This window comes from Mesoplodon bidens, assembly GCF_964165515.1.
Source record: "Mesoplodon bidens genome assembly, contig: HAP1_SCAFFOLD_487, whole genome shotgun sequence".
In the NCBI taxonomy this organism is placed as follows: domain Eukaryota; kingdom Metazoa; phylum Chordata; class Mammalia; order Artiodactyla; family Ziphiidae; genus Mesoplodon; species Mesoplodon bidens.
The window spans coordinates 20,154-92,242 of NW_027672392.1; the positions used below are offsets into that span (position 1 = coordinate 20,154).

General features: G+C 42.0%; 1 long non-coding RNA gene across 1 annotated transcript; it reads left to right on the forward strand.

Moving 5' to 3' along the window:
• Positions 1-10,402: 10,402 nt before the first annotated feature.
• On the forward strand, positions 10,403-34,796 carry LOC308610248. The gene is made up of 3 exons (XR_014014466.1): positions 10,403-11,073; positions 12,215-12,312; positions 34,497-34,796. It is a non-coding gene; the product is annotated as an uncharacterized lncRNA (long non-coding RNA).
• Positions 34,797-72,089: the final 37,293 nt, after the last annotated feature.

Consider the following 72,089-nt stretch of genomic DNA (forward strand, 5'->3'; position numbering starts at 1 on the left):
AACAGAAAAATAAAACAATTTGAACATACAAAGAAATAACCTTCCTATCATTACCAATCATAATATCCACACGATTCCTACACATACACCCATTCTATCAGTGCTGGACTAGGAATTTAGGTCAGTTCAGACCAAGAGCTTTCATAACCCTAAACAAGTAAAATTTACTTAATTCCTAAAAATAAGGATTGCAAGACTTCATCCTACATCAATTGAATGTAAAGCAAACATTGTAATTCAGCCAAATCTTTAGGAGATTGATGAGCTTTAACCCCAGGAAACTTTAGTTAACAGGCAAATCCCCTAGTCTACTGGCTTCAATCTGCTTCTCCTTCATTTGAGAAAGAAAACAAGAGAAAAAAGGCAGGAAAATCTCTGGCAGAATTGAAGCTGCTTCTCTGAAATTACAGTTCAATTTGTTGATTCACCACAGGGTTTGCGACAAAGAGGGCTCGATCTCTGTCTTTACATTTACAGTCTAAAGCTAGCTCAGTCATTTTACCTCTGTTCATACACTGCTGATTATTTTCAACAAATCACAAAGATATCGGCATTTTATATTTACTATTTGGTGCTTGAGCTGGAGTAGCAGGCAGCACCTTAAGTATATTAATCCAGGCTGAGATATGCTAACCTGGAGCACTACTTGGAGATGCCCAAATCTGTAAGGTAGTCATAACAGTCCCTTCACTTGTAATAATTTTCTTTATAGTTGTGCCCATTATATTGCAGGGTTTCAAAACTGACTTGGGCCACTAATAAGTAGGACACCTGAGCTAGCATTTCCCCAAATAAATCATATAAACTTTTGACTATTCCCCCCATCATTCTTACTCCTACTCATATCACCAACATTAGAAGCTGGTTCTGGTACCAGTGGAACCGTGTATTCATCTCTAGCCTGCAATCGGGCCCACACAGGAGCCTCTGTCGACCTAACCATTTCCTCCTTACATTTAGCAGGTGTCTCTTCCATTCTTGGTGCTATTACTTTTATCACTATAGTCTTTCATACAAAACCATCAGTCATATCCCAATACCAAACACCATTATTTGTTTAATCTTCCCCAACTATAGCCATATTACTATAATTACCAATGTCAGTCCGAGCAGCCAGCATTGCCATACTATTAAGAGATAGAAATCTCAACACTACTTTCTTTAACCCTGCAGGAGGAGACCGAATCCTATACCAACACCTATTTTGATTCTTTGGTCACCCTGAAGTCTGTATTCATGGCCTACCAGGGTTTGTTATAAACTCACATATCATTACATACTATTTAGGATGAAAAGGGCCTTTCAGCTATTTGGGAATAGTATGAGTCATGTCTACTGGCTTTTTAGGATTTCTCTTGTGGGCCCATCATATGTTTACCATAGGGATAGCAACACTTTCTTTAATTTTTCTTTTTTTTTTCTTTTGGCTGTGTTGGGTCTTGGTTGCTGCACGTGGGCTTTCTATGGTTGCGGTGAGCGGCAGCTACTCTTCGTTGTGGTGTGCGGCCTTTTCATTGCAGTGGTTTCTCTTTTTGCAGAGCACGGGCTCTGGTGTGTGGGCTCAGTAGTTGTGGCTCACGGGCTCTAGAGGGCAGGCTCAGTAGTTGTAGCACATGGGCTTTTTGCTCCGCGGCATGTGGAATCTTCCCGGACCTGGGATCGAACCCGTTTCCCCTGTATTGGCAGGCCAATTCTTTACCACTGCATCACCAGGGAAGTTCCTGATTAGCAACTCTTCACGGAGGTAATATTATATGAGATCCCACTCTATTATGAGTTTAGGCTTTATTTTCCTTTTTACAGTAGGTGGTTTGACAGGAATCATCGTAGCCAACTCATCCCCGGACATTGTCCTCCAGGATACATACTATGTAGTAGCACACTTCCATGATGTAGTGTCCATGGGAGCAGTCTTCACTATTATAGGGGGCTTCCTACACTGATTCCCACAATTCTCAGGTTACACAGTTAACTCAGCAGTAGCAAAACTCACTTCACAGGTATAGTTGTAGTAGTAAATATGACTTCCTGCAGCACATTCTTGGCCTCTCGGGGAGGTTACTACATTCCTCTGAGGCACACACAACATGAAATATTTTGTCTTTAGTCTCATTCGTCTCAGTAGCAGCAGTAATGCTAATAATCTTCATACTGTGAAAACCATTTGTGTCCAAACGAGAAGTCTCAGCAATGGAAATGGCTACTCCTAACCTAGAATGGTTGCGCGGATGCCCTCCACCATATCCTATATTTGAAGATCCTACCTATGTAAATGTAAAATAAGGAAGGACTCACGTCATTTTCAAGCAGTTTGAAGCCAACAGCATAACAATTATGTCTTTCTCAATAAATGAGATAAAAGTAAAAAGTGATGTAAATTTTTCAAAGTGAAATTATAGGCTAAAATAGTGTATATCACGAAGGCATATCAATTTCATCTAGGCTCTCAAGATACAACATCACTGATTATGGAAGAACTTTTACATTTTCATCACACACATTAATAGTGATTTTTAAAAGAAGTTCTCTAGTCCTCTATATAATTTCACTAATATTGACAACTAAACTAACCCACATGCATACAATAGATGCACAGGTAGAGAACATTTGAACAATTTACCAGCCATTATTGTAATCTTAATTGCCCTATCATCATTGTGAATCCTTTACATGATACATGAAATCAATAACTCTTCCCAAACCATAAAAACTATGGGTCAGTAACGATACTGACGCTACAAATACACAGATTATGAAGATTTAAATGTTGACTCCTCTGTAATCCCCACATCAGAGCTAAAACCAGGAGAATAGTGATTAATAGAAGTCAACAACCGAGCACTATAGAGACAGTCACTGAATGTTAGTTTCATCTGAAATTGTTGTACACTCCTGAGCTGTTCCTTCTCAGGCCTAAAAAGAGCTGCTATCCCAGGACGCCTAAATTAAAGAATCCTAATACCGACAGGACCAGGCCTATGTTGTGGACAATGATCAGTAGAGGTCGTTTTCCTGAGTTCAAAGACACGTCAGAGGGATATGGCTGAGATGTGGGGTGAATCTGGAGCCCATGGGGATGCACTCTCCAAGCTCCAGGATAGGAGTGGGGCCGCTGGGGTCCCAGGCCACCCACCACGCCCTCCCAAGCAGGATCTTGGCAACATTCCCAGTCAGTGATGAGGCAGCCCTAGCACTTGTCATGCCCCAAATGCTGTGTCCTATGTGGGTCCCATGCTCTTGGGACCACACCCACACTCTGCAGGTCCACGCTGCAGGGTCCTTCGTGCCTCAGGAGTAGAGACCACACAGCAAGCAGTTTCCTCCCCAACCAGCAGGAGGAGGGAAAGAGAGCAGGGGCACCAGGGGAATCTCACTCAGACAACAACACCCCAGGGGTGCCAGTGGGGACAGTGATGATGCAGATGAGGCACAGACCAAGAGACGGAACCAGAGGACCCAAAAGGCAGCTGGTCAGGTCCTGGCTCATCTGCACGCCGGACACCTTTGTCCCTCATACACCCCCTTCCTCATACACCCTCTCCTTAAATGCAGATTCTTCAGATGCAAACAGGCAGAGCTTCAGACTGAAAGTCAGCTCTTCCAAAGGGACCCGTCAGCAAACACGGCAGGATTCCACTCCAGTGGGCGCCCTGGAGTCCACAACTCAGGGACTGACGTGGATATCAGTGCCAGGGGCAGTGGGAGGGAATGGGGAGTGAGACTTTCATGGTTGTGGAATTTTGGTTTTGCAAGATGAAAAGTTCTAGGAATGGTGGTGATGGCTCCATGAGAAAGTGAAGAGATCTGATGCCTCAGAAACGTGCACTTAAAATGGTGATGATGGTAAAGGGTATGTGACGTGTGTTTTATTTCACTTAAAATAAATTCTTAAAATAATGTCTTGTTAGTTGAGATTTCATTTCGACTCCCCTTCATCAAAAATGTTGGAGGCCCAGACACAGTCCCCTACCTTAGGGGCCATCATGGTACCCTCATACAGCACATGGGAGACCATTCGTGGGTGGGGTGGCCTAGTCTGTGCTCACCTGACCCCTGTCCAGGGGTACCCAAGCAGTGGTGAACCCCATAGATTAGACATATGATATGATATGTTATTAATATGATACCACCAAGTGTTGTCACTCACCAGAGCACAGGGCAGCAACCCACTCAAACATGCCTGACCTCATATGAATGTGAGAAGACTAAGAGAAGAAAAGGTACCACAGGTTAATCAGGGCAACACTCTTAATGCAGAGGTTGGAAATCTCAAAGGGGAAAAGACACACTGCAGGCAAAGAGCACATATGGGGTCTCCCCGTACATGTGATCCTGGCCCATGCAGATGTGGTGAGACCCACACATTCCCCACACCCTTTACCTGGGGTCACACATCCACACTCACCATGGTGACCCCACCTCCCCAGGCCCTGCACCTAAAGTCACACGTTCTCTCTCAACAGGTGACCCTTCCTACACAGACCCCTCCACCTGAGTCACATGTCCACAGTCCCAGGGTGAACCGCCCTCCCCAGACTCCCCCAACTGGGCTCACACGTGCACAGTCTCCAGGGTGACCTCACCTCCCCAGACCCTGCACCTGGGGTGACATGGCCCCTTGGTCAGGACACCATGGCTCTGCTGGTGGCTCCCCTCATGTGGAAACAAGCTGTGTTCCTGGGACCTCCTGGGATGGGAAAAAGTGGCATGTGGGTCTCCTCTCCCCACACTTGTCCCAGAGAAGTCCTCCTCTTTTCCCTTTGCTTCTGTTGATTTTACCTCTTTTTAAAGCTTTCATGCTAGAGTTGAACACACTACTTGGTTCTGGCAGGCTCAGTCCTTTCTTGTCTCACATACTTGTTGAGATAACTCACAGGACATCAGGGCTGAAAGCCGAGGGGCAGCTCTGGACACTTCTGAGTGGGGACGGTAGACTGGAAGGAGAGCTCAGCAGCAGCCTCAGCTGTTACCCATCGGCCTTTTGCCCGACCTGCGTGCCCTGCAATCAATTCACCAGCTAAACCTGCCTCCCTACGCACCATGCACGTGCTGGTGAATTGGAATTATTGCCAGGTAGCCCTCCTGCGGATTCTCCACGAGCCCCAGGGAAGGTGAACCTTGCAGGGATTAAGACTAAGGCCCCGACCGTAGCACTGACCCTTGGGAGGACCAAGTAACCACACTCAGAAGAGAGGCTATTACTTAGAGAAGCCCACCTCAGTTCCAGACCCCAGACATTTAAGCACTCACCTTCAGATGCAGGCACGGAGCTTCCCAGTCCTGAGGCCAGGCTGGGTTTCTACCCAGGTTCCCATAGTCCTAGCGTACACAGAACATGGTCAGGTCTAAATCTTCTTAGTATAGACAACACATGGTCAGCTCTAAACATAATCAGTAGACAGGACATGCAGAGGTCTAAATCTACCGTGTAGACAGAACTTGATCATGTTTAAACTAGCTTAGGGCTGATCTCATAAGAGGTACAGATCACACACATGGGTCTCTCATCATTGGACACCCACATCAGGAAACTGAACAAAATCTTTGTCATTAACCATTTCAACAGGCAAAACCGAAATGTCACCAATATCTCTGGCCACCTGATGGTCAGGATCCACGGGTGAGCCACGAGCTTCTGAGAGTGCAGCCCAGTCTGCTGCCAGGACAGACAAGAAGTGGCCTGATTCCAGCCTCCCAGGCTTCCAGAAGGAGGCGGCCGCACTGGAAGCCCAGGCAGGACAGTCCTGCATGGTCCGGGCCGGGAGATCCTGTCTGTCCATTCCGCTGGCCGATTCCAGGCGGGGCGCTCAGGGCCACTGAGAGCCCTGCACTCAGGTCCTGCTTCCCTGCAGCGTGTGCGTGTGTGTGTGCGTGTGTGTGTTTGTGTGTGTAGAGGGGGCGGTGGCTGACAGCTCCCATGGCTCCGGTCCCAGGCACCGTGCTATCTTCGAGGGGAGGCACGGGGAGAGGTAGGGGCACAGAAGCCGTTGGAGAGGAGAACCCACCGCAGAACTCCTTGCACACTGGCTCGCCCCACCTGGTGACCCGCCTGCCCATTGTGGGCCACATGTCACCCCCCAGCTCCCACCCCCGAGGGCAGGGCGCCTGCTCTTTCAAAAGCACAAGGTCTCACATGAAGGAGACCCAGTGGGGACTGTCACGCCCCCACTCCTGATGCTGACTTTGGGAGAATAAACCCCCTTGATGGGTGATGGGACCCTGTGAGGAAAGAGGTGGCGGCCCCATCCAAGTCGGGGCCTGGCTGAGAGATGGGAACACAGGAGCCAAGTGCAGAGCCTGGAGGCCAGGCCAACAGGAGGGGCACCCCCAGCCTTGGCCGGGCTCTCCAACTGTGACATTGTAGCTTTAGGGGACCTGGGGCAGGTGACTGAATGTAATGGGGGTCTAAACTGGACCCAGAATGGGGCTTAAAGAAGGTGTGAAGGATGTTACTGAGACAGTCAGTCATTGGAAGACAGACTCTGTGTCAGGACATCCTGCTCCATCCATTTAAATCTCTGAGATCTGTGACCTTTACGTGGCTACGCAGGATTGTTAGAGCAGCTGCGTGTGGATATATCTGCAAGTGGTTCCAGCAAACACACAGTTGTGCACACAGGTGGGCACAGCACACACACAAACATATGCAGGTGCACAGCACAAATATATTCACACACTAGCATATGAACACACATGCACGCATATGCCCATGCACACACTAACGTGAGCAAGTGCACACTAACGTGTGCAAGTGCACATACCTATGTACATGCACAGCATAGGTATGCAAACAGGCTCATGCACACGCATGTACATAGCACACACACAGGGAATAAAGTGAATCCATAAATTGAATCCGTAAAGCATTAAGTCCTGAACACAAGTGAAGCTGACATGTATTTTTCCCTTTTCTTAGCTTTGATGTTTTTCACAATAAAAAGTTTAAGAAAAAAGTTAATGGCAAATGACTTTTGATTCATAGAACTTTCTGACGTAATTCTATAAATATTATGACGGGAGAAATGAATGTAGATATTACATGTGTCCACTAATGGATGAACGGAGAAGAAAAACATGGTCCATCAATACAAGGGAATGTTATTCAGCCTAAAAGGGAAGGCAATTCTGACGCAGGCTGCAGCAGGGATGAACCGTGAGGGCATTAATGCTCAGTGATGTAAGCTAGACGCAAACAAACAAACAGTGCTTGATCCATTCATACGAGGACCCTAGAGCAGTCAGAAACATAGAGACAGAAAGTAGGATGGTGAGTGCCAGGGGCTGAGGGAGGGACAATGGGGACTGAGTGTTTAATGGGGACTGTTTCAATTTTGCAAGATGAAAAATTCTGGAGGACGATGGCGGTCAGGTTTGCACAACAGTGCGAATTACTCCTGGACCCTGAAATGTGCACTTAAAAATGGTTAAGATAGTAAAGTTTATGTTTTGTGTATTGGACCCCAATTTTTAAAACTTAAAAAAAAAAACAACAGGAAGTAGTCCATGAATACCACAAGATGCACAACTTCACTAACAACCGAGGGATTAAAACCATAAGAAAACTACTGTGCACACACCTACCAGAATGGCAGACATGAAGACACAGTATCAAATATCAGCAGGATGTGGAGCAATGGAAAGCCTGGTTCGCAGCGGGGGGTGCAACCACTTCTGAAGCAATCGGGCCTCAGAGAGCAAAGTCCGTGCACACAGACGCACAGTGCTCCTCCCAGCTGAACACAAACCCCCCAGCCCTGCACCAGGACACACGGACATAGACTCTGCAGCCACAGGAGCCAAACCTGAAAGAACCTGAAGGCCATCACAAGCGGATGCAGAAATGAACCATGCACGCTCCTATGAAGGAATATTCCACAGCAATGGAGTACATTTTGTTTAAAGGTAGTAAAACTATAGAAAAAATATTAAAAAAAAAACTATATTCACAAGATGAAAGAATCTATCATTCTGGCACGTAGGGATTGTCGAATGCTCCTAAAAATAGATTGTTGTGGAAACGTTTATTATAAGGAAATTGACATATTCTCTAGGAAGGATGGGGTGAAAGGGCGTGCTACATTTTCTACATTGAAGACATATACAGGTTTTGATTCCACTTCGGTTAAATCAAGTGGGGCTTCACTGGATTTCTGCTACTGCGGAGACAATCAAATTCTGGGTAGGGGTCAGGAGAAAATTAGTCATAGGTGTTCTCATGTAATACTGTTGAAAGTGTAAATGATCCATTTATCTGTAAGACTGAGAATACAATAACTGCTACATTACTTCATAGGAGATTGTGTGTGCTACTGTCCCTAGAGCTCCAGTGAGTGAGTATTTTGAATCTGAAGCTCATCCAGATCTGAGGATGGAATAAATGGCTAGGTGTGATATGGCTAATATAAATAATATGCCTACGTTTATATTAATTAGTGGATAAGATATGGGAAGAGGAATTCATGTTGTGAGAGCCAGGGTTAAGGCTAGCATTGGGGCAATAATATATAAATTGATGATGTTGATGGACATAGTGGTTCTTTAATAAGTAATTTGAATGCCTCAGCAATGGGTTGTAGTCATCCATGGGGGCTGATGACTTTTGGCCCTTTCTGGATTTGTATATAGCCTAGGATTTTCCATTTAGTTAATATGAGGAATGCTATGGTGAATTAAATTGGGTCACTTGTGAAAGAATGTTGATTATAAACGTATTCTTAGGAAGAGGACTTGAACCAGTGCACATAAAGGTTTCAGTTTTACATAATTACCAGGGTCTGCCACCATAACAAACCCAGTTCTACAATAGGGTCTGTATAAATTAATTGAATGTAGATTATATCATCATTTAGTTTGCAGACATTTTGTAAAGTAAGCCATATTGCTCTTGTCCTTTCCTACTGGAAGAAATCTGCAATAGACAGAAAGCAACCAGGATGACTCCAGTCTGAACTCAGATCACGTGAGACTTTAATCGTTGAACAGATAATTAATAGCAGTTATACCACTGAAATGTCATGATCCAGTATCAAGGTCATAAACCATATTGCCGATATGAACTCCAGAATACAATTACACTATTATCCCTAGTAAAACTTGTTCTGTTGATCAGTGTTTTAGAAGAACAGGTGATAAAGCATTTTGACTAGCTGGTCTAAATTTTGATCACTCAGAGGTGGTTTGATTCTCCAAAAAATTAAATGGCGCACGGGTCCAGGGTGCACCAGCTTCAGTAGTTGTGGCACACAGGCTCAGCAGTTGTGGCCCACTGGCTTAGTTTCTCCGTGGCAAGTGGGATCTTCCCGGACCAGGGATCGAGCCTGTCTCCCCTGAATTGGCAGGTGAACTCTTAACCACTGCGTCAGCAGGGAAGTCCCAGAATCGCAGTCTCCCTTTTAGTATACCGTAAGCCCAACGAATCCATGGAAAATTGTTACAGAAAATAAGACAATAAAATATTGTAAGGACTATAACAGAAGCATATAGTACACAGTTCATATAGACACATCCGAAGCAGTTACAAAGTATATTAAAAGGGAGGCTGCCATTTTATTTTATTTTTTATTATTTTTTAACATCTTTATTGGAGTATAATTGCTTTACAGTGATTTGTTATTTTCTGCTTTATAAGAAAGTGAATCAGTTATACATAAGCATATGTTCCCATATTTCTTCCCTCTTGCATCTCCCTCCCTCCCACTCTCCCTATCCCACCCCTCTAGGTGGTCACAAAGCACCGAGCTGCTCTCCCTGTGCTATGTGGCTGAGGGAGGCTGCAATATTAAAAGAATAAGATAAATTATACCCACAAACTCCCAATATTTCCTGAAACATTGCAATCTGAAACCCTATTGTAGGAAGCCAAAGATTCCAGGAGACATTCTACAAATGAAGGGCTCTAAACCCTGTGGTTGGATAAGGAATTCTGGAAGGAAGGTATCCTCACCCAAGGAGAGCAGGTTCCTATACTTCTCTAACATCACATCCCTGTACAATTCCCACTGATCTTAGTCCAGGCATTCTCACTCCTCTTGAGAGAAATCTATGGCCATATCCTGGAATGTCAGCAGTCCCTGAAATTAAAAGTACACATACCGTGTGGCCAAGGGAAGAGTTCATAATGTGACCCAAGAAGAAAACAGCAAGTTAAGAGAACTGGTTTTAATTTAGAAGAGTGTCTTCAATTATCCACTAATATATATATATAATAAAGTAAGTTTCTCTATCTTATTTCTAACTACAAGAAAAGAGTGTGGCATGTGATCCACAAAACCAGTATAGAGACTATACTTATCTGGAAAAAAAACGATAAAACGATGGTTTCAACACAGGCATATGCATTTTTGAGTGTTTTATTTATATCAAACTGCATAAAATGTGTGTATATCTCAGACAGAAAAGACATGTCGAGGTAGAAATGAGCCTTTCAACTATTCATGGGTACAGAAGTACACTGGGGAGATTGTAAAAGTGCAGATGGTGATTCAGCAGGTCCGGTGGGCCTGAGTTCTATTTTTTTAACAAGCTCATTTTAAACTAGTGATGCCACAGTCTCTGATTCATTCACCACAATTGGGAATAGCGGAGACATAATAAGGACAGGTGAAAATTCATAGATAACTCTGAACTTAAAGTGTTTTGTGGATTTTACACGTTTAATAGAATAGGAAGCACAGCAGCAACAATCATTTGTGAATATTTACTGTAGAGCGCGTTTCTTTCTAACGTTTTTGTGTAGGATTCCAGGAAAACTGCCTGGGCTGCGGTGAGAGTGGGCGGGGCCCTCAGGTCGGGCCGCCCCTCCAGGACCGCCGACGGGGCCCTGCGCTCCTGGCGGCTCCCTCCCCGCCGCGCCCCCGTCACTCCCAGAAGGCCTCGGGGCAGAGCGGTCCCACCCCCTGCGCCCAGAACGGAGCCCACGTTTCCACAGTGCTGGAACTCCCGGCTCGGGGTCTCTTCCCTCCGCCGTCACGGAAGTGCCCCGGGGCCCGAGGGGAGGGCGGCCTCACTGAGGCTGCCGGCTGTTGAGGGGCCCTGGCGGCCGAAGCCGCGACAGTCGTGGGGACGGCGGGCCGGGTAAGTGGGCGCAGCCCCTCCGCCTGGTCCGGTGTCCGGGCGGCAGCGCAAGACCAGGTTCTGAGGGGCAGGGTTTCGCTGCCACCCGCCGCTGCTGTGCAGAAAGGGCTGCCCCCAGCGTCTGGTCCTGGGAAATTTCGGTCCCTCCTCTCGTCCCTGCCCTCGGCCTGGCTCGTGGGGCCTGGGGGGGCGTGGGGAGGGGGGTCTGCCCGAGCGTCCTGAGGGGAAACGGGGCAAGCGAGGCGCAGGGTCCGGCTGCAGCGTCAGCGCCCCTCCTCCCGGCTGTGGGGAGAGCGGCTAAAAACTCCTCCCGAGGCTCGCAGGCCCCTTATTCAGCTGAGTCACTCTGCGCTCCTTCCTCCGTGAGCTAAAGTACAGGGGGGAGGGGACTGGCGCAGGTAATGGGGACCATCAACAGCTGATTGTTAACTAAGGAAAACCAGCTCTCGCAACGTGAGGAACGGAGCGCTATTCTTTCTATGGGAAGGTGCCAGAGTCTGGGCCCACTGAAATCCTTCTTTTGTTATGCACCTCAGCGCTCTGGGGCCTGCAGATTCTGTATTTGTACATCCTGTGTTCCTCAGGGCCCGCCCCTCACACTGGAGGGCTGCAAGGGCTGATGACTGTGACATCCTTTGTTTACTGAGATGGCAAGAAATATTCCTTTTCTCACAGGCTTGAGGGGCAGACAGTGAAAAGTGTAGGAGAATCTCACTCGGCATGTACTGTGGTTTACATATAGATAATATTTATACTTAACTGTGGTCAATAGAGGTTTTTCGGTCCAATCAACTTGTACTACTGCCCTGTATGTATTAATTTCATCAATATTATATGATAAATGCCTATAGAATTGACTTAATCCATTAAATAGGATAATGATTTTTAAAGGAAACATAATAGAAATATAACAAGGAATCCTTTACCACTAAAGCCTGGGTCTGGATCAACCTAAATAAATGTTGCATTGTTAAAAAATTGAAAGATGTGTTAAATAGAAATATCAACATAATGACAAATGATAAGGACAGCAGAATGTTGAAATGTTCTATCTTTATCATGAAAGTGGCAGAAAATCATGTATTAGTAGGCACTGGAGACAGAAGATGCCTGATTTTATATCTTTGTCATATTTGTACAGTTGTTTCAACAAGTAACTTAAAGACCAAATGGAAAACCAAGCAGGTTTGTGCCTGAGACCATGTTGATGTGAAACCAGGGATGGCCACCTTGTGCCAGGTGAGTTAAGTTTTTCTGGCCAGGTAGGCCGCAGAGCTCCTGAGAAGCCAGGGCTGGAATTCTTCTGCTGGGTGCCCCTTAGGTTCTGTGACTTGACTGATTGTGAGTCATGTTTCGGGAAAGACTGATCACAGGAAAAGGGTGGGAATAGAGTGATTTGGGGAGCAGCTAACAACATGCATCACGGCTCACAGCCTGAATGAATTTTAAAGAAACAGGAAAACAAATGCTTCTTATGGAATCAGAGAATGTGAGGGCTGGACAATCCCACAAAATGAGGAACACCTGTCCAATTTTCCAGATTAGAAAACAGAGGCCCAGCAAGGTGAAATCCCTCACCCAAGTTGCACCTGTCTCTCCTCCCCACTACATGGTTCATGAAAGCAGGACTCTTCCTGTCGTGATCACTGCTGAACCCCCAAAAGGGCCAGGTATTTAGCAGCTGCTCCAAAAATTTTGGTTGACTGTAGGAACAATGCTATTTCTTTCTTTCTCACTCTTATTCAGGATTGTGCCAAGAACTCCCCAGTTGCAATGTAATTCGATAAATGTAAATATTAATTGAGTTTTGTTGTGATGAGGACTTAGGCTTTGAAGGTAACAGACTTGGTTCAGATCCTGGTTCTGCCACTCAGTAGCTGTTTGGCTTTGGGAAAATTACTAAACCTCTCTGAGCTTATTTCCTCCTTTGTATAGTGGGGATAAATGTATCTGAGCCAGCAGAGCACCTGCATGAGAAATGTGCACTAAATATGGGTCTTTCTCACTCTCCCATGCCATCTCTCTCTTCTTTCCAGAGAAGTTGTACAGAAGGATATAGTAGGGGTTTTTTTTCAAAAAATAATTAATTAATTTTTGGCTGTGTTGAGTCTTCATTGCTATGCACGGGCTTTCTCTAGTTGCGCCGAGTGGGGGCTAGTCTTTTTTGCTGTGTGCGGGCTTCCCATTGCGGTGGCTTCTCTTGCTGCACTTGTTGTGGAGCACCGGCTCTCGGTGCGCGGGCTTCCATAGTTGTGGCCTGCAGGCTCAGTAGTTGTGGCGCATGGGCATAGCTGCTCCACGGCATGTGGGATCTTCCCTGACCAGGACTCGAACCCATGTCCCCTGCGTTGTCAGGCAGATTCTTAACCACTGCGCCACCAGGGAAGTCCGATATAGGACCTTTTAAAGAGGGGGTTTAATTTATTTCAGATAGTGTGCATTTTTCTTGTAGAAAAGATTATTCCACTCTAGAAACATTAACTCGCAATACCACTACAAATGCAGTATTCTATGGGTTAGATATTATCAGTCACATTTTTTAAGTAACTGGGCAAATGCCCAAGCACTAGCAACAGGGGAGTAAGAAGACTCAAATCTGGGGTGCCCCCACCCCAATTTCAAGAGCAGTGTGTGTTTTTCAACTCCATATTTCATCTGGTCTTTGTTTCTCATCCATCCTCTGTGTCTGCCTTTCTCAAAAGGCTCAGATCCTCCACTTTCACACCCTCCCGGCTGGCTGTGCCCCAGCTCCTGTCCTGGAACCTCTGCACGCATGGGTGTGCCTGCTCTCCCTGTGCATCACCAGCTTTGCCAGGGAACTGCTGTATCGTGCACTGCTTGCTGTACCCCAGAGTACCTAGATCCTTCTGGTACATGAAGTACACTCTCATCACCATGAGGGCACGCCCATCCCCTTACCTTATATCCTGCCTCTAAGCCAGGCTTGGGGGTGACTACAGTGTGCATTCAGCTATGTGAGGGGCTGGGATCAAAGTGAAGTTCCCAACTTTTGAAGTTGCAGGCTTGAGGGGCACACAGTGATTCAAGGTCGGGTCACCTGACTTAAAGGGGGGGCTGATTGATTTAAAGCCAGGGCAGCTGACTTAAACCCTGTGTCCCTCAGCTGCAGGATGAGACCAACTTTGGCGGTGCACGGGTTCACTCCAAGCCAGCACTGCTGTTCAGGAAGAGCTTCCAGTAGCGCCCTAGTGCAGGGGGACTTGGTCCGTTGTCCTGCCGCTGCCCTCAGTGGGGGGCCACCTGCTCTTCTGGAGGAGAATCAGGGAGGGGGAATTGCAGAGACCCGGCTGGAGTTGCGGCACCCCTTGTCTGATGGCAGGGAAGTGGGGGCGGGGCTGTGTGGTGTCCTGGGACTGGACTCACCAGGTCGACTTAGCCTCTCAGCCTCCTCACCTCCCCCCACACACCCCACAAGAGTCTCCAATAATATGTAACTGTGCCTTAGGTTCTCGGTCTTCAAATTCATACCCAGGCTCCCAGGTCCCTTGATTCATCCAATTCCTCTGTGCTCTTTCTTCTATTAGATACAGTCCCAGAGGGAGGGGCTGGGGGATGGGACTGGAGGGACCCCGGCAGCACTGGCCTCAGCTGACTAAAGAGATCCGGGGCCTGCGCTCTCACATATGTGCGAGGACCCTTAAGGCGGAATCGAGGGGGCCAGTTAGAGGCAGTCCTTGCTGCCTCAAGTGAGTATGGATCACCGTCGGGTGGGGAGCACAGTGAGCCTTGAGAAGTACTGTTAGGAGGATGTGTTCCTCCCTGCGCTTCAGGGACGTGAGTGGGCTTCAGGGCTCCAGTTCCCCTCCAGGCCTCCAGGTCCAACTGCACCCCAGCGGGCTTGCAGACCTGGCTTGTTATCCCAGACCTTGTCAGGCTCCAGGAAGGATCCAGACTGCAGAGATGGTGCCTGAGCGCTCCAGCTTAAGAAGTGCTGTCCCTGGGGACCCAACAGTGGAGGGAGGAAGGGTGAAGGGAGTAGGGGGGTGGGGTAGGGAGGGGTGGCTGCCCTGGGAGATGTTGAGAGAGAAATATAGCCCCCCACAACCCCTGCCCCCTGCACCTGACCCATTGATGCCGTAGGATCTCAGGGCCGTTTAGTCAGAGATGCCTCTGTTTCTTTACTCCTGTGTTCAGAACTATGCAAAACCAACTCTTCATCTTCTTGCTGCCTTGCCAGGACTTTTAAAGCACTGTTCTTTTGAAGCACTCATTCCCTAAACTGCAGTTTGGAGCTGTCCCAGCTATTTAAAAGTGTTTTCCTTAAACTGAGACTAAATCCTTTTCTTTTGGAAAGATGACCGTCACTTCAGAGGAGATCGTCTTTTCTGCCCATTCCTTCCTTCTCCTTCCCTCCTAAGAACCCCTGTGCACAAAGAGCTTGGTGATTTATTTTTTTGCTTGATGTCAAAAAGAAACCTTCCCCACGCACCCCAAAAAGCTTTCCTGGAACATAGGTGTTTCCAAACCATGTCAGTGTTTTGCAGTTAGTATACCCTGGGTAGACTGCCTAGCAATCCCTCCAAGAGCCAGAGGTGAGCAACACCATTACTTATTTGATTGGATGCCCTGCAAGTTTAGGAAGGTCCCATTCTTATGTCCCAGCAGATAAGACAAGAGCCCTTGATGGATGTGGCTGTGATTAGATAACTTCTGATGGTTTTATTTCCCTTACTGAGCTTCTGCTTCTAGGTTAAATTCATCTTATTATCTGTCCTTTTTTTGGGGTGGGGTGTAAGCGGGCCTCTCACTGTTATGGTCTCTCCCATTGCGGAGCACAGGCTCCGGACACGCAGGCTCAGCGGCCATGGCTCACGGGCCCAGCCACTCCGCGGCACGTGGGATCTTCCCGGACGAGGGCATGAAACCCTGTCACCCGCCTTGCAGATGGGCTCTCAACCACTGCGCCACCAGGGAAGCCCTACCTGTCCATTTTTAAAGAAAGACTGACAAAGTCTCTGTAGTAGGTCAGGAGTCTGAGCTCAGGGTTGGTCAACGGTGCTCCCAGGGAGGAAGGTGGATAAAAGTAGGTGGGTAAAACAGGAGGGTTGGCAAGTACAGCCAGGACAACCGTGTTCACCGTGCGTACTAATAAAGGCCAGAATGTCCTCATTTATCGCTGCTGGGAAGTTCTGATGGTTTCACAGGATCAAACTCAAATCATATTCAAACTAGGAGGCTTCTCAGAGGGCGCTGAAGCACCGGCAGAGCCCACCTGCACTCCCACTTTGGCACTCCAGGATCAGAGTTGGGTTTGGAGATGGGCTTGCTGTAACCCCAAGGGGGTGAGCAGAGAGGAGGAGTTGATTACAGGTCTCCTCTGACTCTCTGGCCCAAATTGCCTGGCTTCACAGTGGGGACAGAATTTTGCTTTCAGCAACTGATGGGGCACTTCCAGGCTGGTGGGGTTGCCCAGTGGCCCGACAGCCTGACAGGCTGACTGCGGTGTGACCGCCCTTTGTTTCTCCAGAATCTGTACATCAGGAGGTGCATGGTTGCGGGAGCCCATTCACCGCCCCCCCAAGGGGGATGGCACCTTCCCTGGCTGTACCCTATGATCCCCAGGTACTTGAAATGAATGCAAGTGTTTTGACTTCAAGGAAGAGCTCACATAACCCCTTCTGCCTCATAATGTGTGGGATTTGCTATAATGGAAGGACATTATAAAGAACAGGTAGAAAACTCACCTGTTGGTCTCCATGTAGTTTATTTTGCGTGAATCCCTCCTACACGAGCAGATAGCAGAGGTTTATTTTCGTTCCCGTGTGTGTACTTGTGGCACAGGACGTAGGCATGGTGGTTTGAAGCCCTCAAAGAAATATTCTCAGAATTCTCAAGACTTCTCTTGATTGGAACCGAAAGAGACCTGGAAAAGGAGGAAAAGAAAAGGAGGAGGGAGAACGAATGACTGTTTCTCAGTAAATTCACCTTCCTGGTTGATTGTTCTGTCTTCTCATTTCTTTTAACTTCTGTGTTTGTCTAATAGAATAATGTAGAAAGGCTGATTTTTATGCTTTAAAAGAGTTTACATCACAAAGAAACTAGAAGTGGCTAACAGAACTTATTCAAATCAGTGTTACATAGAGACTTTGATATTAAATTTTTATATTAAAATAGGTTAATCCAAATTTTCTCTTTCTTTTTTGAGTGAATATTTGTAACATATTTTTGTAGATAATAGTTGATCCTAGATATACAAAATTGTGAGAATGGGTACCATTTTTCACCACTTAAATGAATAGATCGTACACTTTAAGTGTCAATGTTGTGTCTTACATGTTGTTTTTTAATTCCTTGATTTCCAAACCTTGTGTTTATTTAATTGATTTCTATCTAATAATCAGTCTCCCCTTTATTGTTTCTTACTTTATATTTTATTGATCTATAGTTAATTTACATTATTATATTAGTTTCAGAGGTACAACATAGTGATTCATAAATGTTTAGGTTGTTCTCCATTTATACTTATTTTAAAAGAGTGGCTCTATTCCCCGTGCTATACAGTACGTCACTGTAGATGATTGATTTTATACAAAGTGGATTCTTCCTCAGAATCTCCTACCACTATTTTGCTCCTCCACCCTGTCTCTCCCTGCTGGTAACCACTAGTCTGTTCTTTAATCTGTGAATCTGTTTTGTTGTTGTTGTTGTTGTATTCAGTTGTTTAGATGCCACGTGTAAGTGATAACCTACCAGGCTTGTTTTCTCTGCGGCTTATTTTACTAAGCACAATACCCTCCAAGTCCATCCATATTCTTGCAAATGTCAAAATCTCATTTTTTGCTGAAGTCACCATAAAAAATCATTTTTATCCCCTAACCTACTGATGAACACTTAGTTTGACTCTACATCTTGGCTATGGCAAATAACACTGTTATGAACATTGGTGTGCAGTTATGTTTTTGAAATAGTGTTTTTGTTTTCTTCTGATATACCCAAGAGTGAAATTGCTGGATATTATGGTAGTTCTATTTTTAGTTTTTTTGTGGAACTTCCATTCTGCTTTCCACAGTAGCTGCACTACTTCACATTCACATCAAGAGTTTACAAGAGTTTCCCTTTCTCCACATCCTCACTAACCTTTGTTATTTGTGACCTTTTTGATGACAGCCATTCTGACAAGGCTGAGGTGATATATCTCATTGTTTTGATTTGCATTTTATTGCCGATTAGCTATGTTTAGCATCTTTGTGAGCTCTGGCTGTCTATGTGTATTTTTTCCTTGGAAAAATATCTATTTAGGTCTTCTCATTTTTTTAAAAAAGATTTTGCGTGTTGTTCTGATATTGAGATGTATGTGCTGTTTCTGTAGTTTAGATATGAACCCTTGCTTGGTCATCTTTTTGGTGTTAACCTCTTATCATGTGCAAATATTGTCTCTCCTTCAGCAGGTTGTCTTTGGTTTCCTTTGCTGTGCAAAATCTTTTAAGTTTAGTGAAGTCCTATTTGTTTATTTTTGCTTTTGTTTCACTTGCCTTAGTAGACTGAACCTAAAACTGTTGCTATCATTTATGTTGAAGAATGTTCTGTATTTTCCTCTAGGGATTTTATGGTCCTACATTTAGGTCTTTATTCAGTTTTGCGTTTATTTTATATATGGTGTGCTAAAATACTCTAGTTTTATTCTTTTCCATGTAGCTGACCAGTTTTCCCAGTACCACTTAATGAAGAGACAGTTCTTTCTCCATATTGCCTGCTTTGTCATAAATCAATTAAATATAAGTGTGTGGGCTTATTTCTGGGATCTCTATCCTGTTCCAGTGATCTTTGTGTCTGTTTTTGCTCCGGTACGATTCTCTTTGATTTCTGTCACTTTGAAGTATAATCTGAAGTCAAGGTGCATGATGCCTCCAGCTCTGTTCTTTCTCAAGATTGTTTGGCTATTTGGGGTCTTTGTGTTTCTATACAAATTTTAAAATTACTTTTTCGAGTTCTGTGAAAATGCTTTGGTATTCTGATAGGGATTGCATTAAATCTGTAGATTGTCTTTGGTAGTATGGTTATTTTAACAGTATTAATTCTTCCAGTCCATGCACCTGCTATATTTTCCCATCTTTTTCTGCTGCCTTCAATTTCTTCCACCAATGGCTGATAGATTTCTGAGTACATGTCTTTTTCCTGCTTAGGTGTGTTTGTTCCTAGGTATCTTATTCTTTTTAGTGTGATTGCATATGGTATTGTTTTCTTAATTTTTTTCTTTCTGACAGCTTTGAGTTTTGTTTTTTCTTCTTTTTCTAATTCCTTCAGGTGAAATGTTAGGTTGTTTATTTGATATTTTTCTTGTTTCCGAAGAATAAGCTTGTATCACTATAACTTCCCCCTGTGAACTGCGTTGGCTGTGTCCCATCGATTTTGGATCATTGTGTGTTCATTTTCATTTGTCTTGGGTACTTTTAGAATCCTTCTTTAATTTCTTCAGTGTTCCTTTCTTCCCCTTTTATTCCCTTCATCTGTGATGTGAGGACTATCTTTAATATTATGTTTGGATTTCTTTCAGTTTTGTGTGTGTGTGTGTGTGTGTGTGTGTGTGTGTGTGTGTGTGATTATTTAAGTTGCTGAGCTCTTAATTTCACATGGACACTAACAACCCTGCATTGTTATTCTGCTCCCCCACAGTTACTGAATTTGACCTTGTATTTTACATCTACTTGTTTTGTGTGTCCCTTAACTTCTTATTGTGAATATAGATGCTTTTATTACTGTTTTCTTTCATCCTTCCTATTAGCTGTGTACATGGTTGATTTACTGCCTTTGTTGAATATTTGCCTTATTCAATGAGGTTTTTCCTTTAGTAAGTTTCCTTTCCTAATTTTTATGTTTCAGTCGTGGCATTTTCTTTTTCACTGAGAAAAGCCCCTTTAAGATTTCTCATAAAGCTGGTTTGGCGATGCTGAGCTCTTTTAGTTTTGCTTCTCTGTAAAACTTTAGATCTCACCATCAGATCTGAAGGAGAGCCTTGCTGGGTAGAGTATTTTTGGTTATAGGCTTTTCCCTTTCATGACTTTAAATATACCATGCCACTCCCTTCTGGCATGCAGAGGTTATCCTGAAAATTCAGCTGATAACTTTATGCAAGTTCCCATGTTTGTAACTTGTTGCTTTTCCTTTGCTCCTTTTAATAGTGTCTTTTTATCTTTATTTTTTTGCCATTTTAATTACAATGAGTCTTGGTGTGGTCCTCTTTGGGTTGATCCTGTTTCGGCCTTACTGTGTTTACTGGACTTGGATGTCTGTTTTCTTTCCCAGGTTATGGAAGTGTTCAGCTCTTATGTCTTCAGGTATGTTCTACACTGCTTTCTCTTTCCTTTTTTTTCTGGGACCAGTATAATGCAAATATTAGTACACTTGATGTTGTTTCACAAGTCTGTTCAACTTTCCTCATTTCACTTTAATCTTTTGTTTTACCGTTCATCTTCAGTGATTGCCGGTACTTTGTCCTTCAGTTTTCTGATTCCTTCCTCTGTATCATTTAGTCTACAGTAGTTGCCTTTTAGTGTATTTTTCATTTCAGTTATTGTATTTCTCATCTCTGTTTTGCTGTTCTTTAATGGTCTGACTCATTTTTTAAAAATTCTAACTTCTTGCTCTGGTTGTCCATTCTTCTCCTGAGTTCTTTGATCATCTTTATAGTCATTACCTTGAACTCTTTGTTGAGGAGATTGGCTATCTCCACTTCACTTAGATGTTCTTCTGAGTTCTTATCTTGTTCCTTCATTTGGATCGTGTTTCTGTGTCACCTCATTTTTCTTAACTTGCTGTTTTTATTCTTATATATATAGTAGGTTCATTACATTTCCTGACCTTGGAGAAGCGGCCTTTTGTAGGAGAGGTCCTATGGTCACTAGAACTATATGTTCTAGGTGTACCCCCTATGTGGGCTGCTTGGGCTCTTCTGCTGTGGTGGGCTGACTACTGTGGGTGGTCTGGTAGGCTTGGCTGCCCCCAGAGTGCTTGTTTGCCAGACTCTGCCTTGTATGGAGGCTGTCTGTGCTGCTTGGTGAGGCTAAATCATAAGGCAGCTGGCTGCACAACTGTGGGGGACACCAAGTCTAGTGCTGGTTCACTTATGGGTAGAACTGCAGTCCAGGTGATATCAGGGCTAGTGCCCAGTCACTGGTCCTGGGGCTATGCTGGCTACTGGTAGGAAGACACAGGTCCTGAGTTCTGGCTGCAGGACCCAGGAGTCGCAGAGTTGGTGTGGATCACTGTTTCTGACACAGCTATCTGCAGGGTCTGGGGTATCCCTAATCTTGTATTGGCATTGTGATGGGCAGCGTCAAGACCCAGCTGAGTCCATGGGGCTGCTTCTGGCCTGCAAGTCAGTGTTCTGGTCACACACGCTGCTGGGCTGTGGTATTCCTGGAGCTGGTGTGTGCCTGTTGGTGTATGAGGCTGATCCCACTGCTAGAGCAGGTTTGCTGTTGGGTAAGTCCGAGCTCCATCCAGTCCCTGTGCAGTAATCACCTGCCAACGGTGAGGCTGATTCCAAGGCCAGAGCAGGCTCACTTGTCAGAGGGGCCAGGGACTCTGGGGCTGGTGCCTGTCCATTGAGGTGTGGAGGCTGGTCCTGGGGCTTTTGGTGGCTGAGCCCATGTGCAGGGTCAGCTGTGCATTGAGAGGGTCTGAAGGCAGCCCGTTTGCTGGTGGATGGGGCTATTCCCCTGCTCAGTTAGTTGTTTGGCCTGCAGCATCCTAGTACTTGTGTCTATAGTCTGGTGGAAGTGGGTAGGCCAAGTCCTGAGGCTAAAACGATAGAGGGAGGAATCTGAAATTATGCTTGCTGGTACCAGTTGCCACGAGGTAGAAGGAGCTCCCCCAAATGGCTGCTGCCAGTGTCTATGACCCTGAGGCTGTGCTGTAGTTGCCTCTTGCCTCTCTGGGAGACTCTCCAAGATCAGGAGGTAGGTGTGACCCAGGATCCTTTCAAATGACTGCTTCTGTTCTGATTCTCGGGTCATGTGGGATTTTGTGAGCATCTTTTTTTTTTTTTTTTTCCGGTACGCGGGCCTCTCACCGTTGTGGTCTCTCCCGTTGTGGAGCACAGGCTCCGGACGCACAGGCTCAGCGGCCATGGCTCACGGGCCCAGCCGCTCCACGGCATGTGGGATCCTCCCGGACCGGGGCACGAACCCGTGTCCCCTGCATCGGCAGGCGGACTCTCAACCACTGCGCCACCGGGGAAGCCCTGTGAGCATCTTTTAAGTGTGGAATCTCTATTTCCCACAACCCTCTGGCTCTCTGGAAAATAAGCACTACTCGTCTTCAAAGCCCAACTTTCTAGGAACTCTTGTTTCTAGCACAGGATCCCTGGGCTTGGGAGCCTGATGTTCTGTTCATACCCCTTGCTACCTGGGAGCACCTCAGAAATTGTAATTATTCTCCCATTTGTAGGCCACCCACCTGGTGGTGTGGGTCTTGACTCTATTGAGATTTTGCCCTTCCTTCTTGTCTTGCCGAGGTGCCTTCCTTATATCTTTAGCTCTAAGACATCTTTTATGGTAGGTCCCGGCCTTTTTCATCAACTGCTGTTCTGTAAACAGTTGTGACTTTGGTGTGCCCATGAGAGGCATCAAGCTCTGGGTATTTGAATGCTACCATCTTGGACAATCTCTCCACTTCATTCTTAAATCATATTATTTAATTTTTCTTAGTATCTTACTTGATTAGTGACAGTTTGAAATCTATTATCACTCACGTTTACTTCTCCTGTTTTAAAAAATTGAATAGCGCATTCATTCATTTTGAAATGAAGGTAGTGACCTGTGAATTTCCATACCTCAAAAATCAAGGATAGGACAAAAGCCTTTTCTACCTGTGTTACCCTCAAACTCTGCACCCCACCCCAGCCTGGGGATTGACCTCTTGCACCCATGCTCACCTTCTGTTTTTGGACTGTTAACTGTTACTGCATCTGTATGTGTGTTGGCAAAGTGAACTCTAGTCTTTCCAGTTTTTGTGTTTTGTTTTTTGGATTAGGGAACAGTCCTACTATGAATGTACATTTACAGGTATGCTGTAGTTCATATATAAACCTGTCAAGCACATTACCAGAATTGGAATTGCTTGTATATACACTTTGATAAATTTTAGAGAGAATAGTAGAACAGAAGTAAATTGTATTCTCACACCATGAAAACCATTCCATTTTTAATATATTTGTGTGTAGTTTATCTTTATGCCCATACTATATTTCCCAGAGATGAGTAAGTGCTGTGTTTCTCGCTAGCACATTTACCATATCGTTCAGTGTCAGGCGTTTAGTGGTTTAACGTGATCATATTTCCATGAACTTGCAAATACAAGATCTTGTCTCACACTGTCTTTTACTCCCTGCTGTTTTATATTGCCCTCCTAATTCTCAGTCCTGGTCTTTCTTTATGTTCTTTATCAACCTGGGTAGGTTATACTATTTTCTCCCTTATTCACGACCAATAGAATAGAATAGAACACCCAGAAATAAACCCTGATATATGGCCAAATGATTTTTGACAAGTTGCCAAGACTTTTCAAAGTAGAAAGGATAGTATTTTCAACAAATGGTGTTGAGAGGTCTTGTTGTCAACATGCAAAAGAAGGAGATGGACCCTTACCTAACATCATATGCAAAAATTAATGAAAATGTATCTAGAAACTAAACATAAGACCTAATAAAATAAAAAGTCTTAGAAGAAGACACAGGACAAGAGCTTCATGACATTGGATTTGGCAGTGTTTTCCTCAATATGAAACGAAGGAACAAAAAAATAAACAATTTGCAGTACATAATTTAAAAAATGTGTATCAAAGAAATGTAAACAGAATAAAATGGCAACCCAGTAGATGGGAGAAAATATTTGAAAGCCATCTATCTGACAAGAGATTTCTATTCAGAATATACAGAGAACTACAACTCAACAAAAAGCAAACACCCTCGTTCAAAAATGGATAAAAGACTTGAAGAGATGGCTCTTCAAAAAGGTGTAAAAATGACTAAGCACTTGAATAGATGCTCCGTGTCACTAAATGCATGTTTATATATTTGTGTGCATGCATACACACACAAGCACACACACACATACACAAGCAGAAAACAAGTATTGGTGAGGATGTGAGGGAGTTGGAAGCATTGTGCTCTGTCAGTGGGAATGTAGAATGATACAGCTGCTTTGCAAAAGAGTATGGCAATTTTTCAGATATTGAAAAGTAGAATTACTGCATGATCCAGGAATTGTACTATGAGGTATACCCAAAGGAATTTGAAATCAGGGTCCTAAAGAAATATTTGTACTCCAGTGTTTAGAGCAGTAATAATCACAGTAGCTAAAACATGAAAGCAACCTAAGTGTTCATCCACTAGTTCCTGGATAAGCAAGGTGTGGTATACCCATATAATACAATATTATTCAGTGTTAAGAAGGAAAAGATCTAGGAATATGCTACAACATGGATGAATCTTGAGGAAATGTAGCTACCAAAATGCCATTTTTGTGACTTTTAGTGAGTCATAACAATACAACTACCTATTTCAATTATATGGGGTACTTGGTATAGTGAAAACCATAGAAATTGGGAGGGCAATGATGCTTTTCAGGTGGTTATGGAACAAAAAGGAAAGTTATGTTTAAAGGATATAGAGTTACAGTTTTAAAACGTAGAAAAGAATTAGACAGATAAATGGTGATGTTCATGGCCCAATAATATGAATGTATTTAATATCACTGAACGGTGCAGTTTATAATAATTAACATGTTATACTTTATGTTATTTGATTTTACTAACATACAAAATTGGGAAAGAATGTAATATCAGGAAAGGGAGTGGCCCTAGGATGGAGCAGAGAGTAATCAGAAGGGTGAGACACTGCATATTTTGGAGAAGAGCTGAGAGTCTTCATTGGACAGAAGAGACTTTATAAAAAAATAAAAAAATTACTCTGAGGGTGTATTAACTAGATATCTGTGGGTGTACTGCTATCTCCCATGGGTTATCTTAAAGAGTCTTTAATAAAGTCCATAAGGCTTGCTGAGGCTTTTTGAAAAACTGGATTCCCTAGGAGATAATTAGTGGGTGGTACTTAAGTCTATGTCTAGGTTGACAGATTTTGCAGGGAAGACAAACCTGAGAACAGTGAAGGTCCTGAGAGTGTAAGTACATGGAAATTAGAAAAAAATAATAAAGGGAATTAGGAAAACTTTGGACTTCGAAGGTCATGTATTACTGAGTCAGACCTGAGGTTTCTAAGGAGTTATATACAAAGTTGCTCTTTGGATTACTTGTTGATAAAGATAAGTGGAAAAACTAGAGTCGCTTCCAAGTGTAGGTAAGATATAATGAGAGGATGGAGGTGGAAAGTAGGGAGGCCCAGAGAAAAGTGGGAAGGTCCTATTGGGCCAAGATGGTGGTAATATCCAGCAGAACAGGTGGTAGGGCAGACTGTGGATTCATCTTTCTTATTTCGGCTCCCCACCTCATCCTTAATAATTCTTTGGGAATATGTCATTGCTCTGTGATGCAGGTACAGAATTTGAGTGAGGAGACTACACCCTCAGTGTCCAGCTGTCTGAGTCCTCAGTGTGCTTCAAATGATGGAGAACTATTGCTTCTTTATGAGAAGAGTTAGTACCTCGTAGCCAAGCTTAAGCTGGAGCTTATGCAATATTGATTCCATTTTATATCTACTGTTGGCATGGAGGTTCCTCCTCCTCTTTTATTGACCGTTATGAAATGAATCTATATTTCTCAATATTTGGGTATATCAGATAAGTACATTAAGTAAAGGAATCTTATATATTGCTCCCTGCATAGTTTGCTCTTTCTTGTTTCTCTTTTACCTTTAGGAAATTAGCACAGGGAGAGACCGTGCGATGTTCTGATCAGGAGAGATTAGAACATCATATTTCTAGAGAGGTTGGTTGGACAGAGCAGGGTTCCCAGTGAGAATCAAAGCTTCTGTTTCTACTTGGAAGTGTACCTGTATAGAGTAGAGGGCTCCAGGAAATATCCTAGAATATTGCAATGTCCCTGCGGGAGATCATTAAGAGAGGCAGGATCTGGTACGAGATCAGTGTACTATGACATGTTTGTCAGTCGTCTGATGGGAGATTCTCAGAGCCAATCCCATATGGTAGGGCTGAGTGCAGAGTGATGAAGAACCTGTGAAAGCCTCTGATTGCATGTTAAAGATGAAGCTCTGATTTTGGGGAGAATTTTCTTACCTGACTGAATGTCACCCTTCTGTGGGGCTGAGATTCTGTGCTTTTCCTCTCTTGATGACCACTAACTGAAAATCATTAGAGGATCATGTCTAGAAAGCATTCTTGATTTAATTTCTTAAAGAAGAAAACATAGAAAACATTTTTATCCACTTTCAAATTGAGGATCAAGGGGAATGACATCAGTGAAAATGTCAGTAGGGAGCTCTGGCTTGTGTCCATCCCCAGAAACACTGACATAACGTGGTAAAACCTGTCAGAATGATCTTATCAACACATGTAAGTTTTCTTTTCTTTTTCACCCTGTAGATTTATCTTTCATTGAAACTTAACTTACTACAGGATGTGGAGAATAAACAGGGAAGTAGAAACTGTATTTCCTGATGAGAGAACCACTAAGTCACATTAGCTGTTCTGAGCTATGTCTTACTCACCGTGACTGTAATTAAAACAAACAAACAAACAAAACACTTTTTTTGGTAAGTCAGTTCTGACATTTCCTCGTTAAAGGCAAGGTGACAGATACAGACGTAGATGTACCAGAATTGAGCAAAATTTTGATTGTACCTGTGTTGAATATATGTGCATGACCTGCTACAAATCTTCATTATACTTATTGCCACAACTGACAAATTCCCTTTTTCCACCCCTGATATGTTGCATGTAAGGAATGCATAGGTCACTAACCCCAGCTGGTCACAGGTAAACTCTGCCACATGGATTACTGCATGTTTTCCTGCTGGAAGTCCACACATTCTCGAGTATCATGCCTCCAGAGTATCTGGGCTCTTCTTTTCTCTGGATAAAGGTTAGATAATCACCTAATTTTATGAGAAATATATAAATTGTATTTGCATATTCTTCAGGTTTTTATTTATCCATTCTCTTTCAAGTCCTAAGTGCAAATATTAAAGTGATTTTCAAGAGGGTGGTAAATAAGACAGCTACATTTATGCTCCAAAATTAGCAATAAAGCATAATACAATTGTAAAAGCATTAATGTGTGATTAATATGTAGATACTTATGTAAATGCAATTTTAGTAATGCTTTGTGGAGAGCTTCAGAATCTAGGTATTAAGAAAAAAGAAGAAGGAGTTCTTGAAACTCTCAGGGAATTATAGAGAAGTCTTTGTGTCTATAAATATCAATCTGAAATAATGCATATTCTCAGAAATAAACTAGGCATAAAATTGCAGGAAAGCACTTCATGAAATGAAAGAGCATGTGATGGCCATACAAGGAATAGAATATTCTCCGAGAATAATGAACAGTGTGGATGGAGTTCAGCAGAAGGGTAATACAGATTCAGAGAGTAATACTTTGGATTGCCTAATTATGATTTCCTCATATTTCATCTTTGGAGAGATGGTAGTCATTTGAAATATGATGTTATAAGATGACGTTAACATACTTAAATACTTTCGTTTAGAAATGACCACTTAGAACCAGAATAAATGAAAGAGAACACAAAATTATGTTTCTGTTGATTTTTGAAGATCTCAGGTGAGTGCTGATAATTTAAAAATACATGATGTCTTTCACTGCAAAGTAAAGGAGCTGTTACAGTGGAGGATTCCTGGACTGAATGTCAATATTATGACATAGTGTGAGTGTGTTTTGTGTTTGGTAATTGCAATCATGGTTGCTTTTGTTGTGGTCATCCATTTACAATGCTTGGTGTCAGTTGATTTATCTCTTGTAAAAATAAAATACAGTCTGGTGTGTGAAAAAAACATACATGATGTCTTGATAAAGTTGTATGGAATTTGAGATCTGGAAAAAAGCATTTCTTTTCTGTAATGCTAGGATGCTAATTGGACATTTTTGCAAGAAAGAGATTTCAGGATGCAAATCTGGTGTCTCTAAGGTGGGAAGTCAGTTCATGGCGGAACATGCTATTAAACTTGTGTGAGTGCAAAAATATTTCTTTGGAAGGAAGAGGTCACAAATCCCTTTTTAACAGTTAGTGGTTTATAGTATACCGAATGAGCAAAATGGCTATTTCTGAACTTTAGAAAAAAATAATATAGTTTTTCTGCATTTATATTATGAAGCTGCTGTAGAATATCAAAAATTCTTTATTTTGAAAAACAATGTAATCAATTTGACATAATTCATATATATTGAACCTGTGGTACACACACACAATAAAACTTACATTCAAAAAATCTTTTGCACTTAAGAAATATTTTCTAGTGTAGTTGATTTACAATGTTGTGGGTTTTTTAAATACATGTTTATTGGAGTATAATTGCTTTATAACACTGTATTAGTTTCTGCTTCACAACAAAGTGAATCACCTATATGTATACATATATCCCCATATCCCCCCGCCTCCTGAGGCTCCCTCCCACACTCCCTATCCCACCCCTGTGGGGGGCATAAAGCACCGAGCTGATCTCCCTGTGCTATGTGGCAGCTTACCACTAGCTCTTTTACATTTGGTAGTGTATATATGTCAGTGCTACTCTCTCACTACGTCCCTGTCTCCCCTTCCACCCTGTGTCCTGAAGTCCGTTCTCTACATCTGTGTCTTTATTCCTGCCCTGTCACTAGGTTCGTCAGTACCATTTTTCTAGATTCCATATAAATGTGTTCGCATATGGTATTTGTTTTTCTCATTCTGACTTACTTCACTCTGTATGACAGACTCTAGGTCCAACCACCTCACTACAAATAACTCAATTTTGTTCCTTTTTACGGCTGAGTAATACTCCAATATATATATGGGCCACATCTTCTTTATATATTCATCTGTCGATGGACATTTAGGTTGCTTCTCTGCCCTGGCTATTGTAAATAGTGCTACAGTGAACATTGTGGTACATGTATCTTTTTGAATTATGGTTTTCTCTGGGTATATGCCCAGTAGTGAGATTGCTGGGTCATATGGTAGTTCTATTTTTAGCTTTTAAGGAACCTCCATACTGTTCTCCACAGTGGCTGAATCAGTTTACATTCCCACCAACAGTGCAGGAGGTTCCCTTTTCTCCACACCCTCTGCAGCTTTTATACATTGTTGTATTAATTTCTTCTGTGCAGCAAAGTGATTCAGTTTATATATATATATATATATATATATATATATATATATATATATATATATATATATAATTTTTTTCTTTTCCATTATGGTTTATCACAGGATACTGAATATAGTTTCCTCTGCTATACAGTAGGTCTCTGTGGTTTGTCCATCCTATGTAGAATAGTTTGCTTCTGCTATTCCAAAACTCCCCATCTTTCCATCACTCTCTCCTTAGCAACCACCACTCTGTTTTCTATATCTGTGTGTTTGTTTCTGTTTCATTGACATGTTCATTTGTGTCCTGTTTTCGATTCCACATATAAGTAATATTATGTGGTATTTGTCTTTCTCTTTCTGACTTACTTCACTTAGTATCATTATCTCTAGGTCCATCCATGTTGCTGCAAATGGCATTATTTCATTCTTTTTTATGTCTGAGTAATATCTATTGTATACGTATACCACACCTTCATTATACATTCATTTTTCAATGAACATTTAGGTTGTTTCCATGTCTTGGCTATTATAAATACTGCTGCAATGAACATAGGGTTTTATGTATCTTTTTGAATTATAGTTTTGTCTAGATATATGTCCACAAGTGGGATTGCTAGATCATATGGCAACTCTCTTTATAGTTTTTTTGAGGAACCTCCACACTGTTTTCCATAGTGGCTGCACCAACTTACATGGCCACCAACAGTGTAGAAGGGTTCCCTTTTCTCCATACCCCATCCAGCATTTGTTAATTGTAGATTTTTTAATGATGGCCATTCTGATCAGTGTGAAGTGATACCTCATTGTAATTTGGATTTGCATTTCTCTAATAATTAGTGATGATGAGCATCTTTTCATGTACCTATTGGCTGTCTGTATGTCTTCTTTGGAGAAATGTTTCCTTAGGTTTTCTACCCATTTTTCCATTGAGTTATTTGTTATTTTGTTATTGAGTTGTATGAGCTGTTTGTATAGTTTGGAAATGAAGCCCTTGTCAGTCTCATCATTTGCTAATATTTTCTCCCAGTCCATAGGTTGTATTTTCATTTTGATTATGGTTTCCTTTGCTGTGCGACAGCTTTTAAGTTTGATTAGTTCCTGTTTCTTTTTTGCTTTTACAGTAAGTCCCCTACATATGAACAAGTTCTGTTCCAAGAGTGCGTGTGTAAGTCCCATTTGTTTGTAAGTCCAACAAAGTTAGCCTAGTACCCAACTTACACAGTCGGCTCTATGGTATTGTACCGTAATAGGTTTATAATACTCTTCACACAAACAATACATAAAAAACAAACACAAAAATAAAGAAAACATTTTTTTTTTCTTTTTGCGGTATGCGGGCCTCTCACTGTTGTGGCCTCTCCCGTTGCGGAGCACAGGCTCCGGATGCGCAGGCCTAGCGGCCATGGCTCACGGGCCCAGCCGCTCCGCGGCATATGGGATCCTCCCAGACCGGGGCACGAACCCGTATCCCCTGCATCGGCAGGCGGACTCTCAACCACTGCGCCACCAGGGAGGCCCAAGAAAACATTTTTAATCTTACAGTACAGTAACTTGAAAAGTACAGTAATACAGTACAACAGCTGGGATACTCGGGCTGGCATCGAGGGAACAGGCGAGAAGAGTTACTGATTAGAGGAGGGAGAGGAGGTGGGAGAAGGTAGAGGTGAAGGATTATCAGCAGTAGGAGACAGAGGGCAAGCTGCCATTTCACTCATACCTGACGTTGATGGCACAAGTTCCGGTTCCTTGCTGGATTTAATCCTATCTACACTCTTGAAAAAAATGATCCATTGGTGTCTGGGTCGTAGCTCTTTCTTTTCTCATCATAGATGACAAGGTAGCACTGGATTTCATTCTGAATGGCTGCTGCCACCTTTGGGTACCATTCTAGGTTCGGGTTCTGTGCCTCAAAAACTAACAGTGCTTCCTCAAATAAAGAAGATTCCCTTGCCATTTTCTGTGTCGTGAATCTCTTCAGTTCTTCAGTTACTTCTTCTTCCTCCTGTCCCTCTTCATCCTTTCTCTGGGCCTCCAATTCCATCAGTAAGCTCCTCATGTTGCACAGCCAGGAGTTCAATGAAATCGTCCTCTTGCCGATCTAGCTCCAGCTTCTCACTGAGGGTCACTACGTTGCTGAAGACCTCTTTGGACTTCTGATCTACCTTCTCCAATCCACAAAAATCATGAACAAACTGTGGGCAAAGTTTCTTCCAAACCCCATTCATGGTGACCACCATACCCTCACACCATGCAAAGTCAATGTTTTTATGGTCTTGTGGATGTTATAGTCCTTCCAAAGTTGTCCCTAGGTTGTTCCTGATTTGTCACTTACCTTTACTGCCTGACAAAAAGTGTGACATAAATAATATTTCTTGAAAGTCGCTCTAACTCCCTGGTCCATAGGTTGGATGAGCAACGTAGTATTCGGTGACAGATGCACTACTTTGACGTTTGGATGAAAGTCATCCATGGATGGGGGGTGGCCCAGAGCATTGTCGAGCAGCAAAAGAATGTTTTGCTGGAACGTCCTTCTCCAAGCAATATTTCTCTACATCTGGGATAAAGTGGTGGAAAACCAGTCCTGGAACGTAGCCTGTGTAATACGGGATTTGGGGTTACGCCTCCACACAACAGGAAGAGAGCCCTTGGCTATGTTTTTAAGGGTTCTTGGGTTCTCTGAATGATAAACTAAGAGAGGCTTCAGCTTCAATTCACCGGAAGCATTGCCACCAAACAACAGATAGCCTATCCTTTGCTGCTTTACAGCCCGGCATCAACTTTTCCTCCTTACTGATGTAACTTCGGTCTGGCATCCTCTTCCAGTACAGTTGTGTCTCATCCACGTTAAAAACCTGGTTGGGTAAATACACACCATCATCAATAATTTCTCAGAGTGCTTCTGGAAGTTCCCAGACAGCTACCCTATCTGCACTTGCTGCCTCTCCACTTACTTTTACGTTGTGAAGGTTGGCTCTAGCCTTGAACCGATGAAACCAGCCATGGCTGGCATTAAAAGACGTGCCCTCTGATTCTTTGCCGTGTTTCTTCTTCAAGTCTTCATAAAGGCTTTTAGCTTTCTCTTGAATCAGCATTAAGCTGAGCAGGATGCAGCGCTGATGTTGATCCTGCATCTGCACACTGAGAAGTTTCTCCATCTCCTCCATCACTTTTCCATGCTTCTTCAATATTTTGTCAACATCATCAGCACAGCAGACTTCACATGTTCCATGATCTTGTCCTTGTTCTTTAGATGCGTGCTAATGATTGAATGATTCATGTTATAAGGATGAGCGATGTCTAACATCTTTTTGCCTCGATCCACTCTCTCAATTACTTTCACTTTTGTTTCCATCATTATCGCTTGGCCCTTCTTAACAGTACCAAGCTACATCACCGCTGCTTTTACGGTTGCTTCCAGACATCTTGGGCTTGAAATAAAGGTACTGTACTACTGTACTCTATACAGTACTGTAAAGAACACAAAAGCACAACCACTTATAGAGGATGCAAGCACATGACAATGTATGCCAGACACGTGAACTAACTTACGTGCGAATTGGACGTGTGAATGGACGTTTGCACCTTTGAAAGTTTGCAACTTAAAGGTTCGTATGTAGGTGACTTACTGTATTTGTACTGCCTAGGGAGAACTACCTAGGAAAACTGTGGTATGATTTATGTCAGAGAATGTTTTGCTTATGTTCTCTTCTAGGAGTTTTAAGGTGTCCTACCTTATATTTAAGCATGTAAGCCATTTGAGTTTATTTCTGTGTATGGTGTGAGGGTATGTTCTGACTTCACTGATTTGAATACGGCTGTCCAACTTTCAAAACACCACTTGCTGAAGAGACTATCTTTTCCCCATTGTATATTCTTGCCTCCTTTGTCGAAGGTTAATTGACCATCGGTGTGTGGGTTTATTTCTGGGCTCTCTATTCTGTCCCATTGATCCATGTATCTCTTTCTGTGCCAATACCATGAGGTTTTGATTACTGTAACTTTGTAGTATTGTCTGAAGTTGAGGAGGGTTATGCCTCCTGCTTTGTGCTTTTTCCTCAGGATTGTGTTGACCGTTCTCACTTTTTATGGTTCCAGATACATTTTAGGATTATTTGTTCTAGTTCTGGGGAAAGTGTCATGGACAATTTGATAGGGATCACATTACATCTGTAGATTGCTTTGGGTAGTATAGCCATTTTAACAGTTTTAATTCTTCCCATCCAAGAGCATGGGATGTCTTTCCATTTCTCTGAATCATCTTCAGTTTCCTTTACTAATGTTTGTAGTTCTCAACATATAAGTCTTTCACCTCCTTGGTGAGGTTTATTCCTAAGTATTTTATTTTCTTGATGCCATTTTAAAAAGGATTGCTTGTTTACATTTCCTTTCTGATATTTCATTGTTAGTGTAAAGAAACGCAACCAGGAACTTCCCTGGTGGTTCCATGGTTGAGAAGCCGCCTGCCAATACAAGGGGCATGGGTTTGAGCCCCGGTGCAGGAAGAACTCACATGCCGTGGAGCAACTAGACCTGTGTGCCACAAGTACTTAGCCTGCACACTAGAGCCCGTGAGCCACAACTACTGAGCCCACGTGCCACAACTCCTTAAGCCCGCATGCCTAGAGCCCATGCTTTGCAACAAGAGAAGCCACTGCAATGAGAAGCCTGTGCACCACAACGAAGACTAGCCCCCACTGGCCACAACTAGAGAAAGCCTGTGCACAGCAATGGAGACCCAATGCAGCCAAAATAAATTAAAAAAAGAAAAAGAAAAACCAAGAAATGCAACCAGTTTATGTATGTTAATCTTGTATCCTGCTACTTTGCTCTGAATTTGTTTATCAGTTCTAGTAGTTTTTGTGTGGAACTTTTAGAGTTTCCTTTATATATATTATCATGTCATCTGCATATAATGACAACTTTACCTCTTCCCTTCCAATGTGGTTAGATTTTATTTCTTTTTCTTGCCTGATAGTTGTGGCTTGGACTTCCAATACTATGTTGAAGAGAAGGGGTGAGAGTGGGCATCCTTGTCTTGTTCCAGATTTTAGGGGGAAGGCTTTCAGCCTGTGAACATTGAGTATTATATTGGTTGTGGGTTTGTCATAAATAGCTTTTATTATGTTGAGATACGTTTCCTCTATACGCACTTTGGTAAGTGTGTTGTTGTTGCTTTTTTTTTTTGCAGTACGCGGGCCTCTCACTGTTGTGACCTCTCCCGTTGTGGAGCACAGGCTCCAGACACGCAGGCTCAGTGGTCATGGCTCACGGGTCCAGCCGCTCCGCGGCATGTGGGATCTTCCCGGACCGGGGCACGAACCCGTGTCCCTTGCATCGGCAGGTGGACTGTGAACCACTGCGCCACCAGGGAAGACCTGGTAAGTGTTTTTATCATGAATGGATGTTGAAGTTTTTCAAATGCTTTTTCAGCATCTATTGAAATGATCATTTGTTTTGTGTTTTTCCTTTGTGGATGGGGTGTATCATGTTGATTGATTTGCATATGTTGAAACAACTTTGTGACACTGGGGAGAATCAAATTTGGTCATGGTGTATGATCCTCTTATGTGTTGTCGGATTTGGTTTTCTAATATTCAGTTGAGAATTTTTGCATCTATATTTATCAGAGATATTGGCCTGCAATTTTCTTTTTTGGGTAGTGTCTTTCTCTGTGTGTTTTTTTAAGTATTTATTGAATTTGTTCCAATATTGCTTCTGTTTTATGTTTTGGTTTGTTGTTTGTTAGGCATGTGGGATCTTAGCTCCACCATGAGGGATTGAACCTTCCCGCCCCTGCACTGGAAGGCGAAATCTTAACTGCTGGACAACCAGAAAGGTCCCCATCTGTTTGTTTGTTTGTTTAGTAAATTTCTCTCTTTCTTTCTTTTTGGATGCATTGGGTGTCCGTTGCTGTGCACGGGCTCTCTCTAGTTGTGGCGAGTGGGGGCTTCTCTTCATTGTGGTGTACAGGCTGTTCATTGCCATGGCTTCTTTTGTTGCAGAGCATGGGCTCTAGGTGCGTGGGCTTCAGCAGTTGTGGCTATCAGTCTCAGTAGTTGTGGCACACAGGCTTAGTTGCTCCGCGGCATGTGGGATCTTCCCAGACCAGGGCTCGAACCTATGTCCCCTGCATTGTCAGATGGATTCTTAACCACTGTGCCACCAGGGAAGTTCCCTCCCATCTGTTTTTGATATCACAGTGATGGTGGCTTCATGGAATGTCTTTGGAAGTATTCCTTACTCTTCAATCTTTTTGAAGAATTTGAGAAGAATCAGTGTAAGTTTTGCCTTGTATATTTGGTAGAATTTGCCTGTGAAACCATCTGATACTGGACTTCTGTTGGTAGGGAGTTTTTTTAAATTACAGATTCTATTTTGCTTTTAGTGATCAGTATGTTCAAGTTATCTATTTCTTCTTGATTCAGTTTTGTTCAGCTGTAAAAAAACAACATATATTTTTAGGTTATGTTAGCACCTAAATACTTACCATGTATTAGACCACAAAAGAGTGAAGAAAAAAATATTAAAATATTTTTTCAAATAGAAAAAGTATTGAAATATTTTTAAGAAATTGGGATAATAATACTAATTACAATAATGACAAATTGTTCTGAACTTAAAGACTACTTTATCTAAGATGCTTATTATATGCTTATTATAAGCATGATATTATATGCTTATATATGCTTATATATTATATGATATTATATATGCTTATTATAAGCATGATATTATATGCTTATTGTTTTATCGTTTTAAAATACATGGAATGTTTTCTCCTTTCTAACGTAATTCTTTTATTTTACCTGTATATTGTGAAAAGAATTTAGTTGCACATAATATAAAAAATCACACTTTAATAGGAGGTATTAATCCAGTTACATTTACTATAGTACTGAAAATACTTAGGTTTAGAGTTACCATGTTATTGAGTGCTCTTTTTTATTTATTTATTTTTTAAAAAGATTTAATTTGGGGGGGGCATAAATTATTTATTTATTTATTTATATCATCTTATTGGACTATGATTGCTTTACGATGGTGTGTTAGTTTCTTCTTTATAACAAAGTGAACAACCTATACATATACATATATCCCCATATCTCCTCCCTCTTGCGTCTGCCTCCCACCCTCCCTATCCCACATCTCTAAGTGGTCACAAAGCACTGAGCTCATCTCCCTGTGCTATGCAGCTGTTTCTCACTAGCTATCTATTTTACATTTGGTAGTATATATAAGTCCATGCCACTCTCTCACTTCATCCCAGCTCACCCTTCTCCCTCCCCATGTCCTCAAGTCCATTCTCTATGTCTGCGTCTTTAGTCCTGTCCTGCCCCTAGGTTCTTCCGAACCATTTTTTTTCTTTTTGTTTAGATTCCATATATATGTGTTAGCATACAGTATTTGTTTTTCTCTTTCTGACTTACTTCACTCTGTATGACAGACTCTAGGTCCATCCACCTCACTACAAATAACTCAATTTCATTTCTTTTTATGGCTGAGTAATATTCCATTTTATATTGAATGTGTGCAATGTCTTCTTTATCCATTCATCAGTTGATGGACCCTTAGATTGCTTCCATGTCCTGGCTATTGCAAATAGAGCTGCAATGAACATTGTGGAACATGGCTCTTTTTGAATTATGGTTTTCTCCAGGTATATGCCCAGTAGTGGGATTGCTGTGTCATATGGTAGTGGTAGTTCTATTTTTAGGTTTCTAAGGAACCTCCATACTGTTCTCAATAGTGACTGTATCAGTTTACACTCCCACCAACGGTGCAAGAGGGTTCCCTTTTCTGCACACCTCTGAAGCATTTGTTGTTTTTGTAGATTTTTTTTGATGACGGCCATTCTTACCTGTGTGCGGTGATACCTCATTGTAATTTTGATTTGCATTTCTTTAATGATCAGTGACGTTGAGCATTCTTTCATGTGTTTGTTGGCAGTCTGTATATCTTCTTTCGAGAAATGTCTATTTAGGTCTTCTGCCCATTTATGGATTGGGTTGTTTGTTTTTTTGATATTGATCTGCACGGGCTGCTTGTAAAGTTTGGAGATGAATCCTTTGTCAGTTGCTTCGTTGGCAAATATTTTCTCCCATTCTGAGGGTTGTCTTTTCGTCTTGTTTACATTTTCCTTTGCTGTGCAAAAGCTTTTAAGTCTCATTAGGTCTCATTTGTTTATTTTTGTTTTTATTTCCATTTCTCTAGGAGGTGGGTCAAAAAGGATCTTGCTGTGATTGATGTCATAGAGTGTTCTGCCTATGTTTTCCTCTAAGAGTTTTACAGTGTCTGGCCTTACATTTAGGTCTTTAATCCATTTTGAGCTTATTTTTGTGTATGGTGTTAGGGAATCTTCTAATTTCTTTCTTTTACCTGTAGCTGCCCAGTTTTCCCCGCACCACTTATTGAAGAGGCTGTGATTTCTCCATTGTATATTCTTGCCTCCTTTATCATAAATAAGGTGACCATATGTGTATGGGTTTATCTCTGGGCTTTCCCTCCTGTTCCATTGATCTATATTTCTGTTTTTGTGCCAGTACCATACTGCCTTGACTACTGTAGCTTTGCAGTATTGTCTGAAGTCTGGCAGCCTGATTCCTCCAGCTCTGTTTTTCTTCTCAAGGTTGCTTTGGCTGTTCAGGGTCTTTTGTGTTTCCATACAAATTGTGAAAGTTTTTGTTCCAGTTGTCTGAAAAATGCCATTGGTAGTTTGATAGGGATTGCATTGAATCTGTGGATTGCTTTGGGTAGTACAGTCATTTTCACAATGTTGATTCTTTTAATCCAAGAACATGGTATATGTCTCTATCTGTTTGTGTAATCTTTAATTTCTTTCATCAGTGTCTTATAGTTTGTTGAGTAAATGACTTTTGTCTCCTTAGGTAGGTTTATTCCTAGGTATTTTATTCTTTTTGTTGCAGTGGTAAATGGGAGTGTTTCCTCAATTTCTCTTTCAGATTTTTCATCTTTAGTGTATAGGAATGAAAGAGATAACTGTACATTAATTTTGTACACTGCAACCTTACCAGATTCATTGATTAACTCTAGTCGGTTTCTGGTAGCATCTTTAGGATTCTCTATGTACAGTATCATGTCATCTGCAAACAGTGAGAGCTTAACTTCTTCTTTTCCGATTTGAATTCATTTTATTTCTTTTTCTTCTCTGGTTGCTGTAGCTAAAAATTCCAAAAGTGTGTTGAATGATAGTGGTGAGAGTGGGCAACCTTGTCTTGTTCCTGATCTTGGTGGAAATGGTTTCACTTTTTCACCATTGAGAACAATGTTGGCTGTGGGTTTGTCATATGTGGCCTTTATTATGTTGAGGAAAGTTCCCTCTATGCCTACTTTCTGGAGGTTTTTTTTTATCATAAATGGGTGTTTAATATTGTCGAAAGCCTTTTCTATGTCTATTGAGATGACCATATCGTTTTTATCCTTCAGTTTTTTAATATGGTGTATCACATTGATTTGCATGTATTGAAGAATCCTTGCATCCCTGGGATAAACCTCACTTGATCTCGGTGTATGATCCTTTTAATGCACTGTTGGATTCTGTTTGCTAGTATCTTGCTGTGGATTTTTGCATCTATGTTCATCAGTGATATTGGCCTGTAGTTTTCTTTCTTTGTGACATCTTTGTCTGGTTTTGGTATCAGGGAGATGGTGGTCTCATAGAATAAGTTTGGGAGAGTTCCTCCCTCTGCTATATTTTGGAAGAGTTTGAGAAGGATGGATGTTAACTCTTCTCTAAATGTTTGATAGAATTTGCCTGTGAAGCCATCTGGTCCTGGGCTTTTGTTTGTTGGAAGAGTTTTAACCACAGTTTCAATTTCAGTGCTTGTGATTGGTCTGTTCATAGTTTCTATTTCTTCCTGGTTCAGTCTTGGAAGTGTGTGCATTTCTAAGAATTTGTCCATTTCTTCCAGGTTGTCCATTTTATTGGCATAGAGTTGTTTGCAGTAATCACTCATGATCCTTTGCATTTCTGCAGTGTCAGCTGTTACTTCTCCTTTTTCATTTGTAATTCTATTGATTTGAGTCTTCTCCCTTTTTTGCTTGATGTCTCTGGCTAATGGTTTATCAATTTTGTTTATCTTCTCAGAGAACGAGCTTTTAGTTTTTTTTATCTTTGCTGTTGTTGCCTTCATTTCTTTTTCATTTATTTCTGATCTGAACTTTATGATTTCTTTCCTCCACTGACTTTGGTTTTTTTTTTCTTTCTTTCTCTAATTGCTTTAGGTGTAAGGTTAGCTTCTTTATTTGAGATGTTTCTTGTTTCTTGAGGTAGGATTGTATTGCTACAAACCTCCCTCTTAGAACTGCTTTTGCTGCATCCCATAGGTATTGGGTCTTCATGCTTTCATTGTCATTTGTTTCTAGGTATTTTTTGATTTCCTCTTTGATTTCTTCAGTGATCTCTTGGTTATTAAGTAGTGTATTGTTTAGCGTCCATGTGTTTGTATTTTTTACAGTTCTTTTCCTGTAATTGATATCTAGTCTGACAGCATTGTGGTCGGAAAAGATACTTGATATGATTTCAATTTTCCTAAACTTACCAAGGCTTTTTTTGTGACCCAAGATATGATCTATCCTGGAGAATGTTCCACGAGCACTTGAGAAAAAGTGTATTCTGTTGTTTTTGGATGGAATGTCCTATAAATATCAATTAAGTCCATCTTGTTTAATGTATCATTTAAAGCTTGTGTTTCCTTATTTATTTTCACTTTGGATGATCTGTTCATTGGTGAAAGAGGGGTGCTAAAGTCCCCTACTATGATTGTGTTACTGGCGATTTCCCCTTTTATGGCTGTTAGCATTTGCCTTATGTATTGAGGTGCTCCTATGTTGGGTGCATAAATATGTACAATTGTTATATCTTCTTCTTGGATTGATCCCTTGATCATTATGTAGTGTCCTTCTTTGTCTCCTGTAATAGTCTTTATTTTAAAGTCTTTTTTGTCTGATATGAGAATTGCTTCTCTAGCTTTCTTTTGATTTCCATTTGCATGGAATATCTTATTCCATCCCCTATCTTTCAGTCTGTATGTGTCTCTAGGTCTGAAGTGGGTCTCTTGTAGACCGCATATTTACTGGTCATGTTTTTGGATCCATTCAGCCAGTCTATATGTCTTTTGGGTGGAGCATTTAATCCATTTACATTTAAGGTAACTATTGATATGTATGTTCTTATTACCATTTTCTTAATTGTTTTGGGTTTGTCATTGTAGGTCTTTTCCTTCTCTTGTGCTTCCTGCCTAGAGAAGTTCCTTTAGTATTTGTTGTAAAGCTGGTTTGGTGGTGCTGAATTCTCTTAGCTTTTGCTTGTCTGTAAAGGTTTTAATTTCTCTGTCAAATCTGAATGAGATCCTTGCTGGGTCGAGTAATCTTGGTTGAAGTTTTTCCCCTTTCATCACTTTAAATATGTCCTGCCAGTCCCTTCTGGCTTGCAGAGTTTCTGCTGAAAGATCAGCCGTTAACCTTATGGGGATTCCCTTGTATGTTATTTGTTGTTTTGCCCTTGCTGCTTTTAATATTTTTTCTTTGTATTTAATTTTTGATAGTTTGATTAATATATGTTTTGGCATGTTTCTCCTTGGGTGTATCTTTTATGGGACTCTCTGCACTTCCTGGACTTGATTAATGATTTCCTTTCCCATATTAGGGAAGTTTTCAAGTATTATCTCTTCAACTATTTTCTCAGTCTCTTTCTTTTTGTCTTCTACTTCTGGGACCCCTATATTCGAATGTTGGTGTGTTTAATGTTGTCCCAGAGGTATCTCCGATTGTCCTCAATTCTTTTCATTCTTTTTTCTTTATTCTGCTCTGTGGTAGTTTTTTCTACTATTTTGTCTTCCAGGTCATTTATCCATTCTTCTGCCTCAGTTATTCTGCTATTGTTTCCTTCTAGAGCATTTTTAATTCCATTTATTGTGTTGTTCATCATTGTTTGTTTGCTGTTTAGTTCTAGGTTCTTGTTAAACTTTTCTTTTACATTCTCCATTCCAGGTCCAAGATTTGCGATCATCTTTATTATCATTACTCTGAATTCTTTTTCCGGTAGACTGCCTATTGCCTCTACCTTTGTTTGTTCTGGTGGGATTTTACGTTGCTCCTTCATCTGCTGTGCGTTTCTCTGTCTTCTAATTTGTCTTTGGGGACTGTGTTTGGGGTCTCCTTTTCGCAGGCTGCAGATTCGTAGTTCCTGTTGTTTTTGGTGTCTGTTGCCCATGGCTAAGGTTGGTTCAGTGGGTTGTGTAGGCTTTCTGGTGGAGGGGACTGGTGCCTGTGTTCTGCTGGGTGTGTCTGGATCTTGTCTTTCTGGTTGACAGGTCCGCATCCGGTGGTGTGTTTTGGGATGTCTGTGGCCTTATTATGATTTTAGGCAGCCTCTCTACTAATGGGTGGGCCTGCATTCCTGTCTTGCTAGTTGTTCGGCATGGGATGTCCAGCACTGGATCTTGCTGGTCTCTGAGTGGAGCTGGGTCTTAGCGTTGAGACAGATATCTCTGGGAGGCTATCGCCGTTTGATATTACAAGGTGCTGGGGGTCTCTGGTAGACCAATATCCTGAACTAGGCTCTCCCAACTCAGAGGCACAGGCCTGACACCCGGCCGGAGAACCAAGACCCTGTCGGCTACACGGCTGGGGGTGAGAGCAAGAGGTAGCTTTGGTACATCTCAGAGACCACCGATGAGATTCACTGACCATTTTCTCTCCAGAAGTGAAGAAAACAAAATTCAGTCTTTGGCTAGTCAGCCACTTTGGAAGCCAGCCTCCAAGATGGCCCTAATTATCCCCTAATTATCTCCCAGTCTCCATGTGCCTGTGTGGCTCCTCACACTTGAAAAGGGCTGATTGTTTAACTAATAAGAAATTGCAGAAATGACAAAGTGCAGCTTCCAAAGTTATAAAAGACATTGCAGCTTCTGCTTTGGTTTCTGCTAGATCACTCATCCTGGGGTAAGCCAGCTGCCATGTCATGAGGACACTCAAGCAGCCCTAAGGAGCAATCCATGTGGCAGGGAACTGAGGCCTCTTACCTACAGCCACGTGAGTGAGTCAGCTCAGAAGTCAAAAGATTTAATTTTATTTATTTTGGTTGTGTTGGGTCTTCGTTGCTGCACAAGTTTTCTCTAGTTGTGTCAAGCTGGGGTTACTCATCATTGTGGTGCACGGGCCTCTCCTTGCGGTCGTTTCTCTTGTAGTGGAGTATGGGCTCTAGGTGCATGGGCTTCAGTAGTTATGTCATGCAGGCTCAATAGTTGTTCCTTGATGGCTCTAGAGCGTAGGCTCAGTAGTTGTGGCACACGGGCTTAGTTGCTCTGCGGCATGTGGGATCTTCCCAGACCAGGGATTGAACCCCTGTCCCCTGCATTGGCAGGCAAATTCTTACCCACTGTGCCACCAGGGAAGTCCAGTGTGCTCTTTTTTAAACCTAGTCTGTTTTCATTATTTTCTATCTTATCGATTCTGTATTAAATAAAAAAAATAATACTCCTTTCTACCCCTGCTGTTTGAGGATTATATATGAAGAAGTATGTCTTACTTATTAATCTCAAATGTTCACCTTACTTTTAAGAAGTAATCACAATGTCAAGTATTTAATACCTTTCACTTCCACCTTGAAAAGCATGGATATTAAAGTGCTAATATAATTAACTTCCCTAGTCTATCATTTTTACTTTTTGTTATGTATAAAAAAGAACTAAAAAACATGCATGGTTTGTAAGGAAATGACAAATTACAGAAAATTCAGAATCTGAATACACTCTATACATAGCTTCTAGATAAAGACACAGAAAATTGCCAGATACTCAGAGGCCCCCTGGTCCCATTCTAGTGACTCCCCTTAAGGTTTAATATTGTTCTTCTATATAACAAAAAGATCATGTTACCTGTATTTTGTATTTTATATAAATGTTATGGCACAGTAAAATCACTTTTGGATTGGGCTTTTTTAGTTTATGTTGCTTGTGAATATGCCTATATGGTTGCCTGTTGTTGTGATCATGCATTGCCACTGTTGCATAGGATTCCATAGTGTAAATATTTAACTATTAATTAATTTATTCCAATGTGTATTACAATATGAGTGATTTTCAGTTTGTGTCTATTGAGAATAGCACTGGTATATAAATTCTAGAACTTGAGCTTTGGTGGTGTGTGTATAAATTATTGTTCAGTATACATGTAGTAGTGAAATTTTCGAGTCATAGCTTTCGTGAGTTTATGTTTTTAGATATTTCTAAATATTTTCAAAACATTTGTATGATTTTTCTTTTTTTTACATCTTTATTGGAGTATAATTGCTTCACAATGGTGTGTTAGTTTCTGCTTTATAACAAAGCGACTCAGTTATACATATACATATGTTCCCATATTTCTTCACTCTTGCATTTCCCTCTCTCCCACCCTCCCCATCCCACCCCTCTAGGTGGTCACAAAGCACTGAGCTGATCTCCCTGTGCTCTGCGGTTGCTTCCCACTAGCTATCTATTTTGTGTTTGGTAGTGTATATATGTCCATGTCACTCTCTCGCTTTGTCACAGCTTACCCTTCCCCCTTCCCATATCCTCAAGTCCATTCTCTAGTAGGTCTGTGTCTTTATTCCTGTCTTACCCCTAGGTTCTTCATGACATTTTTTTCTTAAATTCCGTATATATGTGTTAGCATACGGTATTTGTCTTTCTCTTTCTGACTTACTTCACTCATTTGTATGATTTTTCATCCTCAGCAGCAGTGAATGAGATTCAAGGATTATACACATTCTTGTCAAGCTTGATAATACCTGTCATTTTCATTTGAACTTTCTGGTTGGCGAGTGATAATTCCAGGTATCACTTTTTTTTCATTTAATTGACTACTAAGAAGCCAAGTTCTTTTGATATGTTTACTTAACATTCTGTACTCTCTTTTTTGAAATATCTTTTGGTATATTTTCCCCATTTTTGCTATTACATTATCTTCTTATTGAAGACATTATTATTATTTTTTAATATCTGAAGACTTCTTATTTAGGAATTTTTAATATATGCTTGCTATGAGTTCTTCTCTCTTTCTGTCTCTCTTTCTCTTTCTTTAGATGAGTGTCAGTTTTTAATGTTAATAACATCTGATTAGTTATTTTCCTATTTATTTATTTAGTCTTATTTCTATTTATTTATGTAGTCTTCTTATCTGTAGCAGAACACATTATTTATTGTAAACCACAAATATGTTTTTTGTTTCTTCAATGAATCTAATTATTAAGCTTTAAATTTAAGTTAACTTTCTAAACTAAATATGTTGTATCATAGTGAGTATTAATTTTTCTATGACAGCTGAAAGGTTACATTTATTCAGAAAATGTTGTATTCAGCTTTCTTTTCATTTGCTTCTACTTCTCATTGATTCACAGAGGTAAACATCACTTCATCCATGGATCTGACTTTTCTCTGATTTCTCATGGTCATTCTCACTAATTCGTCTTGCCTCCTGAAATCTTTAGCAATCCCATTATTCCACAGAAGCAAAAACCTTCCTTGGGCCTTTTTCCTCAGAAGATTGATTATTCCCACATTTTAAATGGGAGATTGCAATAAGTTAGGAGAAAATGCCACAAGGGTCTCTCATATTTTTTTCACATCTTGTATCAGCCTCTGCTTGCACTCTGTGTTCAAAGATTTTTGTACAACACATTGATGGAAGATGCCAGTTGTTTCTCTCCTTGGGGGGAAAGACAGATTACTTACCTGACAAATAAAATAAAGACAGTGTCTTGCTCTGCTCAAGTGTTGGTCAGGATTGCCTGCATCCTAATTTAAAAGTTTCAGGTGACTGAAGCTTAAGATTCCCAAGCTTTACATGGATAGCACCCAACAGGAGTGCTTTACATAACCCCATGAGACTTTTGTGTGCAAGTGGAACAGATAAAAATATAAAACTCTTTCTGTCTTTTTGTGTCATAAAAATGATTTTTTGTCTCATTTAAAATATTTTTTTTCTAAAATCCAAAGACGTGTCAGGCTAAAATATTGGAATTTCAAATATGGTAAAATCTAAGACCCTTCAAAATTCTTTCCAGTTTTGTTGATGATGGGATGCCGTCAGGGATATGACTTCATTAAACACAATAGGTAAGGTTCTTTCATAGGCCTGATTGGGGAATATGAAAATAATCCCTGGAAAAACCTGGACATTTTCTAGTTCTCAAGTATTGGTTAAGATGGTAGAAAGGGCCCTTCATTGTCCTATATGTGAATGCAGATCAATTGAGAGAGGTGGGGATAAAACAAGCAGCCTAAATATCCTTTATGTTTGTTGTACTACTAGTAGAAAGAGGAAGGCTCAACATGTCAACGTGGTTGATATAGCATATAAGCTGCTTGAAACTACACAGAAATATACCCGCTTGTATTTTCTGTGCAGTTACCCTCTCTTTTGGTGTGCCCTGATACCTCCCTCAACTTATGTACCAACTCCAGCAGCATTAAGCAGAAATCCAAAGAAATCTATTCTTTGGAATTATGAGGAAGGGAAGACTTGAAAATTTTATAGCATGCTCTATACAAATATACACATCACCATCCTTATCTATGTCATGCCATGCATGGAGGGTCAGTAGCTTCAGGGGATTCTGGAAGCACCAAGGTCTGTGGGGTTAATCACAGCTGCATTCATGGGCATGAAAAGAGAAGGGCCTTATCTTGGTCACTTTCTCAATGCTAGTAGCTACAAAAAGAAGAAGACAGCAGACATCTTAGGGAGAAGAGCCAAAATTAAATGAAATGTCCTGATTACTCTAGGGAACCTCTCATGATAGCCTCCCATAGCTCCTCGAATCCCTACATACTTGCACAAGGGATAGTGTAATATTACTGGAGCGTGTGACTGCAGATTAACATTATTTTTGTTGAAAAAAATAAAAGTAGGTTCAAGTGATAGGGTTTGAAAAGGGTTCACAGTGCGAGGGAAACTATTGTAACAATGTGGACAGAACCCTTTGGATGGATTCATCATGTTTTTGTTTTTGTTTTTTCGCTGCTTCAGAATCTGTAGTAGAGATTGGTGTGTTCCATGATGCATTCCCGCTTCTTATAAGTTTTAGATGGAATAACCCATTAGGAGGAAGTGCACGTAAGGAAGATTAGTGAGTCAAATTCCTCTGCCCTCTGTCAGCAGTGGGTGCAAAGGGATTTAGACCAAGTGCTTTCATCCTTTGATGTGCAAAGTTTTTACTATATAAAGGATGTTTTGTTTGTTTGCAGGTCAGGAGCCTTGGTCTCAATATCCCTGTTTAAAAAGTGTTGTCACATGTCTGCCAGAAAGAATTGCTGTTGATACTGGTAAAAATTGAGAGTTATCCTTAACAATTAAGGGTTTTGTAGCAACATGGGTGGACCTAGAGATTGTTATACTGAGTGAAGCAGGTCAGACACAGAAAGACAGATATCATTTGATATTGCTTATATGAGGAATCTAAAAAAGGAAAACACAAAGGTACAAATGAACTAATTTACACAACAGAAATAGAGTCATGGATATAGAAAACAAACTTATGGTTACCAGAGGATAAGTGGGGAAGGGATAAATTGGGAGATTGGGACTGACCTATACACACTAGTATATATAAAATAGATAAGTATTGATAAGGAAGGACCTGCTTTATAGCACGGGGAACTCTGCTCAATGGTGTGTACTGGCATATATGGGAAAAGAATCTTAAAAAAACAACAAGGGTTTTGTGATTATATAATAAATATAAATGTGCAAACCGTTAACCTGAAAGGAAAAATCAGTTAACTCTGTGGTCCCTGTTATGGTGTAAACATTTTGTACCTCTCATTTTAAAATTTTGAAACCCAGCTCCCATGTTGACGGTATTAGGAGGTGGAGCTTTTGGGAGGTGATTAGGTCATGAGGCCAGAGACCTCAAACATGGGATTAGTGACCTAATAAATGTAGCACACAGAAGATCTCATGCCCATCACATGATATCATTGCCGAGCGAGGAGACCCACATTATGAACCAGATATTGTTCCCTCACCAGATACAGATACAGGTGGCAACTTGTTCTTTTTTTAAAATAAATAAATAAATTAATTAATTAATTAATCTTTTGGCTGCGTTGGGTCTTTGTTGCAGTGTGCGGGCTTCTCATTGGGTGACTTCTCTTGTTGCAGAGCACGGGCTCTAGGCGTGCGGGTTTCAGTAGTTGTGGCACATGGGCTCAGTAGTTGTGGCCTGTGGGTTCTAGAGTACAGGCTCAGTATTTGTTGTGCACGGGCTTAGTTGTTCCATGGCATGTGGGATCTTCCCGGACCAGGGCTCGAACCCGTGTCCGCTTTATTGGTAGGCAGATTCTTAACCACTGTGCCAATAGGGAAGCCCCTGGTAACTTGTTCTTGAACTTTTCAGCCTCAGCAATTATGAGAAAACAAAACTATTCTGTTGTTTATAAAATACCAAGTCTCTTGTATTTTGTTTTAGCAGTCAAAGAGCTGGCTGAGGAGAAATATCTGTGAGCTTGAAGACATATCAAGAGAAACCTTTAAATCTCAAAAGAAAAGAGAAAATGGGCAGGAAAGAAATCAACAGAACAGAGTAATCAATAATTGTGGAACAATGAAAATGCTGTGACCTATACATAATGGGTATAGCAGGAGGAGAATAAAGATAAGAAAGAACAGAAAATATATTTTTTTAAAAAATGACTGAGAATCTCCCCAAATGAATGTCTGACACTAAATCCACAGCATCCAAGCTTAGAGGAACATATGAATAGTAAAGAAAACTGACTAATATCTCTCAGGAACATCAATGCAAAAATCCTCAACAAGAGGGGCTTCCCTGGTGGCATAGTGGTTGAGAGTCCGCCTGCAGATGCAGGGGACACGGGTTCGTGCCCCGGTCCGGGAGGATCCCACATGCCGCTGAGCGGCTGGGCCCGTGAGCCATGGCCACTGAGCCTGTGCGTCCGGAGCCTGCGCTCCGCAAGGGGAGAGGCCACAACAGTGAGAGGCCCGCATAACGCAAAAAAAAAAAAAATCCTCAACAAAATATTAACAAATCGAATCCAACAATATTTTGAGAGAATTTTATATAATGAATGAGAGGGAATAATCCCAGGTATGCAAGGCTGGTTCAACATTCTAAAATAAAATAATTATGTCCATCATATCAACACCCTAAAGACAATCATGAGCATATCAAAAGATTCAGAAGACCTTTGAAAAAATCTAACACCCATTCTTCATAAGAACTCTCAGTTAAAGAAATAGACTGGAGGTTTCTCAAGTTGATAACAAAGATCTACAGGAAACTTTTATCTTACATCATGATTAGTGGTCAAAGACATGAAGCTTTTCTACTAAGTTGAGGTAAAAGCAAGGATGTCCCCTTTCATAACTCCTTTTCCATATTTTACTGCAAGTCCTTGCTAATGCAATAAGGCACAAAAATAAATAAAACAAATACAGATTGGGTAGAAAAAAATGAAAGCAGCCTAAATAAAATGTGGACCAATATACTTTACGGACACCTCACCAAAGAAAATAGACACTATGCATATAAGTATACAGAAGAATAATTCAGATTACATGCTGCCATCAAAAAGCAAATTAACAATACAATTACATACAATTTTAGCCATTAGAATGGCTGAAATGTGAACAATGACAAGAAGAAATTCTGTAGGGGATGTGGAACAATAGGAAATGTCATTTGTTATTGGTGGAAATGAAAAATAATACAGCTACTTTGGTAGTCTGATTGACACTTGCTACAATATTGAACATTCCTTTACTGTACAATCCGGCAAGTGTCCTCATGGATATTTACTGGAAGTAGTTTAAAACATACTTCCAGATGAAAACTTGCATATGGATATTTATAGCACCTAATTCAATATTGCCAAAATGTGAATGAAACTAAGGTGTCCTCCAATAGGTGAATGAAATGATACAGTATTAATATATTCTGGGAATGGGATAATATTGAGCACTAAAAAAGTAAGCTATCAAGCCATAAAAATATATGGGAATTCTTTTTTTCTTTTGAAATATAGGTGATTTTCTTTATTTTGTAATTTAAATTTTCTTGGAGTATAGTTGATTTACAATGTTGTGTTCATTTCAGCTGCACAGCAAGTGATTCAGTTACACATATGCATATATTCATTCTTTTTCAGATTCTTTTCTGATAAAGGTATTCCCAGAATATTGAGTAGCGTTCTCTGTGCCATACAGTAGGTCCTTGTTGCTTATCTATATTATATATAGTAGTATTCGTATGTTTACCCCAAGTTCCTGATTTATCCCTACCCGCCACCTTTCCCCTTTGGTAACCATAAGTTTGTTTTCCAAGTCTGTGCGTCTGCCTCTGTTTTGTAAGTTAGTTCATTTGTATCAATTTTTAGGTTCCACCTAGAAGTGATATCATACAATATTTGTCTTACTGTGTCTGACTTTCTTCACTTAGTCCAGTCATCTCTAGGTCCATCCATGTTACTGAAATTGGCATTATTTTCCTCTATTTTATGGCTGAGTCATATTCGTTATATATATGTATCACATATTCTTTACCTATATTCATATGTTGATGGACATTTTGGTTGCTTCCATTTCTTCGCTATTGTAAAGAGTGTTGCGGTGAACATTGGGGAAGATGTGTCTCTTCGATTTATGCTTTCCTCCAGATATGCGCACAGGAGTGAACTTGCTGGATCATCTGGTAGCTCTATTTTATTTTATTTCATTTCATTTCATTTCATTTCAATTTCATTTTTTTTTTTGGAGTATAGTTGATTTACAATGTTGTGTTACTTTCTGCTGCACAGCAGAGTGAAGCAGTTATACATATATCCAATCCTTTTTGGATTCCTTTCCCATACAGGTCATTACAGAGTACTGAGTAGAGTTCCCTGTGCTATACAGTAGGCCCTTATTTGTTATCTCTTTTATATATAGTGGTGTGTATATGTCAATCCCAATTTCCAGTTTATCCCTCCCGCCTCCCCTTACTCTGGTAACCTCCATTCTGTGCTCCATAGTGGCTGTTACCAATTGGCACTGCCACCAGTAACGTAGTATTGGTGGCGCAGTGGGTAAGAATCCGCCTGCCAGTTCAGGGGACACAGGCTCGAGCCCTGGCCCAGGAAGATCCCACATGCCACAGAGCAACTAAGCCCGTGCGCCACAACTACTGAGTCTGCGCTCTAGAGCCCATGAGCCAAAACTACTGAGCTCACATGCCACAGCTACTGAAGCCTGTGTGCCTAGAGCCTGTGCTCCACAACAAGAGAAGCCACCGCAAACAGAAGGCTGCATACCACAACGATGAGTAGCCCCCCCCTTTCTGCAACTATAGAAAAGCTGCACGTAGCAACGAGGAACCAACGCAGATTAAAAAAAAATAATAATAATAAGTAGTAGGTTTCTCTTTTTTCCACACCCTCTGAAGCATTTCTTGTTTCTAGACATTGTGAGGATGGCTATTCTGAGTGGTTCCAGGTGATACTTCTTTGTACATCTGCTTTGCATTTGTCTAACATAAAGCAATGGTGAGCATCTTCATATGTGCGTTTTTTTTGAACAGTGTGAGTAAAATTTCCCCCTTCAAAAAGGGTTATTGAAAGGTTGCCTTGTTTTGAAGTCTATTTCGATTACCTACCCCAAGACATTTTTTGAGGGCTGTTGTCATTTACAGCTCCCCAGGCATTGTGAATATGAAGTGCCTATAAGGTCCAGTTTTAGAATTGTTGTTATGGGAAACAGAAGGCAGCAGGATTTCTACCGTCCCTCTCTGGTTACTGACACAACCTTAGATGTAGGGAAAGTCCTGTTCCTGGGTTTTAAATTAGAGTGGAATGTGCCTGACCAAACATGTAAGGGCTTCTATCCCATTCCCTCTTCCCCCTTCCCCTTCATCCCCCAAACAAGTATAAACCCCTGCCAAATCACCTGTTGAGGGTGCTGTCTTGTAGAGTGGGATGACCCTAACGAAGGAGTCGGGAGGTCGGAACCCAAACACCAGGATATGCTGAGACCAGGTGAGTTTCCAAATGTCATCCAGCCCAGAGAGTCCACCATCCTTTGGGTGTCAGAGGGTTGGTTTAGTAGTATGAGGGCACACTTAGATCTGGAGATTGGGATCCCATGCAGAGGGGACCAGGCACTACATGTTCAAGGGGTCGAATTAGCTGGCATATCCTCCCGACGTCCTCAGGCCCACAACAGTCCAGCCTTGGGACCAAATTGGGTCTGTGTCCAGGGATGTGACACTAGCACGTTCACCGCGACTAAACGAACTTAGTGATCATTTTTCTTTTCTGTAATTTAGCTTTCAATTTGTAATGGAGTCTAGTTGATTTACCACGCTGTGTTCGCTTTTAATATACACCCACGTGATTCATTTACACAGAGATGACTCTGTATGCTTTTTGGAATTATTTCCCCATTGAGGTTACTAAAGGGTGTTGAGAAGAGTTCCAAGTGCTCTACAGCAGGTCCGTGTTGATGACAAGTTTTCTCTCTGTAAATATGTATATACTAACTCCAACCTCATGATTTATGCCTCCAACACACCTTTCCAGTTTGGTAACCATAAGTTTGTGTTCTAAGTCTGGGACTCTGTTTCTCTGTTGTAAGATAGTACCTTTGTATCAATTGTTAGATTCCACCGGTAAGTAATATCATATGCTATTTATCATTGTCTGATGTATGCCACTTAGTATGAATCTATCCGTGTCCTTCCGAGTGGCTGCAAATGGCCTTATTCCATTCATTTCATGGCTGAGTAATATTCCATTGTACATATTGTACATACCATAATTTCTTTATCCAGTCTTCCTTCCAAGGACGTTTAGGTAGCTTCCAAGTAGAGGCTCTTGTAAACAGGGCTGCATAAATTTTGGAGTGCCTGGGTCCTGTCAATTTACGTTTTTTCCAAGATACAGGCCCAGGAGTGGAAGCGCCTTATGATCTGAAGCTCTGTTTTTTTAGATTTTTAAGGAATCACCACCCACTTGTCCACAGTGGCTGTTAGCAATTTACTTTCCCACCATCAGCTTGTCAGGGTTCCCTTTTCTCCACGCCCTGTCCTGCATTTCAGGTTTTACACTTTGTGAGCTTGGCCACACTGACTGGTGCGGAGTGATACCTCTTTGTAGTATTAATTTACATTGCCCGCCTGTTTTGTTGGCCAAAAATGGAGTAAGGGTTTCTCCTGAATATATTAAGGAATAACGCATGCGGCCTTTTTGGCAAACTGCATCATTGGCGATGTTCAGCAGCTTTGCATGTGCTTGAATGGCGAGTGCAAACTACCTCTTGAAATCCCTTTTCTGCAATTCTGCCTTGCTTACAAGGCCTTTACGAATACTTGGCCCAAGAAATGACTCCATTAGAGGTGTCAATTACAACCCTGCATGTTTGTGAATTGCAGTGCCCCTGAGCACCAGTTTTCAACTTGTTGTTTAGGGAAGCAGCCAAAACGGGGCAGGATTTCTACAGACCCATTCCGGTTACTGGGGCACCTGAAGGATAGGGAAATTCTTCTTCCAGATTAGGAAACTAGAGTGGCATATGCCTGTCCAAACATCTAGGGCTTGTGTCTCATTCCATCCCCCCATTCCCCTTCTTCACACGGAAAATTCCAAGCTGTGCAAAACCGGCTGTTGAGTGTGCTGCCTTCCCAAAGTGGGCAGACGCTAAGGAAAGGAGCTTGGGAACCCGAATACCAGGAGAAGTGGAGATGAGGTGACTTTCCCAAACTCTTCCCGAACAGATGATGTACCATCCTCTGGATGTCCCATTCATGTTTTAGCTGTAGGAAGGGACCCCTGCACCTGGAGCTATGGGACCCACGGAATGGGGGCCAGGCAGTAGTACTCAAAGATTGCTGCAGTTGCTGTCCCATCCTCACCAAGCCTCTCAGACCCACGAGTGTAGAGCCTTAGGTCCCATCTAGCTGTGTGTCTAGACGTGTTCAGTGCAGGTTGCATCACAGCCCTTGAACAAATTTTGTAAGAATTTCTCTCACTGTCTTTTTTTGTTCTTGTTATTTAATTTTAGAAGGGGGTATAGCTGATTTTCAATACTGTCTTTCTTCCTGCTCTACATCTATCCACTTGATTCACTTAAAGAGAGACATCCATAAATTATTTTACAGATTCTTACTAGTCTTATATATCCTTTTCCGGTGACAACAGTGTGCTGACTCCAGCTGTTTGAGCTATAGAGTCGGTCCTGTCGATTACCTATTTTGGTTATGGAACCGTATCTATGCTAATTCCAACCTCCTGGTTTATGCATCACCCCACCCCAAAATTCTCCTTTAGCAGCCATAAGTGTGTTTTCTAAATGTGTGACTCTGTTTCTGTTTTCTAATTGAGTGCATGTGTAGCCATTTTTAGATACCATCTATAAGCGATACCTTATGATAAGTCTCTTTTTATGTCTGACTTATGTCACTTAGAACGGTCGTACCTCAGACTCCACGAGTTGCTGCAACTGGCATTATTTCACTGAATAATTGCTCAGTAATATTCCATTGTACATAAGTACCACACCTTCTTTATGCATTTTTTACTTCCAAGGATATGTAAGTTGTACCCAAGGCGAGGCATTTCTAAAAAGAGCAGCACTAAACGTAGGGGAGCCTGTGTCCTGTCGATTTTTCGTTTTCCCAGGATACACGCCCAAGAGTGGAAGTGGCGTATGCTCTGTAGCTCTGTATTTTAGATGTTTTAGGAAACAACATACACTTCTCCAGAGTGGCCTTGAATACTTACAGCGTCAGATGATGGAGCATCAGCGTAACAAGGCTTCCTTTCCTCCATGGCCTGTGCTGCATTTCTGGTTTTCCACTTTTCCAGGATGGCCCTTTTGACAAATGCGAAGTGAGACTTCTTTGGAGTGCTGATTTGCAATTCGTGCTTGTTTGGATGGCCAAAAAGGGTGTATGCGTTCTTCCTGAATACATATATTTTTATGATGGGGTTTAGCTGATTTCCGCTGCTGAGTTTATGCCGCTTTACACCCACATGATTCACTTACAGACAGATATCAATAAATACTTTTTAAGATTCTTAATAGTCACATATATTCTTCTACTGTGAAAAGGGTGTGTTAAGGCCAGTTCATTGAGCAATGAGTAGGTCTTCACTGTTACATGTTTGGTTTATGGAACGGTATCTGTGCTAATGTCAAACTCTGGTTTTATGCATCACCCCACCTCACCTTTCCCCTTAAGCAGGCATAAGAGTGTTTTCTAAATGTGTGACTCTGATCTGTTTTGTAAGTCAGTTCATGTGTAGCCATATTTACATTCCCTATATAAGTGATAACTTATGGTTAGTTTCTTTTTCTGTGTGACTTGCTTCACTTAGACTCAGAATATATATATTCAGGAAAAAACGCATACGCCCTTTTTGGCCAAGTACATCATTGTCGAATTTCTGCCGCTTTTCATGTGCTTTCATGGCGATTCCAATCTACCTGGTGAAATCGGTTTCCTGCAATTCTGCCTCGCTTTCAAGTCCTCCTAGTTTCCTTCTCTCAACAGATTTGTGGACGATAGTTGTCCTGTAAAACTCTGCAGGTTTGTGAATTGCTGTGCCTCTGAGCTCCATTTTTCAACTGGCTTTTTTGTGAGCTGTCCACAAAATCGTAGGATTTGTGGGTGGCCCGGTGTGAGTGGGGCTCTGCTGGACTTTCTGCAGGAGTTGCCAGGCTGCCACCTGCTAAAGAAGAGGATGTGTCACCCATAGCTTCCGCTGGAATTTCTCCCCGGGCAGAGGTGAGGAAGGAGAAGAGCAGTGGGGGCCGGGACAGGAGGGGTATCTCAGGCAGGGAAATGGAAAGCTTCCAGAAGAGCGCCCGGGGCCAGGACCATCCTGGCTGGCCTGCAGGCACCAAGTCGGCCTGCGTGCTGTCGCTGGTGTGGCTCCACGGCCCTTCCTCTAGGCTTTCAAGTCCTTGTACATATTGAGGTGTTTTACCTGGGAAGGGTGGGAACAGTTCAGCAGCAGTTGGCCTGGGACTCAGCTCACGTTTACTCACAGATGCCTCGGCACGGTCCCCCAGCTTTGCAATGAGGACGCTCCTTGAGGGGGGGCTGCTGGCTGCATGGGAGATGATTCCCCACCTCTGACCAACTTCAGAATGGTTTCCCACTGGAGCAAGTGCCCTGATAGGGTTTTCCTCTGTATAACTGGTGGGTTCTGTTTTTTTTTCCTTTTTTGGTTCAAGGTAGATTTTATTCCTCTTTTATGGATTTATAGATATAAGCATGGAAATAATTCATTCATATAAATACATCTGTGTGAAGGGAAGAACTTTTTTCTGTTTTATTTTTAAATTTTATTTATTTTTTAAACTTTTGAAATTTAATTTTATTTATTTTTTTATACAGCAGGTTATTATTAGTTATCTATTTTATACATATACATGTATACAGGTCAATCCCAATCTCCCAACTCATCCCACCACCACCACCCCATGGCTTCCCCCCCTTGGTGTCCATACGTTTGTTCTCTACCTCTGTGTCTCTATTTCTGCCCTGCAAACCGGTTCATCTGTACCATTTTTCTAGGTTCCACATATATGCGTTAATATACAATATTTGTGTTTCTCTTTGTGACTTACTTCACTCTGTATGACAGTCTCTAGATCCATCGACGTCTCTACAAATGACCCAGTTTCATTCCTTTGTATGGCTGAGTAATATTCCATTTTATATATGTACCACATCTTTATCCATTCGTCTGTCTGTGGGCATTTAGGTTGCTTCTATTACCTGGCTATTGTAAATAGCCGTGCAATGAACATTGTGGTGAATGTGTCTTTTTGATTTATGGTTTTCTCTGGGTATATGCCCAGAAGTGGGATTGCTGGATCATATGGTAATTCTATTTTTAGTTTTTTAAGGAACCTCCATACTGTTCTCCATAGTGACTGCATCAATTTACATTCCCAGCAATAGTGGAAGAGGGTTCCATTGGTCCACACCCTCCCCAGCATTTGTTGTTTGTAGATTTTCTGATGATGCCCATTCTAACAGGTGTGAGGTGATACCTCCTTGAAGTTTTGATTTGCGTTTCTCTACTAATTAGTGATGTTGAGCAGCTTTTCATGTGCGTCTTGGCCATCTCTGTGTCTTCTTTGAAGAAATGTCTATTTAGATCTTCTACCCATTTTTGTATTGGGTTGTGTGTCTTTTTAATATTAAGCTGCATGAGCTGTTTATATATATTGGAGATTAAACCTTTGTCCATTGATTCGTTTGCAAATATTTCCTCCCACTCTGAGGGTTGCCTTTTTCCATTCCCGTTTTTTAACAAAAAAATAAAAATAAAGAAAAAGAAGCAGAACACAAATGTGCGTAAAATATGCCTCTTGAAACTGTCGTTTCGAAATATGGACGTCTGTTGAACTTTTTGGTCGATATACGACCCCAGGATTTGTTTTCAGGGCAGGTGTCATTTACAGGCCTGCAATTATTTTCAATATGAACTGACCATTAGCGCTGGGATTAAAGCTGCTGTTGTGTGAAACGGCCACAAGGTGGCAGCAGTTCTCCTTTACCAAATCCGGTTACTAGGGCAACAGAGCCTCACTGGAAGTCGTGTTCTAGGCTGTAATTTAGAATGGAATGTGCCAGGAAAAAAGCCCCTTAAGTTTGTCTCAGTACTTCTTGTTCGTTTTTTTAATTTAATTTTTATTTTTTATCACAGCAAGTTTGATTACAATGTTTGGCTAGTTGTAGGTGTGCACCATGTGGTTGTTTTACACATATACATATGTGTGTTCTTCCTGGGATCCTTTTCCCATGTACGTTATGACAGAATGTTGAGTAGTCTTCTCTTGGTATTCCGTAGGTGTTTGGTGATTATATATTTCACCTGTGTTTGTATATGTCTGTTAACCCCAATATCCTAATGTACCCAATCCTCACGCCTTTCCATTGGTGAACCATACGTTTGTTTAATGAATCTGTGATTGCCCTTCTCTGTGGAAATATCTTCACTGGTATCAGTTTTTCGGTAACAACTATAAGTGATATCATACGATATGTGTCTTTCTCTTTCTGACTTACTACAAGTCACGTGATCACCTCTAGACTCATCTACGGTGCTGCAAATGGCATTGTGTCCATTTTTTCCTTGGCTAATATTCTGTCTGTACATGTACCAGTTCTTCTTTGTCCACTCATCTGTTGATGGACTTTTTGGTTGCTTCCGTGTCATGGCTATTGTAATGCTGCGGCAATGCACATTTGCCTGCCTGTGTCTTTCCAATTCTGTGTTCTTAGGTGATAGGCCCAGGAGTGGGCCTGCTGGATCATATGGTAGCAAAATGTTTACCTTATAGAGGCACCTCCATTCTGTTCTCATTAGTGGCTCTTACCAGGTAACGTCCCACTTAAAGTTGAGGATATGCTCTTCTCCACAACAGCTTCAGCGTTTATTGTTTGTAGTATTTTTGCTGATGTTTATTCTGACGAGTGTGAGCTGATACCACTTTGTGGTTGGATTTGAATGCGTCTCATAATCCCTTGAAATTGAGCTTTCTGGCATGTCCTTTTTTTCTTCAAACTGTGAGTACAGCTTACCTCTTCAAATTGTTTTCGTGAAGTATGTGTGACATTTAGAAATATTTTGGCCATTACCGCCCTCAAGACATTTGGAGGGCAGGTTTCATTTACAGCCCTCCAGTACTGGTGCATATGATGTAACCCTTAGCAGAGGTTTTAAAGCTGCTGTTGCAGGTAACGGCCAGAGGGCGACAGCATTTCTGCTTTTCCCCATCTGGTAACTAGGGAAATAGACCTTCCTGGCAGTGGTGTTCCTCGGTTATATATTAGAGTGGAATGTGCCCGGATAAACCCCCAAATGCTGATGTCTCCTTACTTATGTTTGTTTTTTTTTTTTTTTTTTTTTTTTTATTTGCGGTAGGCGGGCCTCTCACTGTTGTGGCCTCTCCCCCTGCAGAGCACAGGCTCCGGACGCGCAGGCTCAGCAGCCATGGCTCACGGGCCCAGCCGCTCTGCGGCATGTGGGATCTTCCCAGACCGGGGCACGAACCCGTGTCCCCTGCATCGGCAGGCGGACTCTCAACCACTGCGCCACCAGGGAAGCCCTTATGTTTGTTTTTTAAATTGAATTTAGAATTTTTATTGGAGTCATATTCCATTGCGTACATGGACCATTTCTTCTTGGTGCATTCCTCTGTTGGTGGACATTTTCGTAGCTTTCAAGTGTAGTCTATGGTAAATATTGCAGGATTGCAGGATTTTCAGCCTGTATCTTTTTTATGGTTTTGATTTCTTTTGCGTTATGCGGGCCTCTCACTGCGGTGGCCCCTCCCGTTGCAGAGCAGAGGCTCCATATGTACAGGCCCAGCAGCCATAGCTCACGGGACCACCCTCTCCACGGCATGTGGGATCTTCCCAGACCGGGGCACGAACCCGTGTCCCCTGCATCGGCAGGCGGACTCTCAACCTCTGCGCCACCAGGGAAGCCCAGCCTGTTTATTTTTGATTCTCATACTGTCAGGCGTTAGGCCCAGCAGTGGGTATGCTTGATTGAATGGTAGCTCAGTATTTACCTTTCCAAGGCACCTCCTTTGTGTTTTCCTTACTGGCTCTTACCATGTCCCACGTTGAACCAAGGGTAGGCATTTCTCCTCAAACCCTTCAGCATTTACTGTTTGCAGAATTTTTGCTGATGGCCATTCTGACTGGTGTGAGCTGATGGGTTTTTTGTAATTTGGATTTGCATGTCTTGAATTATTCTTAGTGTTCAGCATTTTTACAAGCCTTTTTAAAGTTCTGTTAAAATAACAGAAAAAACAGAGAGTACAATTAACCTCTGGAAATTGTCTTCTTGAAAGGTTGCCCTCTTTTGAAATTTTTGGTCAATTTTCGAACCCAGGATTGTTTCTGAGGTCAGGTGTCATTCATAGGCCTGTAATGAGTGTGAATATCTAGTGAGCATTAGCCCTGGGTTTAAAGCTGCTGTTTTGGGAAACGGCCACAAGGCGGCAGCATTTCTCCATTCCCAAATCTGGTTACTAGGGGAGCAGAGCCTTTCTGGAAGTCCTGTTCCTAGGTTGTAAATTAAAATGGAATGTGCCAGGAGAAACCCCAATAAGTTTATGTCACATTACTTCTTGTTTTAGTTTTTTTAATTGGGGTAATGATTAGAATACTGTTTGTCCTCAGTGTACACAATCGGGTTCATTTGTGCATAACATATATATATATATATATATATATATATATATATATATATATTTTTTTTCATGTACAGAGCCACTTCCCATGTAAATTATTGCAGAGTTTTCCATAGACATCCCTTGCTATATGGTCAGTCTTTCTGTCATATGTATTTAATAGGTATTTGTACACGTATTGTAACCCTAATCTTAATTTTTCCATTCCCCCCACCTGTCCTTTTAGATAAGCATAGTTTGTTTTCTAAGCCTGTGAGTGTCTTTCTCTGTGGAAATATGTTCATTTGTGTCAGTTGTTAGACAACGCCTATAAGTGATATCATAGCATATGTCTTTTCCTTTCCGACTTACCTCATGTTCTGTGATTATCTCTAGGCTCATCTATGGTGCCTCAAAGAGCAGTGTTTCATTGTTTTCCATGGCTAATATTCCATTGTGTACATGGACCACTGCTTCTTTTTCCACTCATCTGGTGATGGACATTTTGGTTGCTTCCGTGTCTTGGCTATTGTGAAAATTCCTGCAGTGCAGCTGCTGAAGCCTGTGCCTTCTCGACTCTGGACTTCTCAGGTGAGAGTCTCAGCGGTGGGCCTGCTGAATGGAATGGTGGCTCAATTTTTACTTTGAAACACAGCTCCTTTCTGTTCTCATTATTGGCTGTTACCACTTTACATCTCACCAGCAGCTAGAGGGTACACAGTTCTCTAAAACCCCTTCAGCATTTGTTGTTTGCAGACTTTTAGCTGATGGTAGTTGGCATGTGTGAGTTGAAACCTTTTTGGAGGTTAGATTTCCATGAGTCTAATAATTCCTGATGTTGAGCTTTTATCCATTTTCCTCTTTTTTGAAAATGAGTGAGTAAAACTTACCCCTCCATACTATCTCCTTGAAAAATGTGCCAGTTTGGATTTTTTTTGGCCATTCCCTACCTCCGCACAATTATGTAGGGCAGGTGTCCTTTACAGCCCTGTGTCCTTGTGAATGTTAAGTGACCATGAGCTGTGGGTTTAATGCCGCTCTTGCGGGAAACGGCCACAAGGCGGCAGCATTTCTACATTTCCAACTCTGGGTTTTTGGGCAACAGAGCTTTCCTGGAAATCGTGTTAGTAAGCTGCAAATTAGAGTGGAATGTGCCAGCGCAAACCCCCAAGAGCTTATATCTCCTAAATTGTTGTTTGTTTATTAAATTTAATTTTTACGAATTATCAGAGCAAATGTGATAAAAATGTAGATTCTCCTAGGTGTACAGTTTCTGGTTCATCCTATCAATGTATCTGTCTATTCCTCTTTCGATCCTTTCCCGTGTATGTTATTATAGGGTGTTGAGTAGACCACTCTTCGTATTCCATAGGCACTTTGTGATTATACATTTCATAAGTATTAGTGCATATCTGTTAACCCCCATGTCCTAGTTCATACATTCCTTATTCCTTTCCATTTGGTTAAACATTAATCGGTTTTCTGAATCTATGCGTGTCCGTCTCTTGGAAATTATTTCATGGGTATCAATTTTTAGGTAACACCTATAAGTGATGTCATAAGATGTCTGTCTTTCGGATTCTTTCTTACTTCAAGTTGGGTGATTATCTCTAGATCCTTCTATGATGGTGCCAACGGCACTGTTCCATGCTTTTTCATGGCTAATATTCCATTGTGTACATGGACGACTTCTTCTTGGTGCATTTTTCTGTTGATGGACATTTCGGTTTCTTCCAGGTCTTGGCTATGGTCCGTGTTGCTGCAGTGCAGGATTGCCAGCCTGTGTCTTTTCGATTCTGGTCTAATCAGGTGAAAGGCCCATGAGTGGGCCTACCAGATCACATGGTAGCTCCATATTTACCCTTAAACGCACCTCCACTCTGTTCTCACTACTGGCTGTGACCAGGTTTCATCCCACCAGCAGCTAAAGGGTACGCAGTTCTCTAAAACCCCTTCGGCATTTATTCTTTGTAGACTTTTTTGCTGCTGACCATTCTGACGGCTGTGAGGTGAACTTTTTTGTACACTGGATTTGCATGGCTTTATTGATTCCTGATGTTCAGCCTTTTCCCATTCCCATTTTGTTAACAAAAAAGAAAGAGTGTAAAGGAAACAGAAGACACATGTGCATAAAATATGCCTCTTGAAACGGTCGTTTCGAAATATGGACGTCTTTTGAATGTTTCGATCGATATACGACCCCAGGAGTTTTTTTCAGGGAGGTGTCATTTACAGGCCTGCAATTATTTTGAATATCAACTGACCATTAGGGCTGGGATTAAAGCTGCTGTTGTGTGAAACGGCCACAAGGTGGCAGCAGTTCTCCTTTACCAAATCCGGTTACTAGGGCAACAGAACCTCAATGGAAGTCGTGTTCTAGGTTGTAATTTAGAATGGTATGTATCAGGAAAGCCCCTTCAATTTATGTCTCACTATTTCTTGTTTGTTTTTTTAACTTAATTTTTATTTTTCATCACAGCAAGTTTGATTACAATGTTTGGCATGTTGTAGGTGTGCAAGATGTGGTTCTTTTACACATATACATATGTCTGTTCATCCTGGGATCCTTGTCCCATGTACGATATGACAGAATGTTGAGTAGTCTTCTCTTGGTATTCCGTAGGTCTTTGGTGATTATATAGTTCACCGGTGTTTGTATATGTCTGTTAACCCCAATATCCTAATGTACCCAATCCTCACGCCTTTCCATTGGTGAACCATACGTTTGTTTAATGAATCTGTGATTGCCCTTCTCTGTGGAAATATCTTCACTGCTATCAATTTTTAGGTAACACCTATAAGTGATATCATACGATATGTGTCTTTCTCTTTCTGACTTACTACAAGACACGTGATTACCTCTAGACTCATCTACGGTGCTGCAAATGGCATTGTGTCCATTTTTTCCTTGGCTAATATTCTGTCTGTACATGTACCAGTTCTTCTTTGTCCACTCATCTGTTGATGGACTTTTTGGTTGCTTCCGTGTCATGGCTATTGTAATGCTGCGGCAATGCACATTTGCCTGCCTGTGTCTTTCCAATTCTGTGTTCTTAGGTGATAGGCCCAGGAGTGGGCCTGCTGGATCATATGGTAGCAAAATGTTTACCTTATAGAGGCACCTCCATTCTGTTCTCATTAGTGGCTCTTACCAGGTAACGTCCCACTTAAAGTTGAGGATATGCTCTTCTCCACAACAGCTTCAGCGTTTATTGTTTGTAGTATTTTTGCTGATGTTTATTCTGACGAGTGTGAGCTGATACCACTTTGTGGTTGGATTTGAATGCGTCTCATAATCCCTTGAAATTGAGCTTTCTGGCATGTCCTTTTTTTCTTCAAACTGTGAGTACAGCTTACCTCTTCAAATTGTTTTCGTGAAGTATGTGTGACATTTAGAAATATTTTGGCCATTACCGCCCTCAAGACATTTGGAGGGCAGGTTTCATTTACAGCCCTCCAGTACTGGTGCATATGAAGTGACCCTTAGCACAGGTTTTAACGCTGCTGTTGCAGGTAACGTCCAGAGGGTGGCAGCATTTCTGCTTTTCCCAATCTGGTAACTAGGGAAACAGACCATCCTGGCAGTGGTGTTCCTCGGTTATATATTAGAGTGGAATGTGCGCCCAAAAGCTGATGTCTCCTTACTTATGTTTGATTTATAAATTGAATTTATAGTGTTTTTATTGGCATCATATTCCATTGTGTACACGGACCACTTCTTCTTTGTGCATTCCTCTGTGGATGGACATTTTTATAGCTTCCAAGTGTTGGCTATGGTAAATATTGCTGGAGTGCAGGATTGCCAGCCGGTGTCTTTTTTTTTTTTTTGGCGGTACGTGGGCCTCTCACTGCCATGGACCCTCCCATTGCAGAGCACAGGCTCCGGACGCGCAGGCCCAGCAGCCAGAGCTCACGGGACCAGCCGCTCCGCGGCATGTGGGATCTTCCCGAACCAGGGCATGAACCCGTGTCCCCTGCATTGGCAGGCAGACTCTCAACCACTGTGCCACCAGTGAAGCCCAGCCTGTGTCTTTTTGATTCTCATCCCCTCAGGCGTTAGGCCCAGCAGCGGGTATGCTTGATTGGCTGGTAGCTCAGTATTTACCTTTACAAGGCACCTCATTTTTGTTTTCATTACTGGCTCTTACCATGTCCCACACTGAACCAAGGGTAGGCATTTCTCCAAAACCCCTTCAGCATTTATTGTTGGCAGAATTTTTGCTGATGGCCATTCTGACTTGTGTGAGCTGATAGGTTTTTGTAATTTGGATTTGCATATCTTTAATCATTCCTAATGTTCAGCATTTTTCCATGCGTTTTTAAATTTCTGGTACAGAAAAACAGAAAAAAACGGAGAGTACAATTAACCTCTTGAAATTGTGTTCTTGGATGGTTGCCCTCTTTTGAATGTTTTGGTCAATTTTCGACCCCAGGATTGTTTTTGAGGGCAGGTGTCATTCACAGGCCTGCAATGAGTGTGAATATTTAGTGAGCATTAGCACTAGGTTTAAAGCTGCTGTTGTGGGAAACGGCCACAAGGGGGCAGCATTTCTCCATTCCCAAATCTGGTTACTAGGGCAGCAGAGCCTTTCTGGGACCAATGGAAAACAGAAGAAGGCATCACTGAAGTCTAATTCAGAATAGCATGTCCTGGTGGATGGTAGAATGACCAGCAGGGTGTAGGAATTAGGAACTACTGGATGTATATCCTCGGTGGCTTCACTGACTGTCCTGACATCCTTTACCAGGTCCCCAGCAGCCTACAGGGCTCTCGTGGTCAGGGCAATCCCAGGTTATGGAGCTCACCTGCGCAACTACCCAGCAGCCCATGGGGCTCTCCTGGTCAGGCCCCTCCCAGGATATGGGGCTCACCTGGGCAGGTCCCCAGCAGCCCACGGGGCTCTCATGGTCAGGCCACTCCCAGGTTATGGAGCTCACGTGTGCAACTGCCCAGCAGCCCATGGGGCTCTCGTGGTCAGACCCCTCCCAGGATACGGAGCTCCCCTGGGCAGGTACCACGGCAGGGCTGGGCACACAGGAACCGTGCACATAGCCCTCATTTCAGAGCACGCCAGGTCGCCTGTCAATCGGTGCTGACACAGAGCACCTGAGAGCAGGACTTGAACTAACAAACAGCAGCTCCGACAGGTCTGTGACCCTGGGCATCACTCTGTGCGGCCTCCCTCTGCCTGGTCTTCCAGAGACTTCCACTGCAGCCGGGGCACCAGGCCTCTGTCTCCACCCATCACCCCTCCTCTCCCTGACTCCTGGGTTCCTCTCATTAGGAGAGGGTCTTCTTGAAGTTGTCTCCCACTCACGAGCCAGGTAAAATGATTAGAAAACAAGCCGGAGCTGCAGCCCCTTGTCTCTCCTGAGTCTCAGGACCTGGCCGGTTCAGCGAGGTCCATTTTCTGCAATGTGAGCCCCTGAGGGGTGAGGATTGGCTGACCTGGGCAGCCTGACCCTGCCGGCCAGCCCTCCCCAGGTGTGCCTGGCTTGAGGTCAATATAAACACCACTCCAGGCAGCAAGAGCCCCTGCATCTGTGCCTGACGCCATATTCTCTGCCCCATCAGCAGTCTCGGGTCTGTGCTGGTGGGAGGGAGTGAGGGGCCACGGCTTTGTGGGTGGCCCGGTGTGAGTGGGGCTCTGCTGGACTTTCTGCAGGAGTTGCCAGGCTGCCACCTGCTAAAGAAGAGGATGTGTCACCCATAGCTTCCACTGGAATTTCTCCCCGGGCAGAGGTGAGGAAGGAGAAGAGCAGTGGGGGCCGGGACAGGAGGGGTATCTCAGGCAGGGAAATGGAAAGCTTCCAGAAGAGCGCCCGGGGCCAGGACCATCCTGGCTGGCCTGCAGGCACCAAGTCGGCCTGCGTGCTGTCGCTGGTGTGGCTCCACGGCCCTTCCTCTAGGCTTTCAAGTCCTTGTACATATTGAGGTGTTTTACCTGTGAAGGGTGGGAACAGTTCAGCAGCAGCTGGCCTGGGACTCAGCTCACGTTTACTCACAGATGCCTCGGCACGGTCCCCCAGCTTTGCAATGAGGACGCTCCTTGAGGGGGGGCTGCTGGCTGCATGGGAGATGATTCCCCACCTCTGACCAACTTCAGAATGGTTTCCCACTGGAGCAAGTGCCCTGATAGGGTTTTCCTCTGTATAACTGGTGGGTTCTGTTTTTTTTTTCTTTTTTGGTTCAAGGTAGATTTTATTCCTCTTTTATGTATTTATAGATATAAGCATGGAAATAATTCATTCATATAAATACATCTGTGTGAAGGGAAGAACTTTTTTCTGTTTTATTTTTAAATTTTATTTATTTTTTAAACTTTTGAAATTTAATTTTATTTATTTTTTTATACAGCAGGTTATTATTAGTTATCTATTTTATACATATACATGTATACAGGTCAATCCCAATCTCCCAACTCATCCCACCACCACCACCACCCCATGGCTTCCCCCCCTTGGTGTCCATACGTTTGTTCTCTACCTCTGTGTCTCTATTTCTGCCCTGCAAACCGGTTCATCTGTACCATTTTTCTAGGTTCCACATATATGCGTTAATATACAATATTTGTGTTTCTCTTTGTGACTTACTTCACTCTGTATGACAGTCTCTAGATCCATCGACGTCTCTACAAATGACCCAGTTTCATTCCTTTGTATGGCTGAGTAATATTCCATTTTATATATGTACCACATCTTTATCCATTCGTCTGTCTGTGGGCATTTAGGTTGCTTCTATTACCTGGCTATTGTAAATAGCCGTGCAATGAACATTGTGGTGAATGTGTCTTTTTGATTTATGGTTTTCTCTGGGTATATGCCCAGAAGTGGGATTGCTGGATCATATGGTAATTCTATTTTTAGTTTTTTAAGGAACCTCCATACTGTTCTCCATAGTGACTGCATCAATTTACATTCCCAGCAATAGTGGAAGAGGGTTCCATTTGTCCACACCCTCCCCAGCATTTGTTGTTTGTAGATTTTCTGATGATGCCCATTCTAACAGGTGTGAGGTGATACCTCCTTGAAGTTTTGATTTGCATTTCTCTACTAATTAGTGATGTTGAGCAGCTTTTCATGTGCGTCTTGGCCATCTCTGTGTCTTCTTTGAAGAAATGTCTATTTAGATCTTCTACCCATTTTTGTATTGGGTTGTGTGTCTTTTTAATATTAAGCTGCATGAGCTGTTTATATATATTGGAGATTAAACCTTTGTCCATTGATTCGTTTGCAAATATTTCCTCCCACTCTGAGGGTTGCCTTTTTCCATTCCCGTTTTTTAACAAAAAAAATAAAAAGCAGAACACAAATGTGCATAAAATATGCCTCTTGAAACTGTCGTTTCGAAATATGGACGTCTGTTGAACTTTTTGGTCGATATACGACCCCAGGATTTGTTTTCAGGGCAGGTGTCATTTACAGGCCTGCAATTATTTTGAATATGAACTGACCATTAGCGCTGGGATTAAAGCTGCTGTTGTGTGAAACGGCCACAAGGTGGCAGCAGTTCTCCTTTACCAAATCCGGTTACTAGGGCAACAGAGCCTCACTGGAAGTCCTGTTCTAGGCTGTAATTTAGAATGGAATGTGCCAGGAAAAAAGCCCCTTAAGTTTGTCTCACTACTTCTTGTTCGTTTTTTTAATTTAATTTTTATTTTTTACAACAGCAAGTTTGATTACAACGTTTGGCTTGTTGTAGGTGTGCACCGTGTGGTTCTTTTACACATATACATATGTGTGTTCTTCCTGGGATCCTTCTCCCATGTACGATATGACAGAATGTTGAGTAGTCTTCTCTTGGTATTCCGTAGGTGTTTGGTGATTATATATTTCACCTGTGTTTGTATATGTCTGTGAACCCCAATATCCTAATGTACCCAATCCTCACGCCTTTCCATTGGTGAACCATACGTTTGTTTAATGAATCTGTGATTGTCCTTCTCTGTGGAAATATCTTCACTGCTATCAATTTTTAGGTAACAACTATAAGTGATATCATACGATATTTGTCTTTCTCTTTCTGACTTACTACAAGTCACGTGATTACCTTTAGACTCATCTACGGTGCTGCAAATGGCATTGTGTCCATTTTTTCCTTGGCTAATATTCTGTCTGTACATGTACCCGTTCTTCTTTGTGCACAAATCTGTTGATGGACTTTTTGGTTGCTTCCGTGTCATGGCTATTGTAATGCTGCGGCAATGCACTTTTGCCTCCCTGTGTCTTTCCGATTATGTGTTCTTAGGTGATAGCTCCAGGAGTGGGCCTGCTGGATCATATGGTAGCAAAATGTTTACCTTATAGAGGCACCTCCATTCTGTTCTCATTAGTGGCTCTTACCAGGTTACGTCCCTCTTAAAGTTGAGGGTATGCACTTCTCCACAACACCTTCAGCATTTACTGTTTGTAGTGTTTTTTTGCTGATGTATATTCTGACCAGTGTGAGCTGATATACCTCTTTGGGGTTGGATTTGCATGCGTCTCAAACCCTTGAAATTGAGCTTTCTGGCATGTCCTTTTTTGCTTCAAACTGTGAGTACAGCTTACCTCTTCAAATTGTTTTCGTGAAGTATGTGTGACATTTAGAAATATTTTGGCCATTAGCACCCTCAAGACATTTTGTGGGCAGGTTTCCTTTACAGCCCTCCAGTACTGGTGCATATGAAGTGACCCTTAGCAGAGGTTTTAAAGCTGCTGTTGCAGGTAACGGCCAGAGGGCGGCAGCATTTCTGCTTTTCCCAATCTGGTAACTAGGGAAACAGACCTTCCTGGCAGTGGTGTTCCTCGGTTATATATTAGAGTGGAATGTGCCCGGATAAACCCCCAAATGCTGATGTCTCCTTACTTATGATGTTTGTTTTCTAAATTGAATTTATATTTTTTATTGGAGTCATATTCCATTGTGTACATGGACCACTTCTTCCTGGTGCATCCCTCTGTTGATGGACATTTTCGTAGCTTCCAAGTGTGGTCTATGGTAAATATTGCTGGAGTGCAGGATTTTCAGCCTGTATCTGTTTATATGGTTTTGATTTCTTTTGCGGTACGCGGGCCTCTCACTGCGGTGGCCCCTCCCGTTGCAGAGCAGAGGCTCCGGATGCACAGGCCCAGCAGCCATAGCTCACGGGACCAGCCTCTCCACGGCATGTGGGATCTTCCCGGACCGGGGCACGAACCCGTGTCCCGTGCATCGGCAGGCGGACTCTCAACCTCTGCGCCACCAGGGAAGCCCAGCCTGTTTATTTTTGATTCTCATCCTGTCAGGCGATAGGCCCAGCAGTGGGTATGCTTGATTGAATGGTAGCTCAGTATTTACCTTTCCAAGGCACCTCCTTTGTGTTTTCCTTACTGGCTCTTACCATGTCCCACGTTGAACCAAGGGTAGGCATTTCTCCTCAAACCCTTCAGCATTTACTGTTTGCAGAATTTTTGCTGATGGCCATTCTGACTGGTGTGAGCTGATAGGTTTTTTGTAATTTGGATTTGCATGTCTTGAATTATTCCTAGTGTTCAGCATTTTTCCACGCCTTTTTAAAGTTCTGTTAAAATAACAGAAAAAAACAGAGAGTAAAATTAACCTCTGGAAATTGTCTTCTTGAAAGGTTGCCCTCTTTTGAATTTTTTGGTAAATTTTCGAACCCAGGATTGTTTCTGAGGTCAGGTGTCATTCATAGGCCTGTAATGAGTGTGAATATCTAGTGAGCATTAGCACTGGGTTTAAAGCTGCTGTTTTGGGAAACGGCCACAAGGCGGCAGCATTTCTCCATTCCCAAATCTGGTTACTAGGGCAGCAGAGCCTTTCTGGAAGTCCTGTTCCTAGGTTGTAAATTAAAATGGAATGTGCCAGGAGAAACCCCAATAAGTTTATGTCACATTACTTCTTGTTTTAGTTTTTTTAATTGGGGTAATGATTAGAATACTGTTTGTCCTCAGTGTACACAATCTGGTTCATTTGTGCATAACATATATATATTCATGTACAGAGCCACTTCCCATGTAAATTATTGCAGAGTTTTCCATAGACATCCCTTGCTATATGGTCGGTCTTTCTGTTATAGGTATTTAATAGGTACTTGTACACGTATGGTAACCCTAATCTTAATTTTTCCATTCCCCCCACCTGTCCTTTTAGATAAGCAGTTTGTTTTCTAAGCCTGTGAGTGTCTTTCTCTGTGGAAATATGTTCATTTGTGTCAGTTGTTAGATAACGCCTATAAGTGATATCATAGGATAGGTCTTTTGCTTTCCGACTTACCTCATGTTCTGTGATTATCTCTAGGCTCATCTATGGTGCCTCAAAGAGCAGTGTTTCATTGTTTTCCATGGCTAATATTCCATTGTGTACATGGACCACTTCTTCTTTTTCCATTCATCTGGTGATGGACATTTTGGTTGCTTCCGTGTCTTGGCTATTGTGAAAATTCCTGCAGTGCAGCTGCTGAAGCCTGTGCCTTCTCGACTCTGGACTTCTCAGGTGAGAGTCTCAGCGGTGGGCCTGCTGAATGGACTGGTGGCTCAATTTTTACTTTGAAACACAGCTCCTTTCTGTTCTCATTATTGGCTGTTACCACTTTACATCTCACCAGCAGCTAGAGGGTACACAGTTCTCTAAAACCCCTTCAGCATTTGTTGTTTGCAGACTTTTAGCTGATGGTAGTTGGCATGTGTGAGTTGAAACCTTTTTGGAGGTTAGATTTGCATGAGTCTAATAATTCCTGATGTTGAGCTTTTATCCATTTTCCTCTTTTTTGAAAATGAGTGAGTAAAACTTACCCCTCCATACTATCTCCTTGAAAAATGTGCCAGTTTGGAATTTTTTTGGCCATTCCCTACCTCCGCACAATTATGTAGGGCAGGTGTCCTTTACAGCCCTGAGTCCTTGTGAATGTTAAGTGACCATGAGCTGTGGGTTTAATGCCGCTCTTGCGGGAAACGGCCACAAGGCGGCAGCATTTCTACATTTCCAACTCTGGGTTTTTGGGCAACAGAGCTTTCCTGGAAATCGTGTTAGTAAGCTGCAAATTAGAGTGGAATGTGCCAGCGCAAACCCCCAAGAGCTTATATCTCCTAAATTGTTGTTTGTTTATTAAATTTAATTTTTATGAATTATCAGAGCAAATTTGATAAAAATGTAGATTCTCCTAGGTGTACAGTTTCTGGTTCATCCTATCAGTGTATCTGTCTATTCCTCTTTCGATCCTTTCCCGTGTATGTTATTATAGGGTGTTGAGTAGACCTCTCTTCGTATTCCATAGGCACTTTGTGATTATACATTTCATAAGTATTAGTGCATATCTATTAACCCCGATGTCCTAGTTCATACATTCCTTATTCCTTTCCATTTGGTTAAACATTAATTGGTTTTCTGAATCTCTGCGTGTCTGTCTCTTGGAAATTATTTCATGGGTGTCAATGTTTAGGTAACACCTATAAGTGATGCCATGGGATGTCTGTCTTCCAGTTTCTTTCTTACTTCAAGTTGGGTGATTATCTCTAGATCCTTCTATGGTGGTGCCAACGGCACTGTTCCATGCTTTTTCGTGGCTAATATTTCATTGTGTACATGGACGACTTCTTCCTGGTGCATTTTCCTCTTGTTGGACATTTCGGTTTCTTGCAGGTCTTGGCTCTGGTACATGTTGCTGCAGTGCAGGATTGTCAGCCTGCGTCTTTTTGATTCTGGTCTACTCAGGTGATAGGCCCATGAGTGGGCCTACCAGATCACATGGTAGCTCCATTTTTACCCTTAAATGCACCTCCATTCTGTTCTCACCACCGGCTGTTACCAGGTTACATCCCACCAGCAGCTAAAGGGTACACAGTTCTCTAAAACCCCTTCAGCATTTATTCTTTGTAGACGTTTTTGCTGATGATCATTCTGACGGCTGTGAGGTGAACGTTTTTGTACACTGGATGTGCATGGCTTTATTAATTCCTGATGTTCAGCCTTTTTCCTTTCCCGTTTTTTTCAACAACAACCAAAAAGAAACAGAAGACAAACGTGCATTAAATATGCCTCTTGAAACTGTCGTTTTGAAATGTGGACGACTTTTGAATGTTTTGGTCGATATACGACCCCAGGATTTGTTTTCAGGGCAGGTGTGATTTACAGGCCTGCAATTATTTTGAATGTCACCTGACCATTAGGGCTGGGATTAAAGCTGCTGTTGTGTGAGACGGCCACAAGGTGGCAGCAGTTCTCCTTGACCAAATCTGGTTACTAGGGCAACAGAGCCTCAATGGCAGTCGTGTTCTAGCTTGTAATTTAGAATGGAATGTGCCAGGAAAAAGCCCCTTAAGTTTACGTCTCACTACTACTTGTTCGTTTTCTTAATTTAATTTTTATTTTTTATCACAGCAAGTTTGATTACAATGTTTGGCTTGTTGTAGGTGTGCACCATGTGGTTCTTTTACGCATATACATATGTGTGTTCTCCCTGGGATCCTTTTCCCATGTACGTTATGACAGAATGTTGAGTAGTCTTCTCTTGGTATTCCATAGGTGTTTGGTGATTATATATTTCACCTGTGTTTGTATATGTCTGTTAACCCCAATATCCTAATGTACCCAATCCTCACGCCT